General features: G+C 43.3%; 1 protein-coding gene and 1 pseudogene across 1 annotated transcript; both read right to left on the reverse strand.

Annotated features, from left to right (window-relative positions):
• Positions 1-9,374: 9,374 nt before the first annotated feature.
• On the reverse strand, positions 9,375-10,098 carry LOC115525891 (annotated as a pseudogene).
• Positions 10,099-13,257: 3,159 nt separating this feature from the next.
• On the reverse strand, positions 13,258-17,325 carry DBX1 (developing brain homeobox 1). The gene is made up of 4 exons (XM_030331072.1): positions 16,959-17,325; positions 16,215-16,316; positions 14,063-14,265; positions 13,258-13,617 (listed from the first exon to the last, which is right to left on the reverse strand). Exons 1-4 carry the CDS (start codon positions 17,323-17,325, stop codon positions 13,258-13,260), a joined length of 1,032 nt encoding a protein of 343 aa, XP_030186932.1.
• Between the last annotated feature and the right edge of the window lie 54,534 nt (positions 17,326-71,859).

Raw genomic sequence — 71,859 nt, forward strand, 5'->3', positions numbered from 1 at the left:
TGAGAGAGAGAGAGAGAGAGACAGAAGTGTGAGCGGGGGAGGAGCAGAGAGAGACACACACACAGAATCCGAAGCAGGCTCCAGGCTCTGAGCTGTCAGCACAGAGCCCGATGCGGGGCTCAAACCCACAAACCGTGAGATCATGGCCTGAGCTGAAGTCAGACGCTCAACCGACTGAGCCACCCAGGTGCCCCTAAAATGTCATCTTAAAGAGGCTTTCCCAGCTAGCTTTGCCACCTGTTTCCCTGATGGCCCTTAGGATAATCTGTAATTGTCATTGCCTTCACCGACTTGGTTATTCTTTTCCTCTTCCACTGGACTATAAGCTCCCTGAAACCAAGGTCTGTGTTTATTTCAGGTACCCCAGGAACAACCAGAGATCTAGCCATAGAGGAGGAATTCAATAAATATACTTGTCAAATGAAAGATCCCTGACTTACAGTTAAGAAACCTTGGTTTAAGCACCATCTTTACTATTTACAAGCTGTGCCAACTTGGGGAAATCAATCAACCTTTCTGAGCCTGTGTGGAACATGGAAAAAATTAATCCTGCCCTGATTATCAAAGAGGGTTTGCTGCAAAAACCAAAGAAGATGATGTGAGGTAAAAATGTAAAACTCTGAACACATATGAGGGGTAATTTACTATTGGGGCAAGGAGCCCTTGGGTGAACTTCGTATGACAGCCTACTTTCTCAAATACTTGTACACAAAATAGGTCTCTGTAAACTAGTCAGTCCAGTGACTTGTCAGTAATTAATTAGTGTTCATTCCTGGTCATCTCCCCTTATAACTACAGCTTCCAAATGGGGAGTTTTCTTGGAATACAAACCTTAGCACTACTTAATCATCAATCCCAGTGGGAAAAAAAAAAAAAAAGTCCTTTTGACTTGAGAATGAGGAGTTTAGTGACAGCTGTTAGTTGAAATGAAACTTTTCCCTAAGAACAATAAAAACTCAGCTCTCTCACCCCTTGATCTGCTTTGCTTAGTTGGTTAGTGATTGCTGGGGTGTGGTATTGACAGAAAAGTTTAGGAAAGTGTAGGGGGTGGCCTGTCCTTTCACGTAGGGATGCCTATGTGGTGTAAATAATCCTCTTTCCATCCCAGTCTACACATGGTCCTAAAACAAGATGTTTGTGCCAAAAGGAATTCCAGGAGGCATTATCCTGGTGGTGGGGGGTGGGGGTGGGGAGTAAGGATGAGTGGGTTAAATAATAGAATCATCAGCCCCACGGAGTTCGGGCAGGGGGTGGAGTGCACACTTTTGTTGCTTTGGATTACCAAAGAATGCATTGAAACTTCGCTTTTCCTCCAAGTAAGCACCGCAGTCGGGCAGTATTTCTGCCATTTAAACTAGACAGAATGTAGTCACGTTTTCTCCTGATCACATCTATGCAAACAGATTTGGATTCAATTTTTTTTTTTAATTTTACAAGTTTTACTTGGGGATAATTTTAGGTTTGCAGAAAGAGCTGCACAAATAGTACAGATGTTGGGTGCTCATCTCCCCCAGTGTTGACATCTTACCTTTCTGTGGTACGCTTGGCACAATGAATAAGCCAATAATGATACATTTTTGTTAACTGAAGCCAATGCTTTATTCCAATTGTCTCAGTTTTTACCTAATGTCCTTTTTCTGTTCCGGGATCCCATCTGGGATTCCAAATAAATCTGCATTTAATTAGGTTTGGTTTTACACTAGCACCAAAAAGTCTGTTTTCTTTCTTTCTTTCTTTTAAAATCTTTTTTTAAATGTTTTTTTTTGAGAGAGAGAGAGACAGACAGACAGACAGAGCATGAGCAAGGGAGGGGCAGAGAGAGAGGGAGACACAGAAGTGGAAGCAGAGAGGGAGCACAGAGCCTGACACGGGGCTTGAACTAATGAACTGTGAGATCAAGACCTGAGCTGAAGTCAGAGGCTTAACCGACTGAGTCATCCAGGCACCCCCTTTTTTGGCAGGCCCCTTTTTTTCTTTTAAAGTTAAGCCATCAACTTAACATCAGGGAAATGTTTTTCTTTCTGAAGAGTGTAAAGTCAGAGACTTAGGCAGGTCTTTGCCAGGAAAACCATTTCCACAGTTAGTGAATACTGTCTTTCCAAATTCAGATGGTGAGGCTCCAGCTAAAGACACTTTTCAAAGGGTGTAAATATTCACCGAAAGAACCCGGGTTGAGGCTGAAGTTGGTAGTGGGGTAGGGAAGGGGGTGGAGGTTTGGGTCTGTGGCTCCTCTGCCCTTTTCAAAAAGCAAGTGTGCTTGAATCTCTGTCATCTGGATAGCTGGGGGGATAACTCAGCCTCAGTTTCCCATACTGTCACACGCAGATGCTGAGAACTCCCAAGCAGGGTTGTAGCAAAGGTTCCATGCAAAGTAAATGAAAGCTTTAGCATTCTACCCAGCCCAACAGGGCTGAGTAGTCATTGTTGTTATTCTTTTATATTAAAGAAAAGGAAAGAGGCATTTTTGGAAACGTTTTGCTCAGCGGTTGCTTGTTTTAACTCATTGCCTCCAAGTAGAAACATCTCCTCATAACATCAGTGTCCTCAAACACATTCCAAAAACATTCCACCCTCTGCTCTCTTTCTTTTAAGTCTTTCTTGAACTGGTCTGGTATATGGTTGTCTCTTCCTACCCCCTGAAAAAAACATACCATCCCTCAAGGCCCTGGTCCCATTTCTCCATGAAGCTTTCCTTGATGCTCTCAGTGCTGGGGAAAGGGGATAATTAGGAAAATGTCTGAGTCTGTTTCCTCATCTGTAAAATGGAATTAAAAAGTCATCATGTAGGGGTGCCTGGGTGGCTCAGTTGGTTAAGCATTCGACTCTTAATTTCAACTCAGGCCATGATCTCACAGTTCGTGAGTTCAAACCCCAAGTCAGGCTAAGCACTGACAAAGCAGAGCTTGCTTGAGATTTTTTTTCTCTCTCTCTTTCTCTCTCCTCTGTTCTCTCTCTCTCTCCCTTTCAAAATAAACAAACTTAAAAAAAAATTGTAGTGTAGATTAAAGGAAATAATATATATATAATGCCAGTCTGCATCTAGCCTATAAAAATAATAATAAAATAGCTTTTTTTTTTTAACGTTTATTTATTTTGGGGACAGAGAGAGACAGAGCATGAACAGGGGAGGGTCAGAGAGAGAGGGAGACACCGAATCTGAAACAGGCTCCAGGCACTGAGCCATCAGCCCAGAGCCTGACGCGGGGCTCGAACTCACGGACCGCGAGATCGTGACCTGGCTGAAGTCAGACGCTTAACTGACTGCGCCACCCAGGCGCCCCAAAATAGCTTTTTTTTTAGATAGTAGCAATAAGAATGAAAAGAAGAATAGAAAATCTCTTAAGGACTTAATAAGGGACAGGCCTTAGTGGTTGATTCCTTGTACAGAGTGGATGAGAGGGGAAGCGATGTCAGGAACAGCACTTGGGTTTTTGAGCAAATTTTTTGAGCAAGGGAGATAAAAGCATTTGTGGAGTTAGGGGCAAGAGTATTTTGTTTTGCTTTCCTTTGTTTGAATGGAGTGTTGCAACTAGAAAACACGGCACTTAGTCCTGGGCATGTGGAGTTTAACAAGTTCTTGGGACACTCAAGGCCAAATATCCAAATCCTGTTGATTATCTAGGTCTGGAACTCAAGAGAGAGATCTCTGAGATTGGGACTCATCAGACAGATGTTAGCTGGAACCAGAGAGGAGAGATCACTGACGTCGCTTGTACGGGACGAGGCAGCGAGTGTTAAGGATAGATAGAACCTTTGAGGAACATCGACAGTTAAGGGAAATACAGAGGGTGAGAAGACCCAGAATGAGGCTCAGGCAGCTCTGGGGGCTGAGAGACATCTATCTGGCAGTAACTAGAGGGAAACAGCAGAAAGAGATGCTTTAGGGTGTGTTCCGGGAAAGGGGTAGACTTGATCGCATTTAAATGCTCATAGGAAGGTCCCAGGTGAGAAAGATGGGCTGAATGTGGATGGAGAAGGGGTTACTCCAGGAAAGACAAGAGCTGACAGAGGAGGGGGTGAAATAAGGATGTGTGGAAGGCACATGTGGTTGCAGCTAAGTTTCGTACATGGGGCAGTAGGAACTTGGCCTGCTCGTTTTCTGCCATCTCTCCTCTCGCAAATCTCTTTATGGTTTTAAATAAGTGGTTCTCAAAGTGTGACCTGGGGGACCCCAGGAGTCTCCCCAAGACCCCTCCAGTGGGATTTTCCAGAGGTGGCATGTGTCATGGTGTCTTCTTCTGACAGCTATCAGAATATGTGATTACAGACTCTGTGTTTCTTAGAATTTTCTAAGACAGTAGACTTAGGTTGATGCACGTTTTTAGTGTTTAACTCAGTTTCTTCTCTCAGTACTTCTACTGTGCTCTTACTGTTTTCAGTTATATCTGCTATAACGTCAGTAACCTCATAATCTTCCATTAAATTATTGTTTTGAAATCCCAAGATTTCCTTGAGTCTACGCCAAAACACAAGAAGTAAGTACACTTTATTGTCTTGTTTAGCAACAAATATTTTAAAACTTCTTGAAAATGTTCTGTACTGTAAGATTTCCCCCAAAAGTACTATTATTGTAGAGTCCTAGATTTTATTGTAAAGTAAAAGAAAATGTGTTTGTCATATGTGTTCTTATATTTAAGGACAAATTGTTGGCTTTTGAAAGGGGTGCTAGAACTCTCCTTTTCTTAACCCATGGCACGGTCTTAACTGCACGGTCTACTTCCAAAGATACCAAAACAGATGACAGTAACACATCAGGGATCTCTGACTGCAGAAGGGAGGAATATACCCACTCCAAAAAAAAAATGGATGTAACTGTAAATAAGAAAGAAAATATGTTGGGGCACCTGGGTGGCTCAGTCATTTAAGCGTCCGACTTTGGCTCAGATCATGATCTCACTGCTTGTGAGTCTGAGCCCCACGTTGGACTCTGCTGACAGTTCAGAGCCCAGAGCCTGGTTTGCATTCTGTGTGTGTGTGTGTGTGTGTGTGTGTGTGTGTCTGCCCCTCCCTCGCTCATGCTCTGTCTCTCTCTGTCTCTCTCAAAAGTAAATAAACATTTTTTTAAAATTTTTTAAAGAAAGAAAATGTGTCCAAAGTTATCTCTCCCATCAGCTTCAAGGATGTCAGTAACTTACCTTTATGGTCTTACACAATAGACAATTTTTGGATAATATCATTGTTCTAATGAAATTGCGCTATCCTTTCGAAACCAACTGTTTTTTTTAAACAATTTTTTTTAACATTTATTCATTTTTGAGACAGAGAGAGACAGAGCATGAATGGGGGAGGGCCAGAGAGAGAGGGAGACACAGAATCTGAAACAGGCTCCAGGCTCTGAGCTGTCAGCCCAGAGCCCGACGCGGGGCTCGAACTCACGGACCACAAGATCATGACCTGAGCCGAAGTCGGCCGCTTAACCGACTGAGCCACCCAGGCGCCCCTCGAAACCAACTGTTGAAGTTTAAAGAAAGGAATTGAATTTTTAAGACCTGGATGTGAGACACTCTTTAAGAACCAGAAATTGTTACAACCTTTCAGACTAGAGATGAAAAGGCCACTAACGCATCTTACAGAGTAAGTTGGCATATTGCATTATCTAAGGAAGAATACTCAATAGCTGAGAGTAGAGACTAATTAAGTAATAGAGACTAATTAAACCCTGTACACTTGGCATTGCTGGATGAAAAGTCAGTAAGAAAAATCACAACAGTGCCACTTTCCAATAAGAGGATAACTTGTCAAGGACTGAGTTAACAAATCATCTGCAAAATTGTGATTTGCTTAGAAAGTGGACAAATCTACAGAAGCGCCTGGATTTCCTTTTCTGCTTGTGTTTGCTTAGTATTCGCAACACCTAATCATCAAAGAAGTTACATGCATTCTTGACAACAAGCGCAAGGGTGGCTGAAATATTCAAAGTGTCGAATGCCTTTTTGAATCTCATGCTCTATCCTGGAACAACTCTATTGACATTTTTATTGGTAGTGCAAAAGCAACCGTCAGTAAGACTGCTGGCACCATAGCACAAATCAAGGAAATGCTGCAAGTGACTAGTGGTCACTGCATTCTCTACTGTCTCATCTTACAGACAGCCAGCTCCCCCTAAGGATGTGCCTGATGGCAGGAGATGGGTGGGGGGTGGGCTAAATGGGTGATGGGAAATAAGGAGGACACTTGTGATGAGCACTGGGTGTTGTATGTAAGTGATGAATCATCAAATTCTACCAGAAACCAATTTTACTATAAGAGTTAACTAAAGAGAATTTAAATAAAAATTTGAAGAAAAAAAAAAAAAAGAATGTGCCTGATGGGCCAGTAACAATTATTGTCATTAAATTCCAATACTTAAGGATAGAGTATATAATCTTTTTTTTAAAGTATGTTTATTTTTGAGAGAGAGAGAGCGTGAGCAGAGGAGGGGCAGAGAGAGACGGTGACAGAGGATCCAAATTTGTTCCTCACTGACAGCAGAGAGCCTTATGGGGGCTTGAACTCCCTAATGGTGAGATCACAACATGAGCTGGAGTCGGTCACTCAACGAACTGAGCCACCCAGGTGCCCCTAAAATATACGATTTTTGGATAGTATGCACAATGAAATGAGAAGTGTGAATAAAGCACTTCTGCTATGCACTGAAGTGTGATTTTTTTTTTCAAAGACTAGAACTTGTGCAGCTGTTTGAACTAACGCATTTTTTGCGGTACTTCATCTTCACTTGAAAGAATGACTGACAGTAGTATCTCATAAACATTCTCTCAAAAATGAATGAAGTGAGCCTTTTGTTTGGAAAAACAAAAAAGAACTTGTCTCAATAATAAAAACTGAGATTTCAAATACAAATGTAAAGTTTGGAAAACTTGTATCTACCACCATGAACTTAACAGTTTCTCAGTACTTAAAGACTTTTATGATGAGATGGGTGGTGATATGAACAAATGTGTTATTTGATAATACATGTAAGTGTCAACAGTTAGCATAGCTGCATGACTCAATGAACCAATATTTTCCAAATGACCGATGCGTGATGTTACAAAACCATGCATGGGTAAAATATCCATTCAACATGCAAGATAGACCAATAGATGACAGAGTATCAGAGTTGGAAAGTTCATTGATAGGATTTTAGATTCCAAATTGTGACTACCCTTTAAAAAAAAAACCTACCACTTGTCAAGTTTGCCATTGTATCAAAGAATAGCCACAATTATCTAAGAAAGCTGTACAAATACGCCTCCCTTTCTAATTACATATCTGTGTGAAGACAAATTTTCTTCATGATAGAGTGAAGAAATAATTAAGAGAGGGGGCCTGGGTAGCTCAGTTGGCTAAGCGTCCAACTTCAGCTCAGGTCATGATCTCACAGTTCACGAGTTCGAGCCCCGCGTCGGGCTCTGTGCTGACAGCTCAGAGCCTGGAGCCTGCTTCGGATTCTATGTCTCCCTCTCTCTCTGCCTCTCTCCTGCTTGCACTCTCTCTCAAAACTAAGTAAACATTTTTAAAATTTTTTTAAAAAAAGAAATAGATAAGAGAATCCAGTTGTCTTCTCTGAAGCCAACCATGAAAGAGATTTGCAAAAATGTAAAAACAATACTCCTTTATTTTTTTGTTTTATAATATGTATTTATTTTTCAAAAATATGGTATTTATATTGATATTTGATGAAATTGTTTTAACAGGAAGTGATGAATAAATATTTTGTTTTCCTCAGTCTCAATCTCTTCTACCAAAAATGTAGATAGATAAAGCTCACAGTTACAAAAAATCTTTTAGATATTCAATGGTTTTTAAAAGCATCGGGGTTGGGGCGCCTGGGTGGCGCAGTCGGTTAAGCGTCCGACTTCAGCCAGGTCACGATCTCGCGGTCCGAGAGTTCGAGCCCCCGCGTCAGGCTCTGGGCTGATGGCTCAGAGCCTGGAGCCTGTTTCCGATTCTGTGTCTCCCTCTCTCTCTGCCCCTCCCCCGTTCATGCTCTGTCTCTCTCTGTCCCAAAAATAAATAAATAAACGTTGAAAAAAAAATAAAAATTTAAAAGCATCGGGGCGCCTGGGAGGCTCAGTTGGTTTAAGCGGCCGACTTCGGCTCAGGTCATGATCTCGCGGTCTGTGAGTTCGAGCCCCGCGTCGGGCTCTGTGCTGACAGCTCAGAGCCTGGAGCCTGTTTCAGATTCTGTGTCTCCCTCTCTCTGACCCTCCCCCGTTCATGCTCTGTCTCTCTCTGTCTCAAAAAATAAATAAACGTTAAAAAATAAAAATAAAAAAAAATAAAAGCATAAAAGAGTTTTAACACCAGTTTGAGTATCACTGATTTAGGCCACAGAGAGGCAGGCTGGTGATACAGTAGGAGATTTAGGAGCATAATAAAGGTTTTAAATAACCATTGATTTTTTTTCCCGGTAACTTCAGAATATTAAAATGCATAAAGCTCTAATAGAGAGTTCTTACTGGTTGGAGTTTGGTTAGGTGGAGTTTTACCAGTTTAGTCAAGGGAGCAGGATGGCGTAGTAGAGTTAAATGAAACTGAGTCTGAATTCTGGCTGAGGTACCCATGGGAAATCACTCAAACTCCCAGCCTCAGTTTTTGCATCTATATATGGGGATAATAGTATCCATCTTAGATGACGTACCACAAGGATAAAACTCATGTGAGTATCAAGTCGTTGCTACTTAAAGTGTGTTCTGTAAACCAACAGGGGTTAGCCATGCTGCACACCCAGAGCTCTGAATCCTGATGTACATTTCGATGAGATCTCCACTCAGCAGAATGCACCCAGTAGAATGCCTGCCTGCCACACATTTTAGTATTTTTTTTTTTCCTTCAGCGGAGAGATACAACTATTTCAGTCTTTTGTTAAGCTAATTGGTTTGACTTTGAAAAACACATTTGACCAGTTTATTTAGTCTCATTGTCTTAATTATTGACCTAAGTTATCCTTCAACTCATTTGAAAGATTTATAACTTCCAGACTTATGGTCTAGGCTCTTGAGTGTCTCACCTTGTAATTTATTTATTCGCTCAACAGAACTCAAACACTCAGTATGTGTCAGGGGCTATGCATGTCACCAGGGAAACAGTGTGCAAAACGGGCATGGTCCTCGTCCTTTGGTTCAGCTAAAAGAGACACTAAAAAGCCAAAACATGGCATTTGTAGTTCTGAAGATGTAGACCTTTGTGATTATAAGGGAGTAGCATACACATTTTAAAAAGTTTAGGCTGGTTTTTCTTTCCTTTTCTGAGTTTTCTTAACTTCTCTCTTTTTCTCTCTCTTTCTTTTTCTCTCTCATTTCCCTTTTCTTCTTTTCTTTTTTTTTTTTTTCTAATTTGGACATAGTCCTTTATTAAGTGACCAGATTACAAAAATAATCATGGTGGATACCTTAGTTCATCCTTCTAAGAAGCCTATCGATCTGATTTTCTCTGTTGCCAGCATCCACAAAATGGGTAGTCTTTTTCTTCATTGCTTCTTGTGGAGAAGATAATTTGAAGGGCCATAGGAAGTTGTTTGCTTCTTTGAAACATTCTCCAACAATATAGATGTCAAAAATCAGATCCTCCATGCAGATGATGCCATATTTACCAGGAGATAGAGCGATCAATGTGCTGTCAGGGCAATTCGCTTCTTGTTGATTTTTCTCTAACCACGCTTGTAGATCAGTTCATTCACTGACTTCTGGTTTGGGTACCCCCATGCTATAGATGGTTCCACAGTCCTCAGCAAGTTATCTGAAGCCTTGTTGAGCGTTCCAAAGGTGCCGTTGAATATCTGACAAAGGCAAAGGAGCTGCAGCACCTTTCAAACCTTTGAGCTCACACTATTGATACCTCTGATCCTGATGACAAAAGTCAATTTGGGTTCCTCAGGTTTGTAGAAGTTGCCAGCTTTTCTGGCAACAGAATCTCATTTTTGTCCATCTGCCTATATTCCTTGTGGTAATGCTTAGCTTTTTCATAGATAAGCTTCCTCCTTGCCTTTCGAAGCATCTTTTGGGCAAACTTCTTTCTCAGATGGTTGATTTTCAACTCTGCAAAATTCCTTTGCTATTTTTAAAGGGTTTCCGCCACAGCAGGAACCTTCTTTTTCTTCTCTTCTGCACCCTCCATGAGTCCATCTGGAAAAGAGGAAATTCTGTCTCTTCTTTTCTTACGTAAACCCTACTGCCAACATGGGGCTTGAACTCACGACCTGGAAATCAAGAGTTGCATGCTCTACTGACTGAGCTAGCCAGGTGCCCCATTAACTTTTCCTAATATAGAAAAACTTTACACCATATATTGCTTCTTACATTATATTATGCAATACATTCGCATTGTGTTATGATAATATTGCTTACCATGAATTTTTTCATTTGGTCATAATTTTGACCATTACTGGAGTTTTAGTTCTTCTAACATGTGAGTTATTTTTCCAGTTTATTTAAATTTTTTTAAAATGTTTTAATTGAAATTAAAAATCACACATTTTCCATCTTAATCATTTTTAAATTGCATTTCAGTAATGTTAGCCGTATTCACATCGTTGCACAACAAATCTCTAGAACTTTTTCATCTTGTAAAACTGAAAGTCTGTACCCATTAAACAACTGTTTCCCCAACTGACCCCAACCCTTGGAAACCATAATTCTACTCTCCGTTTCTGAGTTTGAATGTGTTGGATACCTCATATAGGTGGAATCGTATAGTCCTTGTCTTTTTTTTTTTTTTTACCAGCTTATTTCACTTAGCATAATGTCCTCAAGGTTCATTCATGTTTGGCATGTGACAAGATTTCTTTCCTTAAGCTGAATAATAATCCGTTGTGTGTATATACCACATTTTCTTTATTCATTCATCCATCGGTGGACATTTAGGTTGCAGAAGCTATTGTGAATGATGTGAATGATGAGATGTGAATATCTCTTGGCTATTGTGAACAATGCCACTTTGGGGTGCCCCCAAAGTACTTTGTAGACACTAATCTATCCCCATGCCTGAAAATAGTTCTTGACGGTAAGTAAGAACTGTGGGCTTGAGCTAGCAGGGAGGGTAAAGTGGGCCACTCTGGTCAGGATCCCATCTATGGATGTCCAGACAACAGTGGAGGGAAGGAGAAAAAATAGCCTGAATCACTCAGAGCAGAATTTCTTATCTAAAAGGTTATATGCCTACCATGGGCAGAACACCATGCTAGGTGGTTTCATATGTGTTGGGGGGGGGGGAATGTGGAGGGTTTCTTGGATTAAGATAATTATGACAATAAGATTTTTTTTTCAAGTTCTCAGGATCATTTCTAAATAATAATGAAAATAGTGATCACCAGTGTCAGGAACAGGCCCAGCACAGGAAGATATCAGAACCTTACATGGAGAGAGGGCTCATGTTATTTGGAAAGAGAATTAAACTGAGAATAGAAAAATTCAGATTTCAGATAGGATACAAACTATTGAAATTTAAGTTTAACAACTGCCCCCCCCCCGACTATTGGGGTATGGGTTAGGATAATTAAGTGTGGGTCTGTGTGGCTGAGGCAGCAAATAGCCTTTACCAGGGTTCTACCTGATGTTTTTTGCTCCTACGTTGCTGTTTAAATTGTTTCTGTTGAAAGCTAGTCTTTAAAGAAATTTAGTTTCACTTGTGAGCCCCAGAGTCTGTATCTGGGCCCACAAGTCATGGCTATGGATGACATTCCTGAGAAAATCAGCTTACACACAAAAGATAAGACCAATTTTGAGCTTCGCTGGGGAATAGAAATGTATAAACTTTCAAGAAGGGAAAGTAAAGCCATCATAAACTTGAACAGCTTAAACTGACTTTCAATGATTTCAGGCCTTAGAGAAGAAGGATTACTGCAGACTCAACTTGTTGGTACCACTTTACTGGTGCTCCTTTCCTCGTAACCATAGCAAATGTGGTTATCGATGGTACAGGGAAGCAGAAAAGGCACTGGCCTGAGAGTCAGAGATGGGTTCTAGTTCCAGCTTGGCCACTAAACAGCTGGATGGCTTTAGAGATGTGCCATTCTCTCTCGAATGTCAGCTTCCCTTCCCAAAATCCCAGTAGCATTGGACGAGAAGCTCATCATCCCTTTCAGCTCTGACATTGTGTGAATTAATGATATACTTGACCACTATGTCCATTCTACTTTTTATTTGGCATTCGTTCATTTGATACATATATACATATATAAAAATCTGTACAAGGTAAAAATACAAAATAAGTATTTCTTTATAAGTTATGCAATTAAACAGCTACCTTTTTAAAGTTTAAAAGCCATTGCAGAGAGAGACAGAGAGAAAAGTCTAGTCAATCCTTTATAGTCATTCACAATAACATTGGTATAAAATATCATACAATACATGTGTACAAAATAGTGTACAGTTCATAAAAGCTGTGCAAAGACAGCAAAGTTCTGTAAAAAAAAAAAAATCAAAATCAAAGAGGCTGTGGGTTCTCTCTCTGCTTATGTCATGCCCAGTGCTCGAGTCTTGCAGGTCAGTGTAATCTCCCCAGAAATAATAAAAGGGCACAAGGTAGAGTGCTTGGTGCATATACTATGGATGCAGAAGTTAAAAAGAAAAAGCTCTGAAAGACACATACAGAAATAGAGACTGACTCTTCCCTCAATAACTCACTTCTTTGCCCAGAGAGCATTTGGAATACAACAGGAAGGACTCTGTATTTATGTTGTGCCTTAGACCAGAAGGTGTATATGTGTATAACATTTAAAAAAAAAGTTTTTTTTAATTCAGATATCTAAGGGAGCTGCTATGGAAAGACTGGGTTACCAGAGTCAACATGGGTAGGGAGACCGTTCCACCTAAGACAGGGGGGTGGATCTAGGAAGTCAGAGGTCTTAGAGTTATATGCTTGATGTTGTGACTCCTAACTCCGTTTCCTTCTCCATAAAGAGTTTCCTGTCTTACAGAGTTGTGGCTTCTAAAGACCAGCAGGGCCTGGCTCACAGCAAGACCCATGCTATAGGAGTGAACACCCCACTGTGTTTTAAATAGCTTGCAATAAGCAAGATAGGAGCTCCGGTGGGAAGTTAAGGCTGGGACCAAGACCTAAACTTCACTTACGTGGAGAGAGCTGCTGGGAGGTGTGTGGGGCAAGGAAACGCCATTTTGGGCAATGGAAGGGGCTGCGGCGCCCTTGACCAGGCTGAGGTTCTGCAAAGGGAAGCGGCAGCGTCTGGACAGCGGGGACTAAGCGGACAAGCAGACTGAATCACACCTCTTCAATTTCAAAGTACTTTGAAACAGTACGCAGGGCACGGGAGGGCTTCTAAGACACGGTGATCTCCTCCTCTTCGCCCTCCTCATCGTCCTCGGAGTCGGAGAAGTCCGAAGGCTTGCCGGGGCTGCTGGAGTGAGCCGGTGAGGCAGGCAGCGGCCCTTCCAGCCGCGGGTCCCGCAGGTGCCGAGGGTCGGGGGACGCGTGATAGACCAGGCGGTGGCGGGGGCTGCCCGGGCCGTCGTCTTCCTCCTCGTCATCCCCTGGGCCCTTCTGGCCCACGTCGCTGAGGTCCGGGTGCGGATTGAGTTTCGTGGGAAGGGTCTGCTCTCGGCAGCCCCCGCTAGACAGAAGCTCGCGCTCCTTGGAGTTCCGCCACTTCATGCGTCGGTTCTGGAACCAGATTTTCACCTGGAGCGGGGAGGAGAGAGAGCGGGGGACAAGCAGCGGTTATCGCAGGCGCTCCCCACCAAGGGCGTGGGGGAGGGGCTCCGGCAGGACCGTCGGGGAGGTAAGAGGCTCTGTCCTTCTCCCCCTCCTTGCCCGCTGCCCAGTGAGTTCAGATGGTCAAGGACTCACCCTACCCTCACCCCCTCCTCAGCTTCTCGCTCCTCTAGCCCCATCCTCACGCAACTGACCCGGCTGTGCGCAGGTGGGGGGCAACGAGCCGGGGAGAGAAGCAAGCTGTCCCGAGTGGCCTCAAGGAAGCTGGCTGGTGCGCTCATTCCCTCTCTAGACTTTACTTTCCCCATCCGTAGGAGGGGACCTAACGGGTTTCAGAGGACCCTTCCAATTGCACGATGCGTGGGGGAGGGGTGAAGCGGGGAGGGTGGGGCTTTGGGGAGACCGCCCTCACTTGTGAGTCTTTCAAGCCCAACTTGGCCGCCAGCTTCTTGCGGTCGGGCTTGCTGATGTACTTCTGCTTCTGGAACATCTTCTCCAGAGCCTTGCGCTGCACGTCGGAGAACACGGCTCGTCGCAGCATGCCTCTGCGAGGCTTGCCGCGGGCAGCAAGCGGCCAGGAGAAGGTCCCCGGGATGGGCACGACGCTCGAGGACGCTGCGGAGGGGTGGGGTGGGGGGTTGCGAGTGAGTGGGCGGCGTCCCGCCGCGGCAGTAGCGTCTGCCCCTCCCTCGTGGCCTCCCTCGGTTTTTCTCTCTGATCCCTTCATCTCTTTAAAGCTCTCCTTTTTCTCCCCTTGGAGAATAGGCCAGGAACCTACAAACCTGCGAGACTGAAAGGCGCTTTCCGCCCAAATAACTTTCCCTTTCAACCAGGCAAACCCGGATTAGGTAAAACCACGGAAACACAGAAAACAGCCTCCACAATAGCCTGTTTCGTTTTTCCATTCAACAGTCTCAGGGGAACAGTGTCAAGGGAGCAAACCTGCGTATATCGGCTAAAATAGCAACAGAAAAAATTTACAAAAATAAAAATAAAAATATCCAGCTGAGGCCGCTGGGTTTCCCCCTTATGCTTTTATCACCTTGGTGGCTTTTGCATTCTTTAGATGAAAATGAGGTGCCTTACTTATTTGACAGAAGAAAATCCGCTTTGGATTTTTTTTTTTTGAAAAATCCAATCAGCATTCATCTTTTTCATATTAATCTTTCTTCCCCTCCCCCACAAAACGTAAAGAATTCGGCCCGAATACATGAAAAGTGGCAGCTAATTAGCACATTGACCGCTCCCCAATGGGTATTGGCATGATAAAAAGGGGGAGAGTTTTCCTTTAAGGGAGGGAAAAAAAAAAAAAAAACAAAAAGAAACAGAGACTCTAATGAAGCGTGAATGGTAATTGTGTAGTAATGAACTAACAGAAAAAGACTGAGGACAAGCAGCGAAAGCCATATATTACTGGGACAAAAGAGATTTACACTTTCAAACTAAACACAACTGCAGGCCAAGACCATTGGGAGAATACTGATGGCAGAGGCTTCTCTTCCCGGAATCATTTTCATTAAATGGACATGAAAAGCTATTTATAAAGCTCGGGTTGTTTTTGTTGGAGCATTGAGATGAGGGAGAAAGGCAGCAAATTCCATTATCAGCAGCAGCATGAATGGTGGTGGGGGGCTGTTGGTGAATTCTCTCTCCCCCTTTTAAAAATCAATTGCTTATTTCTTTCTCTGATATTTGGGAGTGTTGTCGTGGTTCCACCCATCCCCCACCAACCGTGCCCAGTCTCCCTTCTCTTTATAGGCTCTCCTCTGTCTCCTGAGTCTTGACCGGTTGCTGAGTTTTCAGCTATACTTTGAGGCACCACTGGGATTCCAGGATGGATAAAAACCTCGTGTAAACTGTTGAAGGTGTTTCTCCTCCAGACTAGGACTCCATTACGGGCTTCCCTCAGACTTATTTTAGAAGTTGAAGGTCTTTAAAAAAGATAAGGGGGGGGGGGAAGGATACGAGAAGAGGTTGGGAAATCAGGTTGGAAATAGAAGGTTGGGGTTGTGGGAGGATCTAGTCCCCCTCCCCCTGGGCGACCCCAGGCATCCCACACAAGAGGGCACCCCATGTGGTCTTGTGAAAAGCCCGAAACCCTGAATGAGTCTTAAAGAGAAATTAGCCCCGGCTGGTAGGTGTCTCTCGGCGGCGTGGAGGGGCGAGGGCCGGTCTGTGTGTGGCTGCCCGGAGGAGCTGACCAATTGGTCATGGTGCTGAAACCTTTGTGGCGGAATCGTGGCCAAGTGCACTGACTCTGTGGGAAAACGGCGGCGTGAAGGGATGCCAACAGCTCCTCGCCGGGAAGGGAACCGCCTCAAATTGGGACCATGACAATTCCTGCTAATTTGTAGAGCAGGGAATTGGTGCAAAGTGTCAAGCAGTCACTGCTTGTGCTAAATAGGGCATCAAATTGGCGCGACGGATTCGTGAATGTTGTACGCCTCGCAACCTCTGAACCAGAGCATAACCCCGAGGGGTGGACGGAGAAATATGGCTTTCGGAGCAGGGAGCGACGGGCTGGGGCTGGGCCGCCGCCCCCCAGGAAGGGGGATGAGACCTACCTGGGAAATAAGAAGATCTGATGAAAGGCTGGAAGGAGCCTTCAAAGTAGGGAAAGGCGAAGGTCTTGGGAGGGACGCTCTGGAGTAAGGCAGGGGATGTTTCTGGCAGAGAGTAAAGGAGAAAGGAAAAGAGGGAGAGAGACAGAAAGGGAATTTGATTAGGTACTTGATTATTGTACAGAGCATTGAATATATGATATGATTAACCCTTCAGCTGGCTTCAAAGGCATCTTTCTCAATGTTTTGACAAAGTAGAAGAAACCTTTTCCTAACATCGTGTCATCTGTGGAATCCTTCCACCACCACCACCCCCCATCCCCCCTCCCCCCACACACCTCAGAGTTGGCTCCCTGTCACGATTCTCATCCTAGGTACTAACGAGATATGCAGTATTAGGGCGGGTAGGAAAAGAATTGTAGATCCATTATACTAGCTAAGCTAGTAAATATATTGTCTTGGGTTTATAAAAACTGGCTTCCAAAAGTTTGAGGGCAGAAACACAACACGCCTAGGGGCGGGCGCTCTCTCCGACTGCAGGTAATCAAGTTCGTTCCGAGGGTGGGGCGAACCTGGAGGCTTTTCTTTCGGGAATTGGCTGGACCTGAGTCTCACATTGCGCGAGTGGGGTCCCGGGGATCCTGCGTAAGTGTATGTGCGCAGATGTGTGAGTGGGCAAGGAAACAGGAAACCGGGGCAAGAAGGACTCGCACCTGGACCGGCCCTCAGTGTCCTGCGCTCACTTACCGGTTCTGGGAGCAGAGGAGAGGATGGCGTTAACCCCAAACTTCAGAAACGTTGGCTCGCTGGCAGGGGCGGCGGCCGTCTGAGGTGAACCGTCCGGTCGGCTGCCTGGACCCGGGGAGCCCAGGTCCGAGGTCCCGGTGTCTGTGAGAGTCGCGGGGGCCCCCTGCCTAGGGGGCGACATGCTGGCCGTGGGTAAGCTGCGGGGCAGGTAAGCCGGAGGCCGGCTGATGCGGATCAGATCCTCCACCAGAAAGCTCGAATGGCCGGAAAATGCCGACTGCAGGGACTGGGGCAGCGTTAAGGTGGGCGTGGGGCGCAAGAGGCTCGGGTACCCGGCGGGGGGCGCGAGGAGGCCAGGGAACATCATGTTAGGCGCGGGGCGGGCGGAATAACCCTTCTTCCAGTGGCCTGAGGGTAAATGCCTCGCTTCCCGCCCCTCCCGCCCCCGCGATGCCCTCTCTCTTGGGCTTAGCAAACGTCTCCAAGTAATGATCCCACTTGGGCGTCTGCGAGTCCTCCGTGGTCCTCCCGTCGAGGTGATGGTTTTATAGTGGCCCGCCCGTTAAAGCGCTTTGAAAAGTGACAGCTCTGACAATGAAGTTCAACAAAGTTCTCCACTCGAGCTTCATTCGCCGGAGGCTCTGGGCGCTCTGATTGGCGCAGGGGTGCAATTTATGATTGGATTAGTCTTCATAAGCATGGCCCGCACAATGGGCCGGCAACAAAGGCTGGCGCGCATCAATTCTGCATATCGACCGCCTCTTTGCAATACAGTGCGCCCCCAAAGCTCTCGCCGGGAGTTTTTGTTCCGAAGCAACACCCGGGCTAATTAAATGCCTATTTAGAAGTTTCAGATGACATCTTGCCTCATAGAAAAGGAATTATTTAAAGAACGCACTAAATTTATTTGCAGCTCCCCTGCCGAGTCTGGAAAATAAATCAATAAATATTCATAGAAATTCGTCTCCAGGCAATCAGTAAAATAGCCCTCCCCCTTGTGGGGAGGGCAACGGAAGATTTCAAGTCAGTGAACACGAAAATATACTCCCTCTTCAGTCTCTAGCTGTATAGGTTACTCCAGCTGAGGCATAAAGCAGATGTGAGGGGTGGGTAAAATTAGTGTTTGTGGGGTGCTATTCTGACAACACAGGGAGATTTGGAATTAATGCTTTGGGGTTATTGGGTGAAGTCCATAAGGATGGAGGGGGAGGTCTGGATTTGAGTTATTTCGGGTCGGGAAACTAAGAGTTTGAGAGTTGGTAGATACCTGAATAGTAAAATGTGTCTCCTGCAAACTCCCAGAAACTTGGAAAACGATTTCAGCGAGATTTCTTTAGAAGTGTCAGCAAGGAGCACTCCGCAGCTTGCCTGGGGGAGGACCGGAGGGGAGCAACGCACGGGTCCAGGCTGCTGGATTCCACTTGAGCAGCCTCAGGCCTGGCGACCTGAATGCTAGAAGTGCTATGCCGGCCCTTTTCCCACCTCAAGGAGCCCTCAGAAATTTCATTTGAAACTTACGGCCTGGACTTTTGAAGCCATAGCAGCAAAAGTTGAGATTCCTCGAGAGAGCCCTACCCATTGCCGGGTGCTTAACTTTGGCCAAAGTTTTGCAGCTTCTTAATTAACTACAGTATACAAACGCCTGAAAACAGCCTGGGAAGAACGCAGTTCTCAAGAATGCTGGTCCCACGTCAGGAGACCCTATGCTGAATCGGGGACCTCAAATGAGAGTCTTCCCGGAGACAGTCTTTCTCTTCACTGGGGGGTTGGGGCTGGGGTAACGCTGAACCTCGATCCCCCCGTTTCTCTGTTCGGCGAGATAACAGATGTGTTAAACGTCCCATTCATTTCTCTAGTGTGGCTGAACCTCCCCAAAGAGAAGTGTGCAGCCCAGCCAGGCCGCCCTGATCCTATTAACCATGAACTAACTGTCACCTTCAGCTGGTTTTCCTTTTTGCTTTTTAACACAAAGCTTTCTCAAAAATCTTATTAACCAGCTTTATTTCTCTCGATGGTTTTGTTCAGGGCGTTTTGTGTTGATGATCTCCATGTCGCTGCTTTAACCATTCAATAAAAGTGCATCTGCGATTTATATCACATTAAACCAGAAACGGAGCCCGCTAAAGCTCTCCCTTGATTCAAATTAAAAAGTTATTTAGGGCCAGGCTCTGGAGCCGAATTATAATGCTTTATGATGACGCAAGTATGGAGTTTCTGAGCCCAAGACTCTTATGGAGGCGAACTGGCCAGGCAGGCTGTCGAAAACCTCTAAGGAAAGGAATGACTTCTAAATAAGTGGGTATTTAAATATGGGAAATGCATCGCTCCAGTTAATTGGAGACCTCTGGAAACGGACGAGGGACGTGTGTGAAGAACTTCCAAAGTTTCTCTTTTTGAAGTCTTGCAATAAAATAGGGGAGAAAAGTCTAAACTGTTTGAACACCTGCACTTTCATCTTGCCACAAGACGAAGTTTTCCATCGCAGTCAATTTCCCGCTACCCCCGTCCCCAACTGCTTTGTGGAAGCTGGAAGATCGGCTCTGTTTTTTGCATTCTCTCCCTCCAACTCTTCTCATCTCTAATTCTCCATCGCCAACGCCTCCTTCTCTTCCTCCTCCTACCACCTTCTTCCACTTCTCCCTCCCTCCCTCGTCCCTTTCCCCCCCGCCTGGAGCCGTTGCTTGTTCCAGGGGTGGAGAAGAGGGGTAACTACAGGTGTTGAATTACCCATCAGAGAAGCGCTTGCCCAGGTCTTCCGGAAGATCGGAATAGAGCCTCGGTTTGCAGGGGTTTTGGCGAGGAGGAGGGGAGTGCTCAGAACTCAAAGCTAGTCTGGGGCCTTCCTAGAGCCATCCTCTTCCCCAGGCCTCTTCTCCTGCTGGGGCATTTCGCTGGGTGTAGTTTTTAGTTATTATCCTGTAGATTGACACGCTCCATTGGCCCTTTACTATCGCGCGCGCGCGCGGGCGCGCGGGCGCGCGCGTACACATCCCTCCCCCGCTCCCGGGTCATTCTGCCTTACTATAGACTAACTGCTGCTAACTTCGCCGCTTGTAAAAGGGGCCCTGACATTTTTGGAAGGTGGGTCAACCCCTTGCTGAGATCCACGTGGACCTTGCCTCCAGCGGTCCGTCTGCAGAGTCCCCTAAGGAATTCCTAAGACGCAAAGAGGAAAAGTGAGGGCGGGGGCGAGGGCTGGCCGCCCGTGAAAAGGCAGAATAAATCCTAAGGAAGCAAGAAATCGGACGAAAGGATCTTACTTTAAGTGATCTCCTTGAACGCGTCTTTTCAAACTCCGCGATAGCCTAAGGGGCTGCGCGGCGCGGCGGCTGCGGCTAAGACCTGTGACTAATGCCGTTTGACCTGAGCCCATGGGGTTTTGTGCGTCCTGCCATTCATTGTAATGTCGTTATCTTCAAGTTTATTTCAAAGAAGTCGCTCACGTCCTCTCTCCCAGAGCTGCGTTGTTTATTTCTCTTTCAAAGGAAAAAGCGCGAGAGGCAAAGAGAATCGGAGGCCCTGGCTGCCTTTAAGGTCCTTGCCTGTGCCGCGGGCGCTACTGCTTGCTGCGGGAGGCTGCAGCAAAGCTGGCCGGACTCCTGGGGCCTACAAAGCCAAAGCTGCCAGAGCCTCCCTGGGACCGCAGGATGGGCTCTCAGAACCCGCTATGGGGAATTTCTTTCCTCCCCGGCAGTGGAGAGCGGGCGGGTCCCAGCCCCACGCGCCAAGCTCTTGCAGTTGTGGGGCCCCTTGCAATATGGGCGGAGCCGGGAGCACCTCGGTAACCGCAGGCCGCAGAGGGAGAAGGGCCTGCAAAGTACAGTGACTTAAGATTCCCGGCCGTCAGAAAACATAACCAGTTAGGGAAGTTAGGGAAGGTTGGGACCTCAAGGTAGCACTTTGCAAGGGTTTGAACCTCCTGGCCGTGGCTCTCTGGGGCTGGGGCTGCAGACAGTTGGAGCACGCCTCGGAAGTTAGGACGCGGAAAGGCGGCAACGGGGAAAGGGCCCCGCTGCCTGGTTTCTCCGGTCTTGGGGGAGAAAAGAGGGAGCTGACCCCCTAGGCAAAGGAGGAGGGCGACGAGGCTCAGGCTGCAAGCGCTTTCCAGCCGTCCCACCCTCTAGGCAAGCAGCTCTATTAAGACACCTCTAAGGGGTTCACCTTCAGAATAGGCCACTAGGAACTACCGGCCTCCCCAGCCCTTTCTGTCGTCTCTCCCCACCCCTCATTCCTTTCACACTCACTCCCCCCCTCTTTTCCTTGAAAATCCTTCTATTGTGCCAATCAAGCAGATGGTTTGCAGGAAATATAGCTTGGCCTCGCTGACCGAAACTAATTTTAACTAGCTTTCCAAGCCTGAAACGTTTGTTTTGCTCTTACAAAATAGCCCCCAAAACAGCTGGCAAGGGTGAATTAAACCCATTAAAGACACATTTATAAGAAATTATATTCACATAGATTGCCTGAACCCCCCTGTGCAGCCTAAGAGGGGAGATGAGCGCATTTAAATGAAAATGTCGCCCAACGCTCCCCTCCTTAACGTAGCCTGAAAGTCTCAAAACATTTTACTAAATAGATTAACTTGACTATTGTCTTGCATCACATTTATCAGCTTCATTAAGTGAATAGCTGAACAAATATATTACGCATGCATGAAAAGCTCTTTTTCGAGGAGCCTCATTGTATCCTCAGCCCTGACAGGTGGTTAACTGTGTGTTGTGTTTTTTTGTGGGTTTTTTGTGTTTTCTTTTTCTTCTTCTTCTTCTTTTTGAACCCGAAGAAAGAGGATCTGTGTAGAGCAGCTCGGCGAGCAGTGCCTGCCTGGCGGGAGTTTACTTTAACGCGGGGCTTGGACGCCGAGGCCCAACGATATTAACACGGCGAGGCGTCGGCACAGGCGATCTCGGCCCATTCAAAACGATCAAAATTAAATTTAGATGAGTTGGGCCTTGACTACTTTTTCTCTCCATCACACCACACCATCCCCCCCCCCCCACCTTGTCTGGGAAATCACTTTCGTATTGTTTCTTCTCAAAGCTAATGTTTCTCTCTCTCTCTCTCTCTCTCTCTCTCTCGCCTTAAAAATAAATTGCCTTCGCTTTTCCTTGCTTGACCAGCTCTCCCTCAGACTGCCGAGTTAACTATCCTTTTAACTCACATTTGGATTCATTTCACTTCACTGGGGGTCCTTAGTGACAGCCCTTGTCTCCCGGGCCTCAGTGTCCCTGTGTGTGAAAGGAGGGACTCCCCTAGCGAGCTCTCTATAGGCCCTTCCTTCCAGATCTGACCTTCTAAAGTTTAAAAACGCTCAGCTCTTTGTCGCCGCACCGCGGGCCCCATCAGCTCCCAGCGCCTCGTCCCGTCAGGCCCCTGGAAAGACAGCATTTCCGGGTGCCCAGGGCGCGCCGGGCGTGGAGAGATCGAGCGCCCAGTGCGCTGGGGGCTTCGGGGCAGAGCAGCCAGCCCGGGAGGACTGCGCTGGCGCGGTTCCTGCGCCTCGGGTCTCGTGATCCCCTCGGTGCGGAGAGCAAAGCCCCGGGGCCCCTGGGCCCTCGGGTCCAGCCCCGCGTCCTACCATGCATCGCCCTCTGAGCGCTCTCCTCTTCCGTCTTGGTCCCGCCACGAAGTGTGGCCCGACGCCAGGGGTAAAACAGGTGATTCCCCCCCCCCCTCCCCGCACGCTCCCCTGGTCCTGGCAACGCCTTTCAGCCGCTTTAATTACCCGTAGAGGCCCCACAATGAACCGCTTCCTCACCGCCTCGCCACCTCCCCACCAACCTGTCCCAGCTTCCCTTTTCTCCCCGCCCTTTCCCCTCGCCTCGAGCTGCAACTATTGATTTCCTGTTCCAGAGTCCTTCTGGATAAAGAGGCTTGGATGAAGGTGAAGTTGGCTGACCTGACGGGGCGCTGGGTGGGAAAGGGTATAGGACCTTTCCCTGGGCCTGAAAGGGCCGCGTTTGTCGACGGCTGGAGGGAGAAGAGAGAGTATGGAATCTATTCCGCCTTCTTTCCAGGCCCCAGGCCCCCCGGGATCCGGAGCAGACGCCTCTTAGCAAGTCTGGTTTTGTGTTGGGGTGGAGCTGCCCCCTAGGGTGCAGGGGGGGAATTGGGTCTAGTGAGTTGGGTGACAGGTCCTGGAGAAATGAACTGGCCCACTCCCCACCGCCCCCACCCCCACACACGAACAGGGGACCCCAGAGGAGACTGGTCTTGTTTCCTTTGAGTGGGTGTGAGAAGTCGGTGTTGTGAGGTTCATACCAATGTTAAAACTACCTCTGGGTTTGTTGTCTTGATATGAAACCCAATCGTGTCCAACACTTAAGAGCCCACAAGGGAAAAAGATGTTTGCCTATGCACTGAGACACTCTTTTCCAAAACAGAATCTTGTTTCACCTTCTCCTTTTTCTTCCTCTGTTTGTTAAACAACAACAAAAACAGATGGTATGTTCTAAAACATAAAGGAAAAGGAGTCATTGTTAGATTTAGGGTCAGTTGGTTGGAGGGGGTAGCGGGGGAAATATCCTTGTCTAAACATCCCAAATTCTTAAGCTCATTTTCTCTGAAATTTAGAGATTGCTTTTTTGGGACAAAGAGGTATTTTTCCAGTGCAGATACCCATGGGAGGATTAGAGGTAAGACTACTAGTTCTTTATAATGTGGTGAAAATTAGCTGTAAGAAATGTTTTTCTTCTAACAGGTAGGGAGTCTTGATTTGGTTAGAGGAGGAACCTATCAGATAGAAAGCCTTAAAAAAAAAGTTTGTTTGTTTATTCTAAACCCAACATGTGGCTCGAACTCACAACCCCAAGATCAAGAGTTGCATGCTCTTATGACTGAGCCAGGCAGGTGTCCCTAGAGAGGCTGTTTTGAATCATGAATCCGTATTTCAGAGGTAAGTATTCTGAAGTGTGTGGGCCTCTAAGTTGCTGGAGGTTTGTTGGCAGAGGCTGAGGTGGTTCTAGAGGTAATTTCAGGAAAGAGGGAAGGAAAAATCCTCCCAAGACTTTTACCTGCTATGTGGTTCTGTTTAATGTAGGGAAAGGAGAGGGAGACTTGGGAAATGTGACATCTCTTACATTGAGAAGGCATGTGGAAAATAGCCTTATCTTAGGGTATTATCTATACTGTACAATGGCCTTAAGTCAACCGCCATCTACAGGCGTTAAACCAAAACATTCCCTTGCCTGCTTACCTCATCCACTATCAACCTTCCCCTCTAACTGCAGAGAGCAAAAGAGATGGTTATTCGACATAAATGCCTCCCATTTCCTTCCTGCCAACTTCCTTTCCATTGTATTCACATTTCCACTTAGTTAAGTCATCTTCTGCCTTCTTGGGGACAGTATTAATTATTTATTCTTTGTTTGCCCTTCCAAATTTACTTGCAACCCTTCTTTCCCTGCTTTTGCCTGAAGAGGCTGGCCTCTAGGGAATGCATTGCCCCCGGGATACTTTGCTGGCTGGTTTCTTCTAGTTGGTTTCAGTCCATGGCAGGCAATTGCACCAAGTCAAGGGCTGGAGGAGAGGAAGGCTGAGGTATTTATTCCTCTTGCTTTCTTCTTGATTTGTTGAATTTCTGGGAGTGACTGCAGCTGCAGATCCCAAGCTCCCTAGGCTCTGGCAATATTATCTTGACAACCTACTGCACTTACAGGCCTAGGGATATAATGGGATATAATGGCTTCTCACTGTTGCTCGTCTTTGGTGCATTGACATCCCTTCTTTAGTTCCTTAACCGTGTCCCCATTTCTGTAATTGGTTTCATTTTTGGAAATATTTGCTGCTGAACTCCTCACCAATATGGGGACCTAGTTTCTCTATCTGTAGCTTCAATATCCCCTTTACCACAGATTTGTCCAAACGATGCTCATTTTGGGGGCACCTGGCTGGCTCCATCAGTAGAGCATGTGACTCTTGATCTCAGGGTTGTGAGTTCAACCCCCCACACTGGGCGTAAAGTTTACTTAAAAGTAAAACAAAACATCAAATAGTGCTAATTTTCAAAAGCACCCTCTCTTGGCCTCATTCCATCACCAATAATTCCTTCTTACACATTTCCTCTAAGTTTTCTGAGGCCTGAGATAAGACTGTAGGTGGAAGCCTGTGGCACACCCTACTTCACTTCCCATGCTGACTCCATCCTACATCATGAATGGTCATGCATCCAAGAGTGCAGACACCTGGTCCACATGTCCAAGATCCATCCACACCCTTCCACCCCTAACAGTCTGTGCCTCAGGTTTAGAAATGAGCATGCGAGGGGCTGAGTTAACTCATGGAAAGAGAGACCTAGGAAGAGGCTTGTGTAATCTTGGAAAGTAGACTTGGTTCCAACTGAGTAAAGAATTCCAAGGCCTAAAAGGGAATGTACGGGCTCTAGGTGAGCATGTCCCCTTAGCCACATGGACATGGGTGGAGCTGGAGGGGAGCCAGACTGGGGGCTCTCCTTAAAGTTCAGGGCCCAGGCAAGTTCCCTGATGGTTCAGGTCTAAGCATGATGCTTTTTTTAACAATCATACTTTTTGAAAACAATGTCTACCCCTGGGTTCTCTTATTTTTGCCACTTCCATGACCTTTCTCAACCTGCTGCCGTCACATTCCATTGAAATGGCTGTTGTCAGTGTCACTGATGTCCCCGTTAGGATTGTCAGTGAACTCACTTTACTTGGACCACCTGCAGCCTTCATCACTGCGCATTTCTCCCTCCATCTTGACCTCATGGTTTTCTTTTTTTCCTTGTCGGACTGCTTCTTACTCTTTTTATGAACTCGCTTTTCTCTGTTCATCCCTTAGCTTGTGGTGTTATCTGGGATTCTGACTTGGGCTTTTCTCCTACTTATTGAGATTATAACCTATTAGTTACTCTATTCCTGTTGAGTTACATGCTCTTCCTCAAGTGTGCCCTGCTCTCTCAAACCCCAGTGCCTTTGTGCACATCACTCCTTCCGTACTCTCTTTGCCTGGTGAACTTCTGCTGGTTGGGAAAGATTTGGCCTAAGCCTTGCCTCCTCTGTAACCTTTCTCTGACATGTACTCTGTGGTCTGCATTCCCTTGGAGTACCTAATATCCCCTTTGATCATTGCATTTTTTGACCTTGTATTTAGAATTGCAAGATAGAATACTAAATGCACAGTTACATTTGAATTTCAAACATATTATTTTTTGTATAAATATGTCCCAAATATTATGTGGGATATACCTATACTAAAAAAGTTATTTATTATTTATCAGAAAATTAAATTTAACGGGATGGTCTGTATTTTTATTTGCTAAATCTGGCGGCTGCACCTATTATGTTAGAATAATTTACATGTTTGTTTCCCTCGTAGACCATAGACTCATTGAGAGCAGGCACCGTATCCTTTGTCTCTGTGTCCTGGTGCCTGGCATGTGGCATGCATTAAGAGAAATGTGTGCAGAGTGACAAGTTCTTTAAGTTCTGGGAGCACTCTCCTGTCTCATCTAAAAGGACCTTCCTGCCTTAAAGTTCAGTGTATTTCATTCACTGATCTCTGTTCTAGCCTCTTATAAATTCTTGTCATTCACAGTTCTTCATTTATACAGTTTGGTTCTCTAGGTAATAGTCAGATTGGGAAGCTTCAGATTTTGTCAAAAGGCTGTCTAATTTTCATTTGTATGCCCTAGGCGAGTCCTCTTTGCCGATTGAATGATTAGGTGATGACTTTAGTTAATACTGTTGGCCATTAGCGGACGTTATCAGTGAATATGCTTAGTTGACAAAACATGTTTAATAAAGAGTCACATCCCATAGCACAGGAACCACACTCAGGGTAACACATATGTACTAACTCACAGCATTAAATGGAGTAAATGCTTAATTTTTATAGTGTAATTAATGGATGTACTGGCAGATCCTTAACCAGCCCTCATTTAGGTTCTTAGACAGAAACTATGTGTATAAATATGTGTCTGAATGAACTCATCTCTGAGAGAAATTATGTGACCTGGAAAGCCAAAAGCTGCTATTCTGATAACTGGCATTTGCCAAAGAAAGGGGTTCCAGCTACTCTTTGTGCCCTGGGTGCTAAATTAGCTGACGTGAGTCAGAAGCCCAGCACAGGGTACAGAGTAGCAAAGTTGGTTAATTCTGGTGGAAAGGAAGGTAAATAAAATGGGAAGCCAGAGGTGGGTAAATAAAATGGGAAGATTCAGAGATGTCCATCGTATTATCTGAAAGAGTCAGAGTGGAGAGCTAGTGCCATACTGTCCAATTCAGTAGCCAATAGACACATGGGACTATTCAAATTCAAACTAAATAAATAAAATGTAAATAATTTATTTTTTTTAAACATTTTTATTTATTTTTGAGACAGAGAGAGACAGAGCATGAACGGGGGAAGGTCACAGAGAGAGGGAGACACAGAATCTGAAACAGGCTCCAGGCTCTGAGCCGTCAGCACAGAGCCCGACGCGGGGCTCGAGCTCACGGACTGTGAGATCATGACCTGAGCCGAAGTCAGACACTCAACCGACCAAGCCACCCAGCGCCCCAAAATGTAAATAATTTAAATGTAAATAAAATTTAAAATATAGTTCCCCAGTCACATTAGCCACAATTCAAATACTCAAGAGCCACACATGACTCAATAGCCACATAAGGTCACCATATTGGATGGGACAGATATAAAACATTTCCATCATTGCAGAAGTTTCTTGGACAGTATTGACTAGAGTTCCTGAATATGGGAAACTGATGCCAAGAAGCTGAGGCTGTCGGTCTAGGGACGTGGAGACTGCGGGGACATGACTGCCATATTCAAGTATTTGAAGGGTTGCCGAGAGAAAGAAAGTAAGTAGCCAGTTCTGTGTTAGTAGGAGGAACGAAAGAGAGGGAGGAGGTATACTCTACAGCAACTAGAGATTTTGATATATAAATTATATCTTATCACCCCATCCTTTCCTTCAACCAACAAACATTTATTGAGATTCTACAGTGTACCAGCAGGCCCTATTCAAGGTCTGGGAATACTGGAGTGAACAAGTCAGACACAGCTTGTGCCATCCTGGATCTTCCCATTCCACTTAGGACCAAGTAGAAGGAATGAGCCCCACACAGTTGCTGTCCCTGCCCATCCTCTACCACAGTTCTGCCTCCTCATTCTCTTCCCTCCTCTAAGGTGCCAGGCTCTTTCTAATCAGTATACCTTTGCCTATATTATTCTCTCTGCTTGATTCATTTGGTTAGCTCATGCTCATCCTTCAAATTACAGTTTCTTTTTTAATTTTTTATTTTTAAAATTCTTTACATCAATAAATGTGTATTTATTTTGAGAGAAAGGGAGATGGAGTGAGCGAGCATGTGTGCACACATGAGCAGGGCAGGGGCAGACAGAGAGAGAGGGAGAGGGAGAATCCCAAGCATGCTTCCCACTGTCATCACAGAGCCTGACATGGGCCTCGATCTTACAAACCATGAGATCATGACCTGAGCCCAACTCAAGAGTAGGATGCTCAACCCACTGAGCCACCCAGGCGCCCCCAAACTGCAGTTTAAATGCTACTTTTTCATCACTCAGTTTTGATCACCCTGTAATTTTTTCTTCTTGGCCTTCTGTGGAGAGAGAGAGAGAGAGAGAGAGAGAGAGAGCATCCATTGCTACTTTACTAGCTTGGGTCCAGTTACTTAACCTTTCTGTTCCTTAGTTTTTTCAAATGTTTCATCTAAGATGGGTGTAATAATACCTTAAAAGACTGTGACAAATGTTTATTGTTTAGAACAGTGACTGGCCAGTAAGAAACTTAGTTCCCTTTCTTCTCAGGAGACTAAACATCCTAATGCCTGGTTTTCTTTTAAATGTCAGTGAAGGACATTTAACCAAATAACATTGACAACAACATAATGATAAAGATAATGATAGGTATTAAGTATTTTCCATATATTATTTAAAATAATCTTCAAAACAGCCTCGTGAGGTAGATCCTATTATTATCCTCACTGATCTACAGAAGAAGACACAAAAACTGAGATTTAAAAACGTAACTATGTTGGCTTTGCACTGTGTCAGCCTGGCTAGGCTAAAGTCCATTTTTCAGAGTTGTCTTTCCCATGGAATCCTAGTTAGGATGGTCCACAAAACAGTCTTGAGCGACTGGGAGGGTGGAAAGAGCAGTAGCCACCTTGTAGGCGATCAGCTGGCTCACCTCACTGATAGGAGGCAGCCTCGAGGCAGCACGTGTCCCACCTTCCCCAGCTTGTTTGATTCCTGAGCCAGGTGTGTGTGTGTGTGTGTGTGTGTGTGTGTGTGTGTGTACTTCCCTGGAGAAGGGCTCTGGATTTTGCAGGGCAGCCACACCCACAAGGTCAGATGCAGCAGGGACTGACCTAGATTCCAGTCCGTTCTTGTAGAGTTCCAGCCTATGTTTGTGGATTTCAGCCTGCTCGTGATACATATAGGATATAGATGGTATATTGCCTATTGGTTCTGCCTCTCTGATTGAATCCTGACACGCAGTTAATCCCAGAGCTGAGGTTTGGAGCTCAGTCTCACGTGGGGACCTATGCTCATAGCCATTATTCTGTACTGACTCAGAACCAACCTCTGAAGAAAGTTTTGAGATTTAAACTAATTTGTGGCTTGGTCCGGAGCCCTTTCCTTCTGCTTTTAAGTACAGTGGGATTAAGAAGTCCTTATACTCATAGGCCAAACAATCAGAGGACATTTCGCAACTGATAAAATTTACCTTAGTTTATAAAAATCGAAAATTCTACTTCTAGTAGTAATGACATAAGTATGTATATAGCATTTACTGAATTTCAAGTACTGTTCTAAGTGCTTCTGTATCAAGTCAATCTTCACAAACTTCTTAAGAAATAGAAGCAGTATTTCAAACACTTGTTTTATTCATAAAAGTAAGCATTAGATTTATAAACAGTGAACTTTGTGTGGGCAAGGGACCCGGAGTTAGGAGAGCTCTTAGTTCCCTGCTCTGATAAAGGGAGGTAGATATATATGAACCACAGGTCTCTGTTGGCTCCATTTTGGAGAGCATTTATCTAAAGTGCTTAGTGCATATCTGTCTGTCAGCTGTGGTACTTCTGGCTGCATTAGAAAACACCTATTCAAAAATAGCAGAAATTGTAAAGAAAAGTTATTATGTCATCAAGCAAGAGTTCCAGAAGCACAACAGGTTCAGAGTTCATTAACTCATTGTCTCATTGATAACATTAAAAATCAAGATTCATTCTGTCTGTCTTCTCTGCTGTCCTTCACATGTTGGCTTGTCCTCTTTGGCCAGCTCCCTCATGGTCTCTGACGGCTGCCCCAGCTCTAGCATCACATGCAAGTGACAACATTCAGCAGGAGAGTCAGTTTGTCTTCTCTTTCCTTTTATCAGCAGGAAAAAAGCCCACCTGGAAGATGCCTCCTCCTGTCTCATTGGCCAGAGTAGTGTCAGTTGCTCACATCTAAGCCAGTCATTGGTAAGGAAAATGGAATTAACGATTTTAAAACAAATGTTTATTTATTTTGAGAAAGAGAGAGAGAGAGCGCACACACACACATGCAAGCAGGGGAGGGGCAGCGAGGGAGAGAGAGAATCCCAATCTCTGGACTGACAGCTCAGGGCTCCATACTATGAACCTGTGAGACCATGACTTGAGCAGAAATCAAGAGTTGGATGCTTAAATGACCGAGCCACCCAGGATGCCTGGAATTAGCATTTTGGGGGTATTTATTTGTTATTTTTTAAAAATACAATTTTTTGTCAAATTGGTTAACATACAGCATATACAGTGTGCTCTTGGTTTGGGGGGTAGATTCCCATGGTTCATTGCTTGCATACACACCCAGTGCTCATCCCAACAAGTGCCCTCCTCAGTGCCCATCTAGTGTTTTTAATTAAATAGATCAAGGGTCACTTTCCTAGAGATACATAGGTATTAGATTTCTGAACAGAGAGGATCCCTATTAAGAAAGGTAAAGGGGTCTGGTTTTATATATGCAACAAACAGGGTCTATTATGACATCTTGAAACACAGTGCATGAAGTGTGCCTTACCCAAAGTTAGACTCATGGCTGAGTCCTAGTAGCTGTTCTTTACTACTATCTGACTCCTGTTTTATAAAAAATTTTAATGATTATCACAGATATTCATTGCTAATGCCCACCAGTAGTCATTTTTCTCCTCCTTATGGACACACAGACAGCATTTCCTAGCTTTCCTCACAGTTAGATGGAGCCATACACTCAGCTCTGGGCAACAGAATGTGGGCAGAAGTAATGTGCATCATTTCCAGGCTTGGCATATAAAATCTCTTATACACAATCCTTTTTCTCTTTCCTTCCATTAGGGCAAGGAGGCCCCATGATGGAGTGGAAAAGGTACAGCATGTAATGAGAGCGCAGATCCCCTGAGTCATGGCTTGGAGGTGAGCGACCCATCTTGTATTGGTCCGTGACATAGACAAGAAAAAAGCTTCTATTATAAGATTTTGGAGTTATCAGAGAATTTATCCCGTTTTGACTAATGGACCCACCCAAATCATCTTCCTCATGCCCAGTGAGCATATGGGTTGCACATGTGGTGTGCGTGTCTTGTACCACCAAGATGGTTATCCTAATATGCATGAAGTCCTATGCATATTAAAAATAAAATCCCTTTCATGTTAGCCTTACTTAAACACTTGCAGCGATAGGGAACACAGTATTTCTAGGAAGAAATAACCTCTAGTTAATAAGAGATAACATGGATTATAGATGGCAAATAGACTTTCGTTCCTGTGCTGAATCTCACTGATTGGAAGTGGCATCTAAAGTACTATGTAGAGAAGGATTCTAAGACCAACTCTGGGTAATTAACAATGCCTTCAGGACTCTGGAGGCAGGAATGGTAGACCCACGCCTCCATATAGCTTCTGTGCTCTGAAAACTATCAGCAGTGGGGAGAAAGCTTATAGGAAGTAACAGAACTCAGGGGGGTTGGATCTTGGGGTACATTTCTAGGGATGATAATATAGTTGCAATGAGAATTATGGCTTCATTTAGTGAGTGCTGTGCTGGTGCTTCGTAGATATATTATTTCCTTGTCTCACAACAAGTCCATTTTATAGACAAAGAAACTGAGACTCAAAAAGCATAAAGTAGCTTACAGGGCATCCTGTACTTAATTCAGTGGCAGAGGTAGGTTTGACTCAATGTCCGTGTTCCTACTCGGTAGCCTACGCAGCCTATGAGATTGGGGAGGGGACTGATTATAGCCAGTTTTCTTAACTTCAGTTTTTGTTTGGGGTGCTATGTGGTACACTGTAGGATGCTTAGCAGCATTGCTGACTTCTGCCCGTTAGATGCCAGGGGTACCCCCCTAGTCATAGGAGGGAGCCCAAATTGCCCCTGGTTGAGGAACCCTGGGTTAGAGGAAGGCCAGCTCTATATTTGAAGCAATCTCGTTCTGGGCAGGCAGGTGATCTGGGAAGGGACTGAAGAACAAGAAGACAAAAGGTCATTGCGGGAACTTAAGGGCCAAGGGGTCAATCTGGGTAGCCTGGGAGCCTTTGTCACCTGATGAGGGCAACAACATGGAAGGTGACTGACTGCTTAGTCCCCTAAGTTCATGAACTACGTCTCCTCGATGTTTCTTATTAGGGGGCAGGACTGAGTAGGGCTGAGCTTGCCGCAGAAGATTCCTGTGGCCTCAAACTGAAGGTAAAGGAAGGATGTGGAGTGAGGATTTTAACCACACTGTTCATCCTAAGTACAAGAGAGCCTGCTGCCGTGGCACATCTAGGAACCGTTCATTGTTGAATGAATAGTGAACAACCAGGCCAAGGGAAGGGAATAAAGCAGTTGTGCCTATTTTTGACTAAAAATGTGGTATGTAACAATGTTCTTGAACAGCCACTAAACCTGCATCTGGCAGATCCCAGGCAACAAATTTTAAATGTTTGGGCAAGGCACCAGTACTAGGATGAAAGGAAAGAGAGTGTCACTTTTAGTGATAATTTATCACCAAAATCTAATAAATTCACTAAGGGCCTCTTTTTCTTTTAAACAGAAGTTTACTTTATATGAAAACAGAGATGTTCTCCTCTGGCATAGCAGAAAGCAAGTTGCTTTGGAAAAATATGAAAGGTATTTGGTAAAACCATAACTTTCCTTGTAGGTAGCTGAGTGAGTGTTCATGTGTTTCAATTCATATACTTATTTTTCTTTCTCTTATTTCTAAAAAGTGAATAGCTTCTTAACATACATATTTAGGGGGGCGCCTGGGTGGCTCAGTCAGTTGGGCATCTGACTTCGAGCTCAGGTCATGATCTTGTGGTTCGTGGTTGGAGCCCCAGGTCAGGCTCTGTGCTGATACCTCAGAGCCTAAGGCCTGCTTCAGATCCTGTGTCTCTCCCTCTTTCCTGTCCCTCCCCTGCTCACGTTCTCTCTCTGTCTCTCAAGAATAAAATAAAATGTTTTAAAAAAAAGATATTAAAAAATATGTACATATTTAGTTAGAACATGTTTCAAAGGGTTTCTCAAAATTCAAAGCCTATTGTGGGACTGTGGTTACAGAAGGTATTTGGCCTTCATTGATTCAGAAAGAAAGCATTGCCTCTAGGGTCACTGTCCTCTATTTTAGACTGTGCTAAAAGGAGGCACCGAAATGTTTAAACTAATTAACTACAAAGCTAACAAACATAGTTGTTGATGAGCATATATAACTTCTGCCCTTTTCTCAAAAAAACAAGTATTACGATTACTTGCAGGTTTTTTTTTTTAACACAAAGCTTGCTTTGTTTTCTTCCTCGCTCATTTCCACGTTCAGCATAGAGCACTTCACAAATCCATATTTTTTTCTGCCACCGTTCAAGATATTTTGCGATGAGTTTCGTGCTTAAATGGCATAAAGAATGAAGAGAGTGGGGACTGTTTTGGTTGCCGCTGTTCACGTTTGCCTGTTAATCTAATTACCAAGGTAGGGGCTCCAGAAACTGAGCTGCCCACATAGAAAAGCTTTCCCCCCACCTGGTGGATTATTTAGCCAAGCTTTTTAAATGGGCAGAGTTTGGGGGGTGGGGATCGAAATGAATCTTTTTTTTTTTTTTTTTTTAAGTTTCTATGCAGAGCAATGGAAAGAATTTAGTGGTTGTCAACATGAGTTTAGTACAAAGGTATGGTTTAAAATGTAGGTTCATTTTGACTGAGCTTCAGGTCACGCAAGCCAAGGGAGACCTGTGCTGCTGTTTGTTTTTTGTGTGTTTTAAAAAGAGTCCTTAAGACGTAATGGAGGGAGATGAAATGGGTTTGGGCGGGAGGGGAAGGGTAGGGAGCGTCCCAAGGGAATGACGTCCATTAAAGGGTGGATACTTCAGGGTTGTTATTTCCAGAGGCTCTTAGTGACTGATTGTGTGAAAAGGGCAGCTTTGAATGAACAGCCCCAGCCAGGCCTGATTTCGAACTGTTTTTCAGTCCTTGATTCCTACAAACAAAATAAAATACCTTGTCGAATGGAGCCCATTGAGTGAGGATGATGGGTTAAGAGTGGGGGTACGAGGTGGCAGCGTGGGCACTTGTTTATCAAGGAGGAGTTGTCTGTTGTTCCTGGAGCCGGTGAAAGGAAAGACGCCAGAATCTGATGGCTAGGGTAGCATTGATGTGAAGTTACGGGGTAATCGGATTGAAAGGGGGCCATAGTATTTATGTCAGTTCACATTTCGTCAAAGGAATAATATGAGGTGCTACCTAGCTGAGGCTTTGGCCTGGGGGTTCAGTTAGCAAGCATCCAGGCCTCATTGGATTCAAATATAAATTAATTCTCACAGGAGCATTGCCTGATTAATTTATTTGCATAATAGTAGAAAAACTACAGAGTGGTTACTTTTTTTTTTTTTTTTTTCCTTCTGTAGGGATTTGGACAAGAAAAGGTTTAAATTCATTTGAAAGAAGAGTGTGTGAGAAGTCAGAGCAGCTAAAGCCCCCTCTGGGGCTCCCAGAGCTGTTTTCTGGAGTGAGCACGGTTGGAGCTGAAGGAAGGCCTGCTCTGTGCAAGAAGTTTAACTCTTCCTGGGATGAAGCAACTCCTTCTGAGGCCCTTTCTCGGTACTTGCTCTGGGGGACTTAGCTCTTAGCTCAGATGGTAGTGTCAGCTTCAGAGAAGGGACAGGCTGTCTGGCCCAAGCGAAATATCCCATGGGTTCAGGTTCTGGTCCAAGGACATCCATAGTTTCAGAAAATAGATAGGTTCAGTTTTGACTTACTCAGCTTCACTGGTATTTCTGAAAAGCTTTTCAGGTCTGTTTGCCATCCCAGAGAGAAACAAAGTAATTTGGTTTACAAAACTTCATGCCATTCATGACCTGTTTTGACTCAGCATGTTTATTTAATAAGTACTTGCCTAGCACAGCCTGGTTCAGTATGTGATGGTGGGTGTGCCAGTGGGATCAGTGTTATTTTTTTAAAGAAACTTACATTACAAAAACAGAATGGAAGAAAGGGGGCTGAAGATTCATGAGTTTCAGATTTTCAATATCAAAGTGATTTTTCCTACATACATTTCAAAAATAGAAAAGAAACTTTAAATATTGCTATAAACATTGCTTAGCAAATCCAGCTTTGATTACTTCCAGCCTTTGCTCAAGAATAAAGAGCTCTCTTTTCATAGGACTACAGATACTATCTTTAGTATTTCTTACTCATTCTTATTACTTTTATTCCCTCATCATCCATTGTTGTGGCAAATAAAGCACCAAAGCCATTCAAATGAAGCTGCCATGTTGGCTCAAGTTCTATTTCTACAAGTTCCAGATGGAGATACTTTAAAAACAATAGCAGGGCAAATCCTATTTTCTAATTGATTGCATGATTAATTCCAAATTTTATCATGAGAACTTCCTGCTATCAAAGAAATGCCTATGGTAGATGCTCCATTAATGTTACTTTCACTTTCTCTTTGCTTAAATGCATCCAGGATGACAATTAGCAAATGCCTTCGTTACTTAGGAATATCAAGGAACAAGAGCCTAATAAAGTAGAGGGGAAGGCTGTTCTACACAATTCCACTCAGCCTAGTACCCCCCTTTCTTTGGAATCTGTACTCCCCCATCTCCTATGAACACGGGTAAGCCTCTAACGGCTTTTTAAAAAAGACACTTGTTTTTTTTATTAGAGCAATTCTAGATTTACAACAGAATTGAGAAGAAAGTACAGAGATTTCCCACATACCCCTGCTTCACATGTGCGTAGCCTCCCCCATTATCAACCTCCAGAACTGTACCCTTTTTACCAGGGATGAACCCACATTGACATGTTATATTTACCCCAAGTCCACAGTTTACCTTAGGGTTCATTGCTGGTGTTGCAGCCTATAGGCCTGGACGAGTGTACGATGACATCAATCCATCATTGTAATGTCATCCAGAGGATTTTCACTGCCCTAAAAATCCTCTCCCTACTCATTTCTCTCCCCCACATATCCTTGGCTACCATTGATCTTCTTATTGTCTCCATAGTTTTGCCTTTTCAAGAATGTCATGTAGTTGGATTCATACAGATTGGCTTCTTTCACTTAGTAATAGGCATTTAAATTTCCTCCATGTCTTTTCATGGCTTTGGTGGCTCATCTCTTTTTGGTACTGAATAATATTCCATCGTTTGGATGTGCCACAGTTTCTTCAACGTTTATTTATTTTTGGGACAGAGAGAGACAGAGCATGAATGGGGGAGGGGCAGAGAGAGAGGGAGACACAGAATCGGAAACAGGCTCCAGGATCTGAGCCATCAGCCCAGAGCCTGATGCGGGGCTCGAACTCACGGACCGCGAGATCGTGACCTGGCTGAAGTCGGACGCTTAACCGACTGCGCCACCCAGGCGCCCCTGGATGTGCCACAGTTTCTTTACCCATTTACCTACTGAAGGACATCTTAGTTGTTTCCACGTCCATGCAATTTTGAATAGAGCTGCTATACACATCTGTGTGCAGGTTTTTGTGGACATAAGTTTTCAAGTCAGTCCTTTGGGGGTAAATTATAAGGAATACAATTGCTGGATTTTGTAGTAAGGGTAGGTTTAGTTTGTAAGAAACCTCCAAATTGCCTTCCTAGGCACTTGTGTCATTTGGCATTCCCACCAGCAATGTATGAGAGCTCCTATCGGGCCAGATTCTTGCCAGTGTTCAGTGCTATCAGCGTTTCAGATTTTGCTCATTCTAATGGGTATGTGGTGGTATCTCGTTGTTGTTTTAATTTTTATTTTAGAGAGTGCGAGTGAGGGAGAGGGGCGGAGGGGGAGAAAGGGGGGGGAGAGAGAGAGAGAGAGAGAGAGAGAGAGAGAGAAATGAATCTTAAGCAGGATCCACACACTCTGCACGGAGCCCGACACAGGGCTGGATCCCACAACGCTGGAATCATGACCCGGGCCAAAATCACGAGTGGGATGCTCAATCGACTGAGCCACCCAGGTGCCCCTCAATGTTGCTAATTTGCATTTTCCTGATACAAATCAAAGAGTATACTTACGCCTAAAGAGAATTAGTGATTTATATACATAAAATTAGGCTGGCTACTAAGAGAGAGGGAGAAGTTAACCAATTCTCATTCCCTTCAACATCTTCTTATATTTCAGGGACACAAAACAAACACATTCCCTCCTACATACGTGGATTCTGACCAGTTGAGCATTTGTGGGAAGCCATTAGGACTGAAGGCCAAAATGATCGTGATGCTCGCTTTGTGCAACCCATCACAGATATGGAGAAGTCACTGAGGCCAGTCAGGGCATGTAGCCTCGTGAGCAGCGTGTGGAGGCTCGTCCTGGCTGCTACTAATGGTAAGCAATGGATCTCAGGTTCCAGGCATGGAATCTGGTTTTGTCCCGGGTGGGTCTCAGCTCTGATACTACACTCAGTCCTGGGTAACTGCACGTGGGAGGTGCTGAAGAAAGCGGAAGGGTTCTGAGGACTGCAGCGAGTCTCGGAGAAGGAAATCAGGCCCATTCCACAAGGCCCCAAGCAAATAGAACTGGGACTAGTGGAGGCACCCATATTTGGCTGAATATAAATAAGACTTTATTTTAATAGTTCCCTCTCCAATCCATTTAGTCTCAACCTAGCAGTGACAGCAACCTTCTAAATTCCTGGGAAGATAATATTGAGGAAGGCTCCAACGTGCTTGGTAAATGTTCTGCTTTTTAATTTGGGAGCCACTTACATAATTGGGATTAATTTGTGAGTATTTAATGAGCTGTACACTTACACATGCATTTTTCTGTATATATGATATACCTCAATAAATAGTTCAGAGATTTACAAAAAAAAAACCCATAACAAAAAAAATAATAATAAATTGCATCAAGTTATGCCCCTGCTCAGATCCCATTCAAGACTTCCCATTTTCCAGACCCCTCCCCGTGGACTCCTGTGCTCTGCCTCAATGGCCCCTGCCCATGTCACTAGCCTCCTCTTACTATGTTCCCTCTGTGTTCACTAAGTTCCAGCTCCTTTGGCTTTAGGTCCCTGGAAGTAGCCATGCTCTTCTGTGCTTTTAGGGCCTGTGTGGAGGTTATTCTCAATCCTGGCTGATTCCTATCCATCCTGGGATAGAGTAGCCATCCTGGTGGCTCTTTGAACTTGACAGGTGTGTTCTCAATTTAAGGCCTTTGCCTGGATGTTCCCTCTGAATCACCTTCCAGCTACTCACATGGCTCATCCCTCACCTCCCTCCTCCAATCTCACCTTAATTTAGCTAGTGAGTCTCTTCCTGAACCCCCTGTTTTAAGGAGAACATCCCCACCCCTTACAGTCCCAAAAGTAGAGGCTTGGAAAGAGCTTGACTCATTCAGGGGCTTATGGTGGTTTTTGTATGGCTGGAGCCTAGGAATGAGATTGTGGGGAGTAGATAATCACTTTGGATAAATTGACTACTGTCAAATTGTGAGATGTATTCAAAGCCAGACCAAATACTCTGGTAGGAAGTGAAGAACCCTTGGGACCTTTTAAATAGAAAGTCTTGGTGAAGCCATTGTTTCAGGCAAGTTGGTAAGTTGGTGGGGAATTTACCAGGCAAATGGGATGTTACTGATGAACACTGGACCTAAGTGCAGGATCCTGTTAAAAGCACTTTCAGATATTCTACATCGCTGAAATCTGTTTAATTCACTACAAGCAGGTTGTGCATATATTACATAAAAACTACACTTGGGGCATATAAAGAAAGAGACAATGAGGCCTCTGCCTTTACAGAGATTACAACACAGCCAGGCCTCTGACAAGTGGGGCATCTTGGCCTGACAACAGGGTTTTACATTTCAGGGAAACATTCTCCTGGAGTTTCTGAGTTTCCCTTTGTGCTAGGAACTACCGTCACTGTAACGGCACATACATCCTCCCAGAGTGTGCTCCTGCACACCATGTTGAAGAAGAAAATCTTCAATGACTGTAGTTTCGAAAGTAAAATCATTAGTTCTTACTATGCATTATTAGCATAGGTGAATTTGGGTCTGCAGAGCCAGGTTGATTACCGATTTCCTTCCAGACATGCAGTTTTCTCTGATTTGTATCCTGCCTCCAGGAGACCAGGGGTTAGGTCATGGCTCCAGCTGTTCTTTTAACTCACTGTGACCTTGGGCAATCACTTAACCCTGGCCTCCTGATTTTTTTATTTTTATTTTTATTTTTTTATTTACATTCAAGTTGGTTAACATATAGGGTAGTGTTGGTTTTACTGTCTCCTGATTTCTTTATAAAGTAGAGAAATTTTTTTTTTACTTTTTTTTTTAAATATGAAATTTCTTGTCATAAAGTAGAGAAATGAATATGTAACTTCCTCAAAGGGATATCGTTGGGGGGAAATCAGTGAATTTTTAAAGGACCTAAAATATATACTATACATAAACGACAGTCATCATTGGTGTGGTATCACCACCCCTACAACGATTACTAAAATAAATGGTAGTATACTACCATTTTGGATATTCTTATTCTATAGGTGTCTTTCTACTTCTTTTTCTTTTTACAACCAGAACTGAAAAGCAGAGAAATATCAGATCATGCCCACATCCCTGGCAACCAATTTTCTTTTCCTTTGTGATCACAGCCCAGAACCTGGAGCCTGCTTTGGATTCTGTGTCTCCCTCTTTCCCCTCCCCCACTCATGCGCTTGCTCTCTCTCTCTCTCTCTCTCTCTCTCTCTCTCTCAAAAATAAGTAAACATTAAAAACAATTTTTAAGATGTCAAGTCTGGGGCATGGTAGTTGATAGTTAGATCAGAGATGATTAGACCCCAGGGGCCAGAGAGCTAGACCACAAGAGTGAGGCTTGAGAGATAGGAAGCACAAGTCCCATGCAAAGAGAAACAAGCAGGTAGCGGGCATCAGAGAGATCTTGAAGCCAAGAGCTGACGGAGATGCTGTAAGATGACAGAGATGCTGTAAGAGATGACAGAGATACTGTAAGGAGAGAAACGAAGAAGTGCCAATGGCAGGGAGCAGGGCCCTGGAGGTAGAAATGTGGGTCAAGTTGCTGAATGAAGGCTACTGGCAGACAGGAAGGAAGACATGTTGAGAGCTTGGTCAGGGGGAGTGTATGCATTTCCTAGGGCTGCCACAACAAATTAACCACAAATGTGGTGGCTTAAAATGACAGAATGTCTTCCCTCACAGTTCTGGAGCCCAGAAGTCCAAACCCAAGGTACTGGACAGCTACACTTTCTCTAGAAGCTCAAAGGGGAAGACACATTCTTTGCTTCTTCCAACTTCCAGCAGCTGTCAGCATTCCTTGGCCTCATGGCTTGTGGCCACATGCCTCCAATCTCTGCCTCTTTCTTCATACTGCCTCCTTCCCTTCTTGACTTTTTCCTCAGTGTGTTTCCTACGAGGAAACTTGTCATTGGACTTAGGGCTCACTCAGATAACTCAAAATGACCTCATTTCAAGGTTCATAACTTAATTACATCCCTGGAGACCCTTTTACCAAGTAAAGTAACATTCACTGATTCCAAGCGTTTGACATGGATATTTGGTGTGGGGGCAGGTGCATTTTTCGGCTTACCGTGGGGAGTCAAGTTGAGTGAGAAGTTTCTGGAGCTGGGCTGTGAAGTCAGAGGGGGCCCACTGCAGGTGGTTGGGATTAGTTCCAGGCAATGAAGGACATTAACATTTATTGAGCATCTGGTACTGACAGGCACACTGCTAAGTGCTTCATTATCAGATTTCTTTAATTCTAACAAAGATCCTCTGAGATAGCTATGCTGTTTTCTCCCCTCTCAACTTTGTATTTTGAAAAATGTAAAATGCAGAGAAAAGCTGAAAGAAAAGTACAGTGAACACCTGTATATCCTTTACCTGTGTTAACCATTTTGCCACATCTATTCTCTCTCTGTATATATATATATATATATATATATATATATATATATATATTTGGGGAGGAGGAATCTGAACCATTTGAAAGTAAGTTATAGATATCATATTTCAACCCTAAATACATCAGCATCCTTATTGATTTGACAAATGAAAAGTAGTTACTTTTATTTGACAAATGGGAAAATGGAATCTCAGCAACGTTAAGTAAATTTCTTAGTCTCAGAACTAAAGTACAAAGCCAGTAGTTGAGTACAAGTCTGTCTAGCTCTCAAACTCATGCTCCTTCTGTACATTTTTATTCCTTTATGTATTTATTCATTCAGCGGTTTGGGTGGGTGGGCAGCTACCATGCACTAAGGATACATTGATTGAATAAGGCATGCAAGGCAGAAAGATGAGCGATTAATGAACAGATAAATGACCAAGATAAGTCAGGGTTCTGTGGTGAGTAATGACTAATGGGGGAAAGGTGCTGGATGGCCTGGGAGATTAAAAGAAAAATAGCCCATGACCCCTGCCTTAAAGGAGATTGCAATGGAGCAGGATTCTCAGAAATGAGGAGTGGGATTCTTTTTTTATTTTATTTTATTTTATTTTATTTTTAAAAAGAATTTTTTTTTTAATGTTTATTTATTTCTGAGACAGGGACAGAGCATGAGTGGGGGAGGGGTAGAGAGAGAGGAAGACACAGAATCCGAAGCAGGCTCCAGGCTCTGAGCTATCAGCACAGACCCCAATGCGGGGCTCGAACTCACGAACCGCGAGATCATGACCTGAGCCGAAGTCGGACACTCAACCGACTGAGCCACCCAGGCGCCCCAGGAGTGGGATTCTTAGCAGTGAGAAGACCTTCCTTCCACCTTTTCTCAAGAAGCTTCAGAAGGAGACGCTTTACCACAAGAGGGGATTAATCCAAGGAAGAACACTTGGGGTCCTAGAAATAAGGGATCCAAGCCAGGAGAGAAGCAAAGGGAAGTCTGGGGCAGCAGGACTAGAGGCTCCAGAGAAAAGCAGGTGGATGGAATGGCCCAGGAGAAGCCAGAGAGCTAATGATCATCTGATTCATTTGACAACGTGGAAAAGAGGACAGTATGTAGAGCTGTGCTATAATTCTGAGGGAGAGTTTTGGAAGAACATAATGATAGCTATGTAGAAAGCTATGTAAATAAAGAAGAAAACTACAGTGGGGATATTTTCCCCAAAGAGTATCTCTTTTCCTGAGCGCCGCCTTATTTCTAGCCTATTCTCATCTCAGGGGCTATTTGGACGGTTTCTGAGCTAAGAATCATTTCACCAAATTTGATCTCTGTTGAGAAATTTGTAGTGCGGTTAGGGGTGCCTCGGTGGCTCAGTCGTTAAACATCCAACTGCAGCTCAGATCATGATCTTGAATTCAGGTTCATGAATTCAGGTCCTGCGTTAGGCTCTGTGCTGACAGCTCGGAGCCTGGAGCCTGCTTCAGATTCTGTGTTTCCCTCTCTCTCTGCCCCTCCCCACCTCATACTCTGTCTGTCTCTCTCTCTCTCTCAGAAATAAATAAACATTAAAAAAATTTTTTTAAAAATTTGTAGTGAGGTTATAATAATCCTTATGAGTGCGTGGCAGTTCCAGGTGTAGCTCATCCAATAATAGCTGCTTAAGATGAAAACAGTTATGGTCTTGTTCCCAGAAGAATGACCGAGTTACTATGAAACTGTCACTTGCAGAAATGGATCTGGGAAGAGGTGGCCTTTCTTCTTACCTCTGTGATGCTTTATCAGGCTTTGGTGAGTAATTCTAAACTTGTCTTTTGAGGTTTTTTAGAATTATGAATAAACATGTGGTAAGAGATTTATGTAGAGGATCATGATCTAATCATCATATTACTTGATATCACAATAAAACAGACCTGATCATTGTGAATGACAGTGTGAAACAGAATATTTTGTACCTAGTGCCCATCTCCAAAATTACCCCCATTTTGTCCCAGTGTCTGAGTGCCCAGTAATGAATCTTTTACTACAGAGAGAGAGAAAAAATTTTTTAATTCCAAGCCTCCAGTACCCTAAACAGTTGCCAGGAGAGAAACCAGGCTGTTTTCTTTCAAAAGCCTAAACTGAACCCTGGAAAGAGTTCCAGCCTCTGGGCAAGAGATCCAGAGGGCTGCTGTGAAGCCTGCTCTGTGAAAACATTTTTCTATCTGCAAACATTCTTTTCTGACTATCCAACTCAGCACTGAGATTCTCTCTCCTTGGAGTCCTGCCATGCTACCCTCCTCACCTTACTGATTCTTCTGCAGAAACAGCAAGGAATAGTGTCCCTGTGTGTGTGTGTGGGGGGGGGGCATAACTGAGTTGATAATTTTAGATTTAGTGCAATTAATTTTTAATAAATTGGACAGGGAGTAATTGAGTAGAATTTCCCCCATTTCATAAAAGGGCCAATTGAGGCTTGAAACCATCCTGCTTTCTCATTTCCACACAGTAAAGTGCCATCCAGATTCCAGGGAGCTTCCTTGTTCTTAGTGCAGTGTCTGGGTATCTGCATTTTGGGGGTTTGATATGAGGGAGTTTGCACTGTTCATTGTCCTGCTGGTAATAGTGAGCTGAGTAACAAGCTCTTAGTGCCTGCTGAGGCCCCGCACTTCAATCCTGTACAGAGATTAATCATAGAGGGAGATCGTGTAGCCCTTCAAAACCTGTCATCTGAGTGGGAAAACATGTGACCTACCCTAACCTGTGTAATAATCTGTTGGAGATGTCAGGAAAGTGGCTGTCTGCCTAATGCAATGCAGGCAGTTGTCCTGTATAGAGAGAGCCCTATACAGGGCGGTGTGGGTGCCCAGAAGCTCTAAGTTCAGGACCTGACTGTGCAGATTTTGGCTCATGACTGGCCAAGGCTTGGCATGTTGTTGTGGTTTTTTGTTTGTTGGTTGGTTCGGTTTGGTTTGGTGTTTTTCCTGTTTACCCCTCTGGCTGCGTGTCAAAGCAAGCTCATCCTTACTCACTTTACTCCAGCTCTAACACTTTCCCTCCACCACAGGGCCTTTGCACGGGCTGTCCCCCCTGCCTGCCATGCTCTCCTGCACTCCCACCCCTATCTCATTGCCACTCACTCTTCAGGTGTCATTTAGAATGTTATTTTGGGGGCATGTGGGTGGCTCAGGTGGTTAAATGATCTTGCAGTTTGTGGCTTTGAGCCCCACATTGGGCTCTGTGCTGAAACAGAGAGCCCGCTTGGATCCTCTCTCTTTCTGCCCCTTCCCTGCTCACATTCTCTCTCTCAAAAATAACTAAACATTTTTTTAAAAAATAAAGTGTTATTTTTTCGGGAAGCCTTCCCTCATTGCCAGTCTACATGGGATCTTACGACCACAGTGTTGATCACAATAATTAACTTATTTTATGATTATTTGGTTTGTTTTTTTTTCTCCTCCAGTAGATGGGGCAGGAATCATGCCTGCTTTGTTTATTGTTGTTTCCCTTTGAGCATATTGCCTGACAGAAAGTAGAAGTTTAGTATATATTTACTGAGTGAGTGAATAAAAGCTGTCACTTAAATGCCCTGAGCCTCAGGCTCATATATCCTACTTCTCATGCTCGTTATATGGGTGAAATGAGGTCCTGCACTTGAAAGCATCTTGGACAGTGTCTGCGTCTAGTAGACATTGATAGATCTTAGACAAATAACGAGCTTAATAATAATAGTACTTCTTAAATATGTGGAACAGCACTTAAGGAGAAGGCCTGTGTATTAGCAACACCATTCATCTGCTGCTTTATACTTAACAAAGCTGTTTCCTCTATACAAAGTGGCAGATTGTATTTTCCAAAGATGGCCCTATGAATATCCCATCTCACATCACCTTCTTACAAGTTCACTGACACTCTACCTCTGGAGAGGTGGGGTCTATGTTCCCTCTTTTGGAATCATAGTAGGAGTTGCAACTGTTGTAACTAATGGGAAGATGGCGGATGTGATGCTATGTGACTTCCAAGGCTAGGTCACAGAACAATATGGCTTTGGCCTGGTGCTCTGCCTATCTCGGGCACTTTCCCTTTAACCTGCTGCCATGTCATGAGTAAGCACTGAGATAGTCAACAGTCGGCACTGATTGCCAGGCATGTGAGTGCATGAGCCTTCTGAGTTTCCAGCGCCAGCCATGGAATGCCCTAGCTGATAGAACCAAGTGGAGCAGAGACAAGCTATCTCTACCAAGCCCTGTCCAGATGGCAGATTCATTAGCAAGGTCAAGGGCAATGTTGTGGTTTTAAGACACTATATTTTGGGGGTGCCTGGGTGGCTCAGTCAGTTGAATGTCCAATTTCAGCTCGGGTAATGGTCTCACGGGTCATGAGTTCTAGCCCCACATAGGGCCATTGGACTCTGTGCTGACAGCTTGGAGCCTGCTTCGGTTTCTGTGTCTCCCTCTCTCTCTGCCCCTCCTCCACTCATGCTGTCTGTCTGTCTCTCTCTCTCTCTCAGAAATTAGAAAAAAGGACACTATATTTTGGAGTAATTGTTACGCAGCGATATATAACCTGAACAGAGACCTTGCTGCACTATTCAGTCAGCAGAGTGTGAGTATCGCCATGTATTTCCATTTTTTAGATCAGGGAGCTGAAGCTCACAGGAGTTAAGTGACATCCCCAAGGTCACATAGCCGGTGAGTGATAGATAAAGCCCAAGCATCTGGATTTCTAGGATTTGTTTTCCCAGTACCCAAAAAGTCTTGACTTTCCTTACATGGGCCTTGGAACTAAGGGGTGGTATTAACCCTCTGAGAAAATTTATATTCTGTTTAATTGGGCCTGAGAGGCTTAGAGCTCCCTTCTCTTGGGGCATGGGCTCCTTTAGATATTTAAGTGTCCTGGTCACACACTCGGGAGACAGGAAGGAGAAATTGGAGCAGATGGTAGCCTTAGATAGCACAGAGTTTTTCAAGGTGCTAGCAATCTCTGATGCCATAAAAGTTCTATATTGAAGCTTGGCAGATGTCACTGACACACAGAGCAGAGAGACAGAGAAAGGTTCAGAGAGATAAAGAAACCAATTGGAGGTGGGTCCATGCCTCTTGACCCCAGACATGGAAAGAATTTTTCAAAAGGTTTATCTGAAACCCCCTCCCCCCACACCCGGACACAAACTTGATTCACTGTTTTCATCACAAGGAACTAAGTGGAAAATAAACTCCCACGGAGACATCAGCTTTGATTTCCGCTGACTAGACAAAGGGTACCACAGTGATTGAGCACAGCACATGGTACATTGTAATGCTCAACAAGAGCAGGCGTGTGTCCAAGGCCCCTTGCAATTACAGGATAAAAACTGAACTCCTGCACTGGGCACGCACAAAACTCTTTACGACTTGGTCCTCTCCCTGCCCAGCCTTGTCAAAATTCTGCCACATGCTTCTTGTTACATCATACTCCAGCAACAAGAAGAGTGTTATTACCTACCCCTCTTGCCTTCGTGTCTGCCTGGGTTGTCTCCTTTCTGCCAATCTGCTTGACAAACTTCTCTTCTTTCTTTTTTTTTTAAAGTTGCTTTACTTATTTTGAGGGAGAGAGAGCGTACGAGCAGGGGATGGGCAGAGAGAGAGGAAGAGAGAGAGAATCCCAAGCAGGGCCCTCGTTGTCAGCACAGAGCCTGATGCAGGGCTCAAACTCATGAGCTGTGAGATCATGACCTGAGTGGAAACCAAGCGTTGGATGCTTAACCGGCTGTCACCCGGGCACCCCTCTTCTTTCAAATCTCAAGAGCTATCTTCTCTGAGCTCTCTCTCATTCTTCCAAGCCAACTCAGAGAGTCGCATCTTATGTCAAAGCAATTTTATTTTCCATGCACTAAAATCAAAGATAGAGACATCCCCCCTCAAATTTTTTCATTTCCCAGCCCTAAATCCTGTGCCTAATGCCGAGAAGGAACTTAGCAAAGTTTATGGAAAATGAATGATCTCATTTAATCCTTACGACCACCCCATAAAGTGGGTACCTTTATAATCCCGTTTTGTAGGTGGTGAAACTGTGCTCAGAAAGGTTAAGGGGCTTAGGTTTCCATGGCTAAGCAGTGGGGGCAGGTATCAAATCCAGGAATGTCTACTGCCAAAACCCTTGCTCTTTCTGCCATGTCGCACCTGCAGCCATCTCTCCATCCAGAGATCGTTGGTTTCACAGCTGGGGAAGCAACAAGAAAATCCTCTGTAGACCAAGGCCACCCTGGAGCTGTCTGCACTGCTCTCAGGAACTTTCCCACCTGCTCTGTGAGTCAGCACAGCTTAGAATGCACCTTTCAAATTAGCTGGTGTGATTAAGGAGGATTCTCTGCCCTTTGTCATTCTTGTGATTTTTTTTTTAAGTAGAGCTATTTCCCTGTTTATTATGCCTATGCTCCAAACTCTCCAGAATAGCTTTAGGACTTGGGCTGCACCTGATTCTGAAGTTTTTATGTTCTTATTGACCCCCTGTCTCCACTTCCAGATTAACCTGTGTTTGAAGTTTTGATTCATTTTATTCTGTATTGATGGGGGATTCTGAACTCTGTGCTTCTGTGAAATAAGCCCTACTGGGTCTGTCAGCTGTATGGTTGCAGAGGAAATGATCTTCTGTCACATAGCTATAGAAAGCCAAGTGGCAGAAGTAAATTAGCCTACAATTTCCACAAAAGGATATGCTGAGAATTGCCAACAATATTTATGTGGGCATTGTGCTCCCAGATACACTTGGATGGCAGTGAATTGTCAGTTACTATGACAAAATGACTGAAGAAATCAATCTGCCAAGTATGAATGGCTCTCAATGGGCTTCAAGGTTCTCAGGTTAAGGGACCCGCAAAACTGACAGAGGTTGGGTCTCATATTGATATGACCTCCATTGGAGAGCATGTAAATTAGCCAAGATGTAGGCAAAGAGGTCTGGTCCCCCTGCCCACACTCCCCACCCCTACGAAGGGCATTTTCCAATCCTCACATGGAAATGAAAGACCATTTTAGAAAGCCTGGAAGTCCAGCCATGTTAATGACATTCAAATCAGGCCTTTTCTCTAGAAGAAGGTTGAAGGCCTTTTTAAAACACATACCTGCCCAATTCCAGACAGGAGGCGTGAATTTCACCTTTTCAAATGGCCTTTTTTTTTTCTCCTTACTCATCCTCGCTCCAGCTAAGTTGTATTGGATTGTACAAAAATAATGCATTGTGTGTAAACCAAATATGATCCTTTCTTTCTTTCTCTATTTCTTCTCCATCCCCAATAAAAAGTCATTTTTCAGATTCCTTTCCAGATTCTAAGCCATCCCTAGAATCTTCTTCACTTCAGAAAGAGTGATTTTTATTTTGTTTTTTAATTTTTATTCTTTTAAAATTTAAATTCCAGTGTAGTTAGTATGCAGTGTTTTATTAGTTGCAGGTACAAAATATAGTGATTCAACAATTCCATGCATTACTCAGCGCTCAGCATGATAAGTGTACTCTTAATCCCCTATACCTATCTCACTCATCCCCTCACCCACCTCCCCTCTGGTGACCATCAGTTTGTTCTGTATAGTTAAGAGTCTGTTTTTTGGTTTGTCTCTTTTTTCCTTTGTTTGTTTTGTTTTTTGAATCCCACATTTAAATGAAATTGTATGGTATTTGTCTTTCTCTAACTGACTGACTTCGCTTAGCATTATACTCTCTAGCTCCATTTGTGTTGTTGCAAATGGCAAGATCTCATTCCTTTTTATGACTGAGTAGTATTCCATTGTGTGTGTGTGTGTGTGTGTGTGTGTGTGTGTGTGTGTGTGTGACTTCTTTATCCATTCATCTGTCGATGGACACTTGAGCTTCTTCCATAATTTGGCTATTGTAAATACAGAGAGTGATTTTTAAATGCAAGTGTTTTCTGAGTGAGTACTGGGTAGGTTCCCATTCTAATAAAAAGAAAGATAAAGCCATTCATTCAGAACATCTAAATGATTTGTAAAGACTTCTGGAGCAAGATTTGGGAGGAACCAAATGTTGAAAGCCATTGGGTGACTCATGTAAGTCCTTTATATATAAACAGCCCATAAAATCAGGTTCTGGGGAAATTTTATATTCTTTAAAGGCAAAGAAAGTATCATAAAGTAATTATGATCAGGAAAAAAACAAAGAGAATTCAGTATTCTTTACAAAAAATCCAAAAGACTTTGTTCTGTTTCTTATCAACTAAGTCTCCTTTGTGAGCTCTTTGAATTGTGTGTCATATATTTAAAATGTTCTCTCATATATAAGAGAAAATGTGAAAATAAGGTTAGGATTTTATCTCAATTTAAACATCCTAATGTGAGAATTGGGAGGTGCATTGTGGGAAGAGTCAGAAAGCTGGTCAAGTCCTTAGGGTGAACATGTAGTAGCTGATGGTATGGGCTGAATTCCCAGTCCCATCATCTGTTAAATTACAACACTGTCATAGCTAATGACACTGAGAACTCAGAGATGTCAAGTTGGTCATCTTTGTAGTTGTTAAAAGACATAAACTCTCGGGGCGCCTGGGTGGCGCAGTCGGTTAAGCGTCCGACTTCAGCCAGGTCACGATCTCGCGGTCCGTGAGTTCGAGCCCCGCGTCGGGCTCTGGGCTGATGGCTCAGAGCCTGGAGACTGTTTCCGATTCTGTGTCTCCCTCTCTCTCTGCCCCTCCCCCGTTCATGCTCTGTCTCTCTCTGTCCCCAAAATAAATAAACGTTGAAAAAAAAAAAAAAGACATAAACTCTCTTCTGGAAAGTTATTATGGAGGACAAAAGAAAGAGCTCCAAAGGCTTGTTAAAAGTGTATAATTCCATATTAAATATTGTATCAGGATTTTAGCAGCAGGAGACTGGAGTTAGGGTTAGAGTCAGGAAAGGCACAATGAAAGATGCATAATTTGATCTGGGCCTTGAAAAATAGGTCAAAGTGTAGTTTTATGCAACTACTTAATATTCTTTTTTTTGGAATTATTTAATATTCTCAATATGCAAAGAGCTCTTTAAAATCAACAAGTCAAACAAACCAATAACAGAAAAGGCAAAGGACTTAGAGATTATGCATAAAAGACAAAAATACCAAGAAACATGTTAAAATATTCAGCCTAATAATGAAGGAACTTCAACTAATAATATATTCTCTCCTTTACATTCAGTTGGTAGACTTTTTTTTTTTTAGTCGTAAAAAGATTCTTTTTGTATTTTGTTCATGGAGGGCAAATGAACACAATCATTTTGGAAGTGTTGATGAAATCATCAGAGATATCCACAAAATACAAAATACTTGTACAACATGAAGCAACTTATAGTAGCAAAAACTAGAGTTACTAGGTTCTCAACTATAGGGAATTGGTTTAATAAATTATGATATACAATATTAATAAGAATGTTTCCAAAGACTGACTTCTTAATGGCATGGGAGAATGCATCTGACATAAAATTAGTGATGAAAAAGAAAATTACATATAAGAGGAGCACCTGGGTGGCTCAGTGGGTTAAGCATCTGACTTTGGCTCAGGTCATGATCTCATGGTTGGTGAGTTCAAGCCCTGTATTGGGCTCTGTGCTGACAACTCAGAGCCTGGAGCCTGTTTTGGATTTTGTGTCTCCCTCTCTTTCTGCCCCTCCCTGCTAGCTCGCTCTCTCTCTCTCTCTCTCTCTCTCCCTCCCTCCCTCTCTCTCTCTCTCTCTCTCACACACACACACACACACACACACAAATAAACATTAAAAAAATTTTAATTACATATAAGATATACTATTTAAAGTATACCTATACATGTATACTATATATGTAGCTACATATGTATGTTTACAAAACAAAAAAGAAAGAAAGAAAAGAAAATAGTGACTATCTCTGAGTATTGGGACTGGATTACTTTTGTGTTCAATTTATAATTTTTGAATGTTTTCTAACTTTTCCAAGTGTTATTTGTTCCTTTGTATGTGTTGTGGCTTTCCACTTATTCTTAACTTAACAGGGAAGTACTAATGCTGTTGTTTTGCTTTGTAGGAAATCAGTCCCAGTTTTTTGGAAGTCTCCATCCTTGTTGCTTTTTTCACGTGGGGTCAATGGTTTATTCTTGCTACTCTAGAATCTTGTTTCCATGCCATATTTCCCATTGAGTTAGGAAGCACACATCCTCTTGCCAGATGAACTTTATACAATGTCCTCTCCTTCTTTGGCCAGATCACTTGTTTTGCAGGACGACAGTAGTAGCCGTCAGGAACGATGCTTACTCAAGGGCACGGACTCTAGACTGCCTGGGTTCTGTGAAGCCTTACGCAAGGCATATAACCTTCACCAAAAATCTTTGGGGAGTGGTGGAAAGTAAAAGATGCTTAATGAATATTTGAACTTGTTGAAATGAATGATGCAAGAACAGATAATAGAAAAAGACAGGGGCTTCAATACCTACATCTCTGTGTACCACTTCCTATGAACATTTAACATGTGCCTTCTGAGTCTTGAGTAGAGTGGCAGCATGTTATTTTAGGAGAGCCTTGAATCAGAATTTCAGCCTCACCAAGTAGTTGCTGTCCTTCTTGTGCAAGAAACTTGAACTTTCCAAACTCAGTTTACTCATCTGTAAAAATGGGGATCAGAGAGAAATCTTGTGACGAATACCCATCTAGTAGGACTCTTCAATAAATATTACTGTACACCTCTATCCCCAAACCCTTTTCTCTCTTTCCCAAACAAATGAAGTGTACCTTTCCAGGCATTTGATCTCTAACCCAAAAATTAAGGACACTCAAGAATGACTGTTCGCTGTAGCTTCTGAAGTACCTTCTACGGAGCTTGATTAACTCAATTGTAATGGCAAACCCCCTTCTGATTGCTCCTATATACAAATAGTTCCCTTCTAGTCATTCACTTTCAAAGTTCTTTACCTGCTTTCACGCTTAAATATTTCCCATGTGAACTGAATCTACAGAATCAGCTTCTATCAATCATTAAGCTTTCTTGTTCACGAGAATGTCTTTTTCTATACAGTTTTGGGAAAACTAGGCAAATTCATTCTTTTTAGGGGAGTGATTATTTGATAAGTGGTTGCCCCTTTACCCTAAATGTGGTCATATTTAGTTTTTTTTTTCTTTCTCATGTCTTCTTAAAAAAGGGAGTAAAACGAAGCCCTCTTTCATTGAACTTGACAGATGATTATGAGTGCCTTCAGAAGTAAATCCCAATGGCCCATGAGACAAATGATTTTGAGCCCACCCTGTGTGACCCAAGATCTTTATAGTTTTTAAGAATATGGGAGATCTGGGTTGGGAAGCAATTATAAGAGCCAGATCATTGCAGCAAAAGAAAGTGAGAAAGAAATCAATGGCACTGAATCCTAAAAGTCTGCCAAGCAAGAAGCCAGGGTAGGAGATATGTAGTTCAGAAAAGGGTTCAACTTCTTTTGAACCTTTATATTCTCTAATCCTTAAAACAGGTTTGCTCTCTTGTTCAAATTCACTAAAGATCCAAAACAGCTGGGTAAAATCTGGAATAATATAGGGTTACTGTTAACATGTTTAGATTGAGATCAAATCTTAATCTTTTTCTTTTTCTTTTCTTTTCTGTTTATTTGCTTCAAAGGGTCTCAGGGGCAATGATGTGAATTATTCTGCATGTGCTTGCTAGATTTCAGGCTTTATGAGAGGCAAGATGCCTGCTGACTTTGTGAGCATGAAAAGGCCACTCTGGGGTTTTCAGATTCAGTTAGTCTGAAAGTAATGACTCATGTGGGTAATTATTCCCACAAAGGCAAAAGACTTGTCTAATTGGACTAGCTAGGTAGCATAACAGGTGACTTACACCAGCTTGGCTTTTCATTTAAGGCAAGCAGAACATGTTTAGATGAGAAATATTATTCCAATTTGTAACAAGGTTCACAAATTAATTTTCAAATTGCTGAGTTCTCATAAAGCTTGGATATCACCATACCCTACCACTTTTCTCTTCTTCTGTCTTGCCTTAACTGAAATTTATAAGCAATTACAGTCATTATTTTTCCTTTTCTCCCTTTCTAAAACTTCTGGAGAAAGTATCAAAATCAAATGAAAACTTTTCCTCAAAGAGCCACATTAAATTGACTAATGTGAAAGGTACATTACTCATAATTCAGCTACAACATAGGATACTTAAATTTGATGATCTTATGTCCTCTTCATAAAGATGTAAATTTGACACTATTAGTTAGTGAAGGAGTTAAAAATAGCTTCATCTTCTCTAAGTGACTTTTTTTTTTCACTGCTCAAGATATACCCCTGGAGAGGTATCCCTAGGTTTTCTATATCTCTTATCATTTTCCCTAATGAGAGAAAATATCAAGTGTCCTTAAAATCATATGATTTTAAATCTATGACATAATTATAAAAGTGACATTTAGGCCCCCTTTTTTCTTGCTTACAAAAAAGAAATGCCACCCAACCTATTTAGTTTGTATTTGGTTCTGGAGAACTCTTAATTTGAGTACATTATGTGTGTATAAAACAGCTATGCTGGTTTAAGAAATATCAGATATACAAAACAGATCAATAGAGGGGTGTTTAGTCACATTAGAAAAGTCTTCTTCACTTCACAGAATAATTTGCACCCATGTTCCTTTAAATGCAGTTTTGTACATTTGTAGTATGATCTTGTATACATAGAATTTTTCAGAAGTATGTGCTTATTGGTGTTCAAACTAGTACTTACGTTTTATTGCATTGGTCTGATTATCCAGATAGTTACGGCTTAAAAAAAAAAAAAAAGATACACTTTCACTTGAATTACTCAAAGTGAAATCATGTTATTTATAGATTAGAACTGGAACGGAATTTAGAAACATTTAATGAGGCATGTATCCATTTAGTTCTTTAATGTTGACCTTGCTGTAGTTGGAGAAAAGCAGATAGGCATTTTCAACTTAAACCTGCTCTCAGTTTGGTAGTGTTTGTATGTGTGCTTGTGTTTGGTGTAAAAAACTGGCTAAAATTTAACAGCCGGAAAATGATGAAAGGCACATTTTCTACAACCTTTTATTTGGCAAGTGGCCAAGGAAATGGAAGGAATCTTAAAGTCACTGTATGTGCTTTTCATCTTAATACATGCCATTCAGCACAGATATATGTAATAATGTTAACTGCTATTTGGCCTTTGTTCACCTCCACCCCACCCCTTCTCAATGCTTTTTTCAAACTTGCGAATTTGAGGTATCTTTTGAAACTACCCCCCCGCCGCAGTCCTGTAGACTGAAGATGACACACACTCTGAGTCACTCACACCAAAAAGAACTGGTCAGAGAGGGAAGCAGGAGGATTTTGCACACAGATTTTTTTTAAAGAAAACTATCAAATGCAGTTGGTGCGGTTTTGCCAGGGACAGTGACAGTCTCTGGACCTGCCAGGCCGTCTATGACCGTCAGTAAAAATCATGTTCAGAAATGGCGGAAAGGTCAGGCGAGGCAGATCGCGAACCAAGAAGAGGCAGAAACGCGGAGGAAAGGGGTGCGTCCACCGTTTTGTAGACTTAATGGAGCGACCCGCAGGGGCTGCTTTGGAACGGGCTCCGGCTGCCCCTGCACGCAGCTCGGGCGGAGGGCTGGGCGCGCCCTTGGGACCTTTTGAACTCTGGCCGCTCGACAAAAACACCCTTTTGAAAAAGTGGCGTCCACTGAGCTTTCAGAATCAAGCGGCACCAAATTAAGGCTCTAACATAAACGTGTCGGGCTTCGAACTGTGAGTTTGGTTTGATTCTCGACGTTTTGGATTCCTATCAGGTGCGAATTTCAAACATCTGGGGCAGCTCTTTGGAGGAAATAAGGAAACGTCATACTTTTTAAACTTTTTTTTTTTTTTTAATGCTAGAAGAGCTGGGGGAAGGGTTGCATTTCTTGTCACCAACACCCCAGTAGCATTAATTACATGCAAAGGGAGTGACTGTGAAGGCAGGAAAAACCATCGCTCTGCCTTTCTCCAGGTCCTGCTGGGAACTGAGGGCCCGCCGCCGGGGAGGCAAGATTTGCACGCAAAGGGGCTGTGCACAGGGCGGGAGCCCGCGCTAACCCGGGGAGGGGGTGGGGACTGCGCCCGAAGGTAGGCATGTAGAGGCAGCCAGATCTGCTTCCTACAATCATCAAGGGTCCTGTGGACACCGGCCCGAGGTCCTCCCCAAGGCTGGCTGGGAGAGCACTGATCCTGGAGTGGAGTTGTTCTTTCTCCTTTTGAGTGTGAAAACAAAGGACCTGATTGGGCCTCCTGGTCTTCGGGTGTTCCTGGCTGGTAAATCATCCACACTTGCGCTCCCATCCCAGACTCCTCGGTTTTGAGAGCAGTGGAGCCCACGGCGCGATCACACTTGTCCCGGTAGTCCGGTCGGTGGAGAGCCCAGAGCCGGGCGTGTGCAGAGGCGCGGGCCACCATGGGTTGCTGCTTTCGCGCGCGTTGCCTCCTCTGGCCGGCGGGCCCTTCTTATTTCAGCACAAAGAGTTTGAGGTGCATTGCTTTCTTTGGCGTAAAGCCCTCGCCGGGTCAGAGTGAAATCTCCGCTTTTTTCAGGAGCATTGTAACACAAAAGGTTTAAGGGGGGAAAATGTTAAAAGGAAGCCCTTTTCTCTTTAGGCTGAATGCAGTGAGGAGATTAAAACTTTCATTTGAGATTTTGCCGTATTCATGGTGGTGGGGCGGTGAATAGGACTGAGTCAAAGCCCCCAGCGCTGCTGTGTGCCCTTTTATCTCGGGCACATCTTCAGACACAGGTTGTTTTGCACTTGAAAGAGGGGAGAGAGGGGAATGTGGGATTTTGACAGCTGATATTGGCCTCTGAACTCTTGATGGGGATTTTCTAATTAACCCCAAGTACCCATCAGGTGGCCAACATGGAATGATTTCTGTCAGAGAGGGCAAAAAGTTTCCCATTTTGATCAAACGGATGGGGACAGTTTTTAACGTTCAGAGTAAGGAAATTTAGGAAGGGTCTCTGCTCACAGAATTTGAAAAGCCAGTTGGAGCATGTGGGGTTGGGAGCCACAGCTCGAGGACGCCAGTAACAGGAGTTGTGGAAGTATCATCTTGACATGGCCGCATCAGAACATCGGGGAAAGGTAAATGTGGTTCCTGAGACTCAGAAAATAACACCGTTTGCTTTTCAGAGCTAAACCAGCTCAGAAATTTGAGTGGAGAGCTCTAACCTGTGGTTTACTCTTAGGTCTGGACTTGGGGATTCCCTGTAAGTTGGTTTTAATTCTAGTTCAAACCTCTGACTCTTGGCCAGGACCTGGACATACCACACTACCATGCTAAAATAAATAACACGTTGTTTTCCTGAATGCATCTCTAGTTTCAGAGATTTAGGTGGAAACGGTGTATCAGTCTTTGTAAATGAAGAGAGGACTGCTGATTCATTGGTTCAAGAGCAAAAGTGTGAGTTGTTTTAAAACAAGTCCCAGGAAGAAATAATAAGTTTGGACGATGAACTTCCAAATTCGAAGTCCCTTGGAGATTCAGATTAAGTGTATTTGGGGGTGAGGTCCCTGGAAAGTATATGCTTGAAAAGGGCCCCAGGCAGGTGATTCTTCTGAGAGGGCTGAGCTCTAGGGTAATGTTTCCTAGGCTTCTCTGATGGTAACAAGACTAGGAGTACTTGCTTAAAACACACATACACACACACACACACACACACACACACAATTTTGGTGCCTGTCTTCATACTGTAAACACCAATGGATATTTCTGAAAAAATGTATATTTCTAACAAGCTTCCCAGAGAGCTTCCAAGGCCCCCAAATCTCCTGGCTTTTCCCCCTGTGCCACTGGCCGCTGCTTCTCACTCTCCCTTACAGGTTGCTCTCCCTTTCCCTTTCCCTGACCTTTAAACGTTGAGAGAACACCATGGGACAATCTTTTTTTTTTTTTTTTTTTTTTTAAGATTTATTTTAATTCCAGGGGTGCCTGGGTGGTTCAGTTGGTTTAGCGGCCGGCTTCAGCTCAGGTCATGGTCTCACAGTTCATGGGTTCAAGCCCCTCTTCGAGCTCTGTGCTGACAGCTCGAGCCTGGAGCCTGCTTCAGATTCTAGGTCTCCTTCTCTTTGCCCCTCCCCTGCTCATACTCTGTCTCTGTCTTTCTTTCTGTCTCAAGAATAAACATTAAAAAAAAAAATTTAAGATTTATTTTCATTCCAGTTAGTTAGCATACACTGTTCTATTAGTCCAGGTGTACAATATACTGATAAAACAATTCTATACTCAGTGCTCAGCATGATGAGTGTACTCTTAATCCCCATTACATATTTCACTCATGCCGTCACCCAGCTCCCCTCTGGTGACCATCAGTTTGTTCTCTATAGTTAAGACTCTTGTTTCTTGCTTTGTCTCTCTCTTTTTCCCTTGTTTTCTTTCTGAAATTCCACATATGAATGCAATCATATGATACTTGTCTTTCTCTGACTTATTTCGCTTAGCATTATACTCTCTAGCTCCATCCATGTCATTGCAAATGGATTTCATTCTTTTTTGATGGCTGAATAATACACCATTATATATATTATATATACATGTTATATATATATGAAACATATGTTCACTATGTATACATGTATACATACATATATATACATATATATGAAACATACATATATGTTCACTATGTGTACATGTATAATACACTATGTATACATACATTCACTATGTAACATGTATATATAATATATATAATGAAACATAATATGTTATATATGAAACATATATATATATATATATATATATAACATGTATATATAAATATATATAATGGTGTCTTATTCAGCCATCAAAAAAGAATGAAATCCATTTGGAATGACGTGGATGGAGCTATATATACATGTTATATATATATATATGTATATATGTTTCATATATATAATATATAACATCTATATACAGATATATATACATTGCATACATTATGTGTTATATAATATATGTTATATATTAACATGAATATTATATATACATTACATACATTATATATCACATCTTCTTTATCCATTCATCTATCAATGGACTCTTGGGTTCCTTCCATAATTTGGCTATTTTAAATAATGGCTGCTATAAGCATAGGGGTGCATGTATCCCTTTGAATTAGTGATTTTGTATTCTTTGGGTAAATACCAAGCAGTTTGATTGCTGGATTGTAGAGTAGTTCTATTTTTAACTTTCTGAGGAACCTCCAAAGTGTTTTCCAGAGTGGCTGTGCCAGTTTGCATTCCCACCAACAGTGCATGAGGGTTTGTCTCCGTATCCTCGTAGACACCTGTTGTTTCTTGTATTGTTGATTTTAGCCATTCTGACAGGTGTCAGGTGATATGTCATAGTTTTGATTGGCATCTCCCTGATGGTAAGTGATGATGAACATCTTTTCATGTGTCTGTTGATCATCTGTATGTCTTCTTTGGAGAAATGTCTGTTTGTGTCTTCTGGCCATTTTTTAATTGAGTTATTTGTTTTTTGGGTTGTTGAGTTTTATAAGTTCTTTATATATTGTGGATACAAAGCCTTTATTGGATATGTCATTTCAAATATGTTCTGCCATTCCGTGGGTTGCCTTTTAGGTTTGTTGATTGTTTCCTTCACTGTGCAGAAGCTTTTTATTTTGATGTAGTCCCAAAAGTTTATTTTTGCTTTTGTCTTTCTTGCCTCAGGGGACCTATCTAGAAAAAAATTGGAATGTCTGATGTCAAAGAAGTTACTGCCTCGGCTCTCTTCTAGGATTTTTATGGTTTTAGGTCTCACATTTAGATCTTTAATCCATTTTGAATTTAATTTTGTGTATGGTGTTAAGAAAGTGGCACAGTTTCATTCTCTTACATGTAGCTGTCAAATTTTCCCAGCACCATTTGTTGAAGAGACTGTCTTTTTCCTATTGCATATTCTTTCCGGTTTTGTGGAAGATTAATTGGCCATATAATCATGGGTTCACTTCTGGGTTTTCTATTCTGTTCTATTGATTTATGTGTCTATTTTTGTGCCAGTACCATACTGTTTTCATAACTATAGCTTTGTAATATAACTTAAAGTCTGGAATTATAATGCCTCCAACTTTGCTTTTCTTTTCTTTAAAATTTTTTTTTTAATGTTTATTTAGTTTTGAGAGACAGAGCATGAGTGGGGGAGGGGCAGAGAGTTAGAGGGAGACACAGAACCCAAAGCGGGCTCCAGGCTCCCAGCTGTCAGCACAGAGCCCAACACAGGGCTCAACCCACAAACTGTTAGATCATGACCTGAGTCGAAGTTGGATGCTTAACTGCCAGAGCCACCCAGGTGCCTCTGCTTTTCTTTTTCAAGATTGCTATAGCTATTTGGAGTCTTCTGTGGTTCCATACAAATTTCAGGATTGTTCTACTTCTGTGAAAAATGCCATTGGTATCTTCATAGAGATTACATTAAATGTGTAGATTGCTTTGGGTAGTATAGACATTTTAACAATATTTGCTCTTCCGATCCATGAGTATAGAATGTCTTTCCATGTGTTTTGTCATCTTCAATTTATTTCATTCATGTTTTATAGTTTTCATAGTACAGGTCTTTTACCTCTTTGGTTAGGTTTATTCCTAAGTGTCTTATTTTTCATGCAATTATAAATGGGAGTGTTTTCTTAATTTCTCTTTATGCTTCTTCGTTATGGGTATATAGAAATGCAACAGATACCTGTATGTCGATTTTGTATCCTGCGACTTTACTGAATTCATTTATCAGTTCTAGCAGTTTTTTGGTAGAGTCTTTTGGGTTTTCTTTTCAAGTTTACTTACTTATTTTGAGAGAGAGAGAGGGAACACAAGTGGGGGAGGGGCAGAGAAAGAGAGAGAGAGAGCATCCCAAGCAGGCCCCACACTCTCAGTGTAAGCCCAACGTGGGTCTTGTACTCATGAACTGTGAGATCATGACCTGGGCCAAAGTCAGATACTTAACCAACTGAGCCACCCAGGTGCCCCTTTTTAGGTTTTCTATATGTAGTATCATGTCATCTGCAAATAGTGACAGTCTTCCATCTTCCTTACTGATTTGGATGCCTTTTATCTCTTTTGTTGTCTGATTGCTGCAGCTAGGACCCAGTCTTTAGTTTTCTCTTTTTCTAAATTCACCTCCTTGGTGACCTCATCTACCTTGTGGCTTCCTACCTTGTGGCCAGACTCCTGAAGTTATAGCTCCAGCTCAGATTTTCCCAAAATTCTAGACTCTTCATCTATCCAATTGCCTGCGTGGATCTCCCCTTGGCCTTGACTTTTAGCCTAGGATATTCTCTCCCCACCTACGAGAGAGAAGGCCAGTGTGGCTGGAGCATATCATGCAAGAGTGGGAGGGCACTAGAGATGTAATTGGAGAGAAAGGCAAAGGCCAGATAATTAGAGCCTTGAGGCCATCGGAAGGAGTCTAGTCTACCTGATCTAATTGAGATATTAAAAGAACACTCTAGGGGCGCCTGGGTGGCGCAGTCGGTTAAGCTTCCGACTTCAGCCAGGTCACGATCTCGCGGTCCGTGAGTTCGAGCCCCGCGTCGGGCTCTGGGCTGATGGCTCAGAGCCTGGAGCCTGTTTCCGATTCTGTGTCTCCCTCTCTCTCTGCCCCTCGCCTGTTCATGCTCTGTCTCTCTCTGTCCCAAAAATAAATAAACGTTGAAAAAAAAAAAAATTAAAAAAAAAAAAAAAAGAACACTCTAGCTGCTGTGTAGAGAAGGAATTGGAGAAGGGCAAGAAATACAGAAAACAGAAGCTCAGTTAAGAGTCTTGTGCAATAATCCAGACAAGAGATGACGGTGACTTAGTCCAAGTAGAAGCATTGGAGATGGAGAGAAATGGACAAAGAAGGCATAATTTTGAAAGTAGCCACAGTTGGACTGGTTGGAGGATTTGATTTAGAACACGAGGGAAAAAGAGAAGTCAGGATAACTTCCAGGTGTTAGACTTAATACTTTCGATGATGGTACCATTTATTGATAGAAGTAGAAGGCAGTAGCTCCTTACTTTTTTCATGTTATGACACACACACACAAATAACATTCAAAAGATACAGTAGTAAACTTGAGGGGGATTTGCAGATGTCTACATGAGGTCTGGTGAAGTTTTTTCCTTATATTTTCTTTATATGTCATGTAATGATGATAAAATACAAAGTACTAAGGAAGATATATCAAATATGTTTAAAAAATACCTGTCCAATGGAATCTTTTAAAAAATGTAATGCTGAATTTGCTTTGGAACACTGCTTGGAATCAGTGAGCTACGTTGCCTTAGTGAACATGACTTTTTAGTCTTTTAATATCAGGTTTCAAACTTGAAGTAGCTACACCCAATCATGATCAAGACTGTTTAACGATAAGCTCTTCAAATTCTTAAAAAACTCAACAATAAAACCTTTGTCACTGTACACAGGAGACAGAATTTGAAATAGTTTTCCAACCATTCAAAAATTTCAAGAATTAAAATGAAACTTAAGGACTTTTAAGGTGTGTGTAGAAATCTCTTGTAATGTTTCTGATGGATTTCAAACCCAGCCGAGTATTTCCACTTATCTATTTGTTATTCAACGATTATTCATCCAGGCTTGCTAAGTGCCAGGTACTATTCTAGGCACCTAAATAGCAAGTGCATTGAAATAACAATGAAGCTGTAAGATGCAGAATCTGCTTGCTTGCCACTAGCTCATCTGTTACAGTCTGTCATCTGATCTCTGTGAAGGGAGAGGGTGGAAGCCACCACCTGGAGCCTCACCTGTGTGGCCTCTGACCCCTCTTTGTCCCGTGCTCTGTGTTCCTCGGGCACCTGGAACTCCTCCAGTAGCTCCTTGGTGCTCTGCGGCTGTCTGCCAAAGAGATTCTTGGCCAGGCTCAACCCATCAGGCAGAAAAGTGAGGGCCAGACATGGCTCATTTTACTGGCTGGTTTTGGGGTTCATGAGATTGCTGGCATGGCGTCTGGTCCTGCCCAGTGGCGCTGCTTTCAGAGGATGCTTGGGTAGCTGCTTGGTACCCCTGATGGCCCCAGAATTCAATCGGCCACCCTCCTAAGCTGACATCCCATGGCACACACCCGGGTGCTGTGGCACTTTGTGTAAGGTGCTCTCTCTTAACCAGTTCTAGTCGGTGAGGAGAATTGTTAGGGACAGAAATGTGTCCTTCATCTCCCCGAGTTCATGTGCAAAGTCCTACCTTCCAACATGACTGTGTTTGGAGACAGGGCCTTTACGGAGGTGATGAAGGTTATGTGAGATCATAAGGGTGGAGCTGGTTAGAAGAGAGAGACAGACACACAGACATCAGGGAAACACAGGTACGGAAGAAAGGCCACGTGAGGACACTGAGAACACAGTGAGAAGATGGCCATCTGCAAGCTTAGGAGAGAGGCCGATACCTTGATCTTAGACTTCCAGGCTCTGTGCTTATGAGAAAATTAATTTCTGTTGTTTAAGCCACCTGGTCTGCAGCATTTGATTGTGGCAGCCCTAGCGAATATAGGAACGGGGCCAAACGCAGGGGTTATCAAACTTGGCTTCCAGGTGGGACCACCTGAGGCACTGTAGGCAATATTCATCAGCCTGGGTTTGACGCTCAGAAATTCTGATTTGACCGGCCAGGTGTAGTTCCACAGGTAAGCCTAAATGTCAGCCAAAGTGCGAACTGCTGAGGGAATGGATGTGAAATTTAAAGGAAACGGATTCACTTCCACCAGAAAAACAAACTTTTGTTTTGGGTCTGCCTAACAAAATGGTGAAACCCCCTTCACGGAAAGCATCTGAGCAGATGTCGGACAGAGTGAGCCTGATCACCAGAGGACCATACCTGCTGGCAGATGGAACATCTGTCCTGTCACCCCCAGGAACAATCTTCACCTTCTCCTGACCCCACACACTGTGGGCAGTTTACGAGGGCACCCTCAGTCTGTAGTTTCTTGTCCCACCTCTCATTCCCTGCCATGTCTTACATGGCTCTTTCTCTGTGCCCTTCCAGGTCCTACCACTAATGGAGAGGCTAAACTTGATGTATTCTACGTTTTTTTCCAGATCTCAGATTTCTTCACTTTAATCAAGTAAAAATATAGCTTCCTGATTGTAACAGGAGATGAGAATTAAGTTAGCAACTTCAAGCCCTATCAAGTTCCTCTCTAAGAGAAAAGAAGATTTAGTCCATGAGCTATGCCTATTTCGACACAAATTGAATTAGTGGAAAATGAAAGGGTCACCTGCTGAAGATGTCCCTTTGGCCCTGAGCAATAACTGCTTTCTTAGCCTGACTGCCTGGGAAAGCTTAAATTCGTTGTGGGGACACCTGTCAGCTTCATTGGTAGGTTTTTTTGTTTCTTTGTTTTTTGTTTTGTTTTGTTTTCTGTAAGATGCTTATTATCCTGCAAGTCAGGGCAGTAAATCAGCGCAGAAAAGAGAGGCAATATTAGACATTCAGATGATATCTGTATATCCCCTAACCAGCGCTGGAAATCGTGGACTTTTGTGGAAGGGGGGACATCAGAGGCCCTTCTCCCCTTGAGCCTTAGAACCTGGCTTTGGTTTGCCTTCCTGTGTGCTTTGTTCTTCCTTGTCATGGATTTGGGGACCCAGCCTACTCTTGTGACTTTAGGTCCTCCTCCCCAACTTTCCTCTTTGGGATTCTCTCCTTGATTAGTATAGCTAGAGACTAGAGTGCACCCTGATTTGCTGCCCCTTTTATGCCACATCAGAAACTAGCTGTGACATTTTGGTGTTGAACTGTTTTATGACTAATAATGTGGGAAACAGGCAGGAAATAACAAAAGTAGCCAACCTGAAGATATTACAGTGATTTTAAAGAATCATATTATATTTTTTAAAGCGTATTTATTTTGAGATAGAGAAAGAGTGTGCGGGGAAGGGGAAGAGAGGGAGAGGGAGAGGGAGAGAGAGGGAGAGGGAGAGAGAGAGAGAGAGAGAGAGAGAGAGAGAGTCCCAAGCAGTCTCCACACTGTCAGCTTGGAGCCCAATGTGGGGCTCAAACTCAAAAACTGTGAGATTATGATCTGAGCTGAAACCAAGAGTTGGATGCTTAACTGACTGAGCCTAGCTGCCCCACTTTTTTTTTCTTTTATTTTTTTAATTTTTTTTTTCAACGTTTATTTATTTTTGGGACAGAGAGAGACAGAGCATGAACGGGGGAGGGGCAGAGAGAGAGGGAGACACAGAGTCGGAAACAGGCTCCAGGCTCTGAGCCATCAGCCCAGAGCCCGACGCAGGGCTCGAATTCACGGACCGCGAGATCGTGACCTGGCTGAAGTGGGACGCTTAACCGACTGTGCCACCCAGGCGCCCCTAGGTGCCCCACTCTTAAAGAATTTTAGAATTTAGAGTCAAAGCCCCTGGCCTACTTTTCTTCTTTCTGAGATGGAAACTAAAAGCCTATAATGAGAATGGACATTATCAAATTCTTCCTATTCTGTGCTAACTTCATAGGCACTCTCAAGGGTTTCCTAGGAAACACACCCATAGGATACACACGCACACGCACACATGCACAAACATATACACGTATGGATAGACATATATAGAGAGAGGTATTTATTTTAAAGAATTTTGGAGCCTAGCAAATCTGTAGGGCAGGCTGGCAGACTGAAAACTCAGACAGAATTGATGCTGCAGTTTTGAGGCAGAATTCCTTCTTTGGGGAACCGTTTTTTCTCTTAGGACCTTCAACTGATTGAATGACACCCACCCATATTCTCAAAGGTAATCTCCTTTCCTTAAGGTCAGCCATTTTAGGTATTAACTACTTCTTGACCTTAATTACTCTTTTTCTTTCTTCTTTCTTTCTTTCTTTCTTTCTTTCTTTCTTTCTTTCTTTCTTTTTCTTTCTTTCTTTCTCTTTCTTTCCTTCTTTCTTAAATTTTTTTAACATTTATTTTTGAGAGACAGAGTGCAAGCGGGGAAGGGGTAGAGCGAGAGGGAGACAGAATTTGAACCAGGCTCCAGACTCTGAGCTGTCAGTGCAGAGCCTCATATAGGGCTCGAACCCACGAACTGTGAGATCGTGACCTGAGCCGAAGTCGGACGCCCAACCGACTGAGCCACCCAAGCGCTCCTTAATTACTCTTTCTTAAATAATCTAGTCTCTCTGTGGAGATTGCCCCCATTAAAAAATTAGTTTTGAAGGTCAAAGTCAAAGAGGGTGATAGAATGATGTTGATGGAAAGGACCTTTACAGAAGCTCTCTTAAACAATTTTCACTTCACTAATTCAGATAAAACACTGCTTTCCATTCTCTTTATACAGACCCAGGCTTGAGGCCCCATGAATACTCTTGGCTTGTCAAGCACCCCGTAGCATATTTATGTGCGTCTGCCCTCAGAGCTTGAGCTGTATGCTTATCAAGAGTGAGCTGTCTGTTCCCAAACTTGTTGATGCCAGTTGCTCTTGCTACTCTCTCCTTATTTGTAAATCAAGGGCCTTGACCAGATTATCTTTCTGCCCCTCTTCTCATCATCCTCCCCTGATTTCTTTCCTCTCGAAACCTCAACCAATCAAAGGCAGAAGAGAAGTGGGCACACTCTAGGGCTTGTCAAAAATATACCTCTTTGTCGAAGATATACCACTGAAATTGAAAAACATTTCAAAGGGCAAAACTACTCTTTGGTAGGTCTCCTTAATCAATCATGATGGTACTGCTGTGTAGTGTTTGGATTGTACGGGTGTATATAGAGCCTAATGAAGCTGGTAATAGGGCAAGATGGGCAGGGTGGTCATGTCAGAAGGCAGCAAAGTTGGCCAGGCTGTCAGCTTGCGTGGCCTTCAGGTTCTGCCTGATTATTTCTCCCTAACCCGTGCTATAAGAAGAAGGCACAGTCAGCATGGTTCTGATGAGTGCTGGAGCCTATAATAGTAAGCCTAATCAATCTTGCTAACACTTCCTGTTTCACCTGGTGCTATGACAAATTGTTCCTTTGCTAAAGTTCATCCCACATATCAGTGGTGTGTGTGTGTGTGTGTGTGTGTGTGTGTGTGTGTGTGTGTGTGTGTATTTTGGGGATTGTTTAAGGAAGTGTCTAAATTTTAGGAAACTGTAGAATGCCTGGTGGAAGTCACAAAAGTAACTACTTCTCAGTTTATCTTATATGAGTCTTCTCATTTAATTTTAATCCCAAATGCAGAAAGTGGCTTTTAATTATAGTCTGTGAACATTTCTAGTTTATGTTTTGGAATGTTTTATCTTCAAAAGACTACATGAAAAGTTCCTTTATTGAATTATTGTATATAATTAAAAAAAATTTTTTTTACATTTATTTATTTTTAAGAAACAGAGTGAGACAAAGCATGAGCGGGACAGGGGCAGAGAGAGAAGGAGACACAGAATCTGAAGCAGGCTCCAGGCTCTGAGCAAGCAGTCAGCACAGCCTTGTGCTCACAACTGTCAGATCATGACCTGAGCCGAAGTCGGACACTCAACCGACTGAGCCACCTAGGCACCGCATATTGTATATAATTTAAATCCCTTCTTTGGGAGCCTAGATATGCTGACATTTCTATAAAATAATTCCTATCCAAGGCAGGAAGGTTCCCATTGGGAAAAGATTTAGTAACAGAAACCAAATTCCTTTGTCTGTCTGTATCCATTGGTAAAATCCACAGGTTTTACTCTCTCCATGTGTCTGTCTCCACTTTGTATCAGTGATTTTGAGTTTCCGATGTAGAACTTCATACATTTGAGGATTGGAGGAAAATTTGGGGGGAAAATATCTTGTAACAATGACAGATGGTCTTTTATGGTCTCTTATGGTCTTTTGAGTTCCAGCATTTCTTGTACTGTTTTCGTATATCTTAAGCTATTAGAATTTCATTCAAGTGTCGCACTAGCACCTTAAAGCCAATATGTGATAATCGTGTTATTTCCTGGCCCACATATTTTTCTATTCTCTTTTTCTATTCTCTGCACTAGTAATTAGAACCATGAAGCTCAGAGCTGTCTAAGCTAGATCCCAAAGGGAATCCTAGACTTTTCTCTCTCTTTTGTGCTCTACACCTAGGGAAAACATATAATTTATCCCTCAAATCAGGACCCTTTTGTAAATCCAAGGGGGTACTGTTAATGATTAGGCCAGAACAGATGTAAATTGAAATTGTCTTGGGCAAACTGGGACCTAAGGTCTCCAAATTATTTCCACTGTACTCCTTAAATGTCACTTAACCTATCTCCTCCTTTAATTTGCCTTTGCCATTGCTTTGGTTTAGGCCCTCATCAGGCCTGACCTGGATCGTTATACCAAGTTCCTAACTAGTCTCCCTGCTTCCAGGCCTGGCCTTCTTCAATTCGTCCACCCTGTGTAGGTCACTCTCTGGCTTAAATCCCCTCAGTGGCTCTATGGACTAGAGGATAAAGACCAGACTCCTTAGTATAGAACACAAGTCCCTTCTTGATGGCTTCTTTCCTTTCTGGCATCGTTCCTGCCCATTTCTTCTCTGCATGCACTCTAGTTTTTATGGCTTGCTTACACTACCTGACACAAACCATCATGTGTCATGTTTTTGTACGTGATATTCCTTTGCTTAAAATGCTTAGCCCTCTTGCTGCCTGCCTGAAATAATTCAAGATTTAGCTCAAAGGACCATTACTGGGGATGGTCCACAATGTGTGGATTTAGCGTAAGAGTACCTGGAGGGTGAGACACTTTCAAGAAGTTTTGGGCTTCAGGACCCCTACTGATCTTTGTGTGAACTTTAAACAGGGGACCCTCTGGGCAGTTACAGCTCCCATAAACTCACAGTTGGAAAGCAGAGCTTCGCCTAGATTTTGGACCACTAATCCTACCCACTTTTTGTTCAGTGCACAGACTGTATTCCAAACCAAAGATGCAGGTCATGCCAGTACTCTGCACATAGCAGAGCTTGGGTGAATATCTGATGGCTGAATGTCTTCTAGGCTGTGAAATCACCTAGTTTCATCATTGTTACACCAAGTCTACCAAAGGGCATGTGCTATAACACCACTCTCCCTGTTGGCTACTCTCTTCTCCCTGAGGATGCCTTCTTATTTGCTGCCACCATCCTCCTGCCCCATCACACTGGACTCTTCCCAGTGAGTCCTTTGGTCCTTTATTTCATTTTCTTGCCATCTTTTTTGGCTGGTAATGCCAGTTCAGATTGTCAATGTCTTTTTTTCAGAATGACAATTGACTTATGTCCATTTATGTAACCTTACCTTCTTGACCTACTCATTTGATGAACACAGCAATTTATAGCCATCGTTTATTCATGTGATTTCTTGATGAGAAAAGTATGCTTTAATGGTATTTCTAAGGTTGCCAATGAGAGCAACTTAATCTGAATAAACTTAAGCAAAAGGGGTCTTTAGTATGTGGATTCTGCTATATCTAGTGGACACCAAGGACAGGGCTGCAGCGGCCTCAGAGCACCTGGGACTAGGCACAAGAATGCCATCAGGATCCCTCTGTCTCTTGCATTTCCTGCCCTATGCATGTCTGCTTTATTTATCTCTCTGCTAAGTTGTTGTCTCTGTTTTTCTGGCTACACAATAAAAAAAAACAAAGTCATTGAGGGGCCCTAGGTTTTTGTGGTGCAACTTTATCTACCTGAGAGAGATTGAATGACTCTCTTAATGCCACTTCCAAAATTCCGACGCAGAGTGTTGGTGTTTCAGTGTGAGCCAGATGTACTGTCCTGGCCCAGTGGGGAACGTCACATAAAAGCGTGGTAGCTTCTACAGCAATCATATAGAGACAGAGCAGGAAGGGAGAGTTCATTAATTCACTCTCAACAAGGGTTTACCATGTACCCGATGTGTGTCCACACTGTGCTAGACACTGGAGAGATAGTGGTGAGAAAGCAGACCTGCTCTCTTGGAGCTTATATTATAACAAGGGAGATAAACCATTAGCTAAGAGCCAAATGAACAAGGTTAAGTTGATAAATAAATAAGATCAAAGAAGGCTGCTCTGAAGAAGTGACACTTAAACTATAAGTTGAAGGATAACAATGAGTGAGCCCTTGTAAGAGCTGGGGTAAAAAACTCCCAGGCTTCTCAGGGACAAGGAGAGAGCAAGTGCAAAGGCTCTGAGTTGGAGGGAAGGTATGGGGGTCTGGGAATCAGAGGCAAGCCCTCTAAAATAACAGAGTGAGTTGAGGATACAGGTGTTCTGAGATGACGTTGGGCAGGAAACACTTGCTGGCCACCATAGTGACACTCAGCAGTGGAAAGGTTTTGAGAGGCATCAGCATTGCTGGGTCCAGAGGCTGTATGGGAGGCATGGATATTGGACAGGTGGGTGCAAATGTTGGGAGACTGGGGAGCTTTGGGCACTACAGACGATCCCCAGCTTACGGTGGTTCAATTTACAATTTTTCAACTTTGCCATTGTTTGAAGGCAATATGCCTTTTGTAGAAACTGTACTTGGAAGTGTGAATTTTGATCTTTTCCTGGGCTAGTGATATGCAATAGGATCCTCTCATGTCACGCTTGGCAGGAGCAATGAGCCACAGCTCTAGGTCATCCGTGCAATCACGTGGTGGAACAACCAACACACTTAAAATCATTCTGTTTTTCACTTTCAGTATAGTATTCAATAAATTGCATGAGATATCCCATGCTTTACTATAAAATAGGCTTTGCATTAGAAGCTTTGGCCCAACTGTAGGCTAATGTAAGTGTTCTGAGAATGTTTAAGGTAGGCAAGACTAAACTCTTTTGTTCAGTAGCTTAGGTGTATTAGATGCATTTTCGATTTATGGTATTTTCAACTTACAGTGGATTTATCCACACATAAATTGAGAACGATCTGTAGATGATTTAACCTCTGATGATACTAGCAGAAATCCATTGGGCATTACTTGGATAGGGAAATGAGGAAAAGAGAGGAATCCACAATGTCCCCTGCGATTTGGCTTGAATAGCTGGGTGGGTCATTGTGGTATCATGTACTGAAAAGCCTGGAAGGAGTTATAGCCTGGGGTGGTGGGATGGGATAAAATCAGTAGGTCCATTTAGATGACTAATTCTGAGGTGTCTGTAGGCTATCCAAGTAGAGTCATCAAGCAGTCACTCGGACACATTAATTTGGAGCTGTTAAGAGAGATGGAGGCTAGACACTGAAATTCGGAAGTGCACACATAAATCAGGATTTCAAGTGGGAGCACAAATAATGTGCTTGATAACCAACATGGGTCATTTAACACTCCCTCCTTTACATAACAAAATATTTTTCATAATAGTCATGTAACAGTTGGTAATACTCAAATTTTCTTGATTTATTCTTTAGTTTTAAAATAAAAAATTAATTAAAATTAAAAGAATGCATTTTCATTTCAAAGATGTTCTTCAAATTTAGTAAAATATTTATGAATTATATTTTATACTTACCAACAAAAATATTACCCTTTGCCATTCACACTCAGCTTCACTGTTTTAAATGTTGAAGACAAATACTCTGAATGCTCACATAGAATGACAGGATTGAAATAACTTTGATTTTGTCATTTTTATAGTCACTGTGCTGTCGTTGTTCATTTTGAATCAACTGCCTAATGCCACAGGAATATGTGGTACTCCGGGGGTTAGAGACATGAACAGTATCTGACACAAAATTGAATAACTTCAAAGTATTGTGAACCTCTCTTGAAAGGAATGCATGTAGCTGAGTATGCAGGTGTTCTGTGGGAGAAGGGAAGGGCTGACTGAATAAATGGTTTTTTCCAAATTCCCTGTAGAATATAACACTTTCTAAAGAAAAGTATTAAAAATATGACAATTTGAAGCATTCGTATGTTTATTAAAACTCAACAATTAAACCATTGTTCAGAACATAAATCAATAAAAGAAAGCTTTCCCTCTAAAAAGAGTATTTTATGACTGATGGTGCCTAGAATTGGTGATACTAAAATTCAGACCCATACATAATTGATCTTATTGTTTTGAAAATCTCTATAGACCATGCACTCTCTTATTGCTGGTACCAGATGAGCAGTACCCTCTGCTCTGCCCTTGGTATGCTTCCAATTTTAAGCCTGGGAAGAACGTACATCTGGAGAAAAAAGACTAGGACCACACCTTGCCACATTCTTATATGTGGGGAGTTAGAGAAAGAAGGGTGAACCAGCAAAGGAGGCATAGAAAGAGCAGCCAGTGAAGTAGGAGGAAAATCAGGAGTCTAGTTTCATAGAAGCAAGGACAGAAGTGTGTTTCATGGAGAGTGCAGTTGGTGGGGTCCAGTGCTGCTCAAAGATCATGTGAGATGATGACTAAAACATGACCTTTGAATTCTGCAGCCAAGATCTGGTTGCTGACTTTAACAGGGTCACTTTCAGGGTAGTAATGGGAGCGGAAGCCAGGTAGAGAAGCCAGCTAGAGAAGAAGCTGATCATGGAGGGACCATGCATCTGGATAGCTGATGTGAAAAGTTTTGTCAAAAAGGAGACAAAAAAATAAAGAGCAGCTGGCGGAGAATCTGGATCAAGGAACGTTTGAGATTGCATATGCTGGAGTGTACTTGTATCCTAACAGGAAAGATTTAACAGAGGAAGGTTCAGATGATGCAAGAGAAAGAGGGAGTAACTGAAGGGGTACATACAGTCCTGGAGGAAGTGAGAGGGAAGAGAATCTGGAGCAGTATTTCTCAAACAGTGATTCCCCAGTGATACTAATGCTGGTGGTCTGTGGACCACATTTTGAGTAA

The sequence above is a fragment of the Lynx canadensis genome, chromosome D1 (assembly GCF_007474595.2).
Source record: "Lynx canadensis isolate LIC74 chromosome D1, mLynCan4.pri.v2, whole genome shotgun sequence".
NCBI lineage: Eukaryota > Metazoa > Chordata > Mammalia > Carnivora > Felidae > Lynx > Lynx canadensis.

What these genes read in the sequence shown, in the direction of transcription:
- DBX1 (XM_030331072.1), bottom strand. Translation starts at nt 17,325, where the DNA reads ATGATGTTCCCTGGCCTCCTCGCGCCCCCCGCCGGGTACCCGAGCCTC. An exon ending in CAGATCTTCTTATTTCCCAG is followed by an intron (nt 14,266 to 16,214) that starts GTAGGTCTCATC and finishes ACCCCTCCGCAG; the next exon opens with CGTCCTCGAGCGTCGTGCCC. An exon ending in TGGGCTTGAAAGACTCACAA is followed by an intron (nt 13,618 to 14,062) that starts GTGAGGGCGGTC and finishes TCCCCGCTCCAG; the next exon opens with GTGAAAATCTGGTTCCAGAA.